This window comes from Brassica napus, chromosome C6 (genome assembly GCF_020379485.1).
Source record: "Brassica napus cultivar Da-Ae chromosome C6, Da-Ae, whole genome shotgun sequence".
NCBI lineage: Eukaryota > Viridiplantae > Streptophyta > Magnoliopsida > Brassicales > Brassicaceae > Brassica > Brassica napus.
This window is the reverse complement of record NC_063449.1, coordinates 12624262-12696350: the sequence shown is the minus strand read 5'-3', so window position 1 is coordinate 12696350 and position 72089 is coordinate 12624262. Positions and strand designations below refer to the sequence as shown.

At 41.4% G+C, this 72089-nt stretch overlaps 3 protein-coding genes across 9 annotated transcripts; 1 reads left to right on the top strand and 2 right to left on the bottom strand.

The window, feature by feature from the left end:
- Positions 1–464: 464 nt before the first annotated feature.
- LOC106413732 lies at positions 465–4123 on the bottom strand. 5 transcript variants are annotated; one of them, XR_002661670.2, is made up of 7 exons: positions 3574–4123; positions 3235–3491; positions 2945–3031; positions 1274–2858; positions 928–1052; positions 798–841; positions 465–675 (listed from the first exon to the last, which is right to left on the bottom strand). XR_002661670.2 is itself a non-coding variant. In XM_013854478.3 (3 exons), exons 1-2 carry the CDS (start codon positions 1571–1573, stop codon positions 930–932), a joined length of 423 nt encoding a protein of 140 aa, XP_013709932.1. In that variant the 5' UTR covers positions 1574–1635; the 3' UTR covers positions 465–841; positions 928–929. The 5 variants fall into 5 exon arrangements, 2 of the variants coding, with proteins under 2 accessions (XP_013709932.1, XP_013709931.1); XR_001282646.3 differs by having other exon boundaries at positions 798–851; positions 3574–4121; XM_013854478.3 differs by lacking the exons at positions 2945–3031; positions 3235–3491; positions 3574–4123 and having other exon boundaries at positions 465–841; positions 1274–1635.
- Positions 4124–31112: 26989 nt separating this feature from the next.
- Positions 31113–33221, bottom strand: LOC106414939 (ethylene-responsive transcription factor ERF022). Its single transcript, XM_048761743.1, has one exon. The coding sequence runs from the start codon at positions 32286–32288 to the stop codon at positions 31737–31739; it is 552 nt and encodes a 183-aa protein (XP_048617700.1). The 5' UTR covers positions 32289–33221; the 3' UTR covers positions 31113–31736.
- A 31454-nt stretch (positions 33222–64675) lies between these two features.
- Positions 64676–66788, top strand: LOC125589233. Of its 3 annotated transcripts, none has more exons than XM_048761742.1 (4): positions 64676–65057; positions 65134–65705; positions 65781–66420; positions 66508–66788. In XM_048761742.1, exons 2-4 carry the CDS (start codon positions 65211–65213, stop codon positions 66597–66599), a joined length of 1227 nt encoding a protein of 408 aa, XP_048617699.1. In that variant the 5' UTR covers positions 64676–65057; positions 65134–65210; the 3' UTR covers positions 66600–66788. The 3 variants fall into 3 exon arrangements, with proteins under 3 accessions (XP_048617699.1, XP_048617697.1, XP_048617698.1); XM_048761740.1 differs by having other exon boundaries at positions 64679–65057; positions 66502–66788; XM_048761741.1 differs by having other exon boundaries at positions 64679–65705; positions 66502–66788.
- The last annotated feature ends 5301 nt before the right edge of the window (positions 66789–72089 follow it).

Genomic DNA, 72089 nt, shown 5'->3' with positions numbered 1-72089 from the left:
ATTTTATTTATTTATTTTGTTATCAAACGGCTGATCTATTACTCAAGTTTTGAGGCACTTTGATCTTTGAAGCAAAGGCTTGAAGCTTTGAAATATTTGGCTTTATATACACTACATGTGCTTCCTTGTTGAGCAAATGTGTAGCCACCCAATATCCAGATTTCACTACAGGAAATGTGGGTATTAATAGCTGGCGTTAAACGCTATTAGTTCATTTTAATAGCGTTCCCTAAAACGCTCTGACAACGCCCGTTATCGTAGGTCCAACCCTTTTGATAGCGGATATGTTGTATGCCATAGTTAACTATACAACGATAGCGTTAGTTTGTATGCAATTGTTAATATTTATAATAATGTGGTATAAATGTTATTGAAGCTCATTAATTTTATTTAACATATAGCAATTTGTTTATTAATTAAAATCAGTTTCTTTTTTTTTTCAAGTACAAATAATATCGGTATAATTAAAAATGAAATTTTATTTATTAATTAAAATCAGTTTACAAATACAATCAATTTTACAAAACTAAACAAGTACATATTAAACAAAAACTAATTAAAACACATTAACCTAAAAACTAAACCTAAGCCGCCGCCTTCCTCAAGCTCGTTGTTTCACTTCAACCTTCCTTGAGGTTCATCTGTCTCTTCCACCTTCTCAAGCTTCCCCAGTATCTGAAAAGCACACAGAACAAGTGTTGCTAAATACAATGATTTGAGGACATACACTTATGCTTAAGACGGGAACCAATCAGTACAAGATCAACGAACAAGATAACTTATCTCAACACCCATACTTAAGCATGATTGTCTTCAAGTCTGCCGTAGAGCAATGTTTTATCTGTATAATCCTTCAAAGGCAATGAATCAGCAGACATAAGCAAAACTCTGAGAAGAAGAAAGTCTCAGTCTTTACAGTCACAATACCTTCAAAGGCTGCACTTGGCAATTCCAGTGAGAGACTGCAACATTCGTGTGAGTCTAGAGGGAGACGAGTTCGAGACATCTCCTCTGCACAACATCAGCTCTTGCTCATGAGTCACGACCACCACCTTTACCATGAACAAAAAAAAAATACTGATAAGCTTTCATTGGATGAAAGAAGTAGAAATATGTAAACTTGGTCTTTCAATGAACCAATTGGTCTCTAACTAAAATTGAAACAAGCAGAGGACTTTTCAAAGATCAAGCTGAGTCTCTTACGAGCATGTAGCAAACAAACACATGAAAATAACAGAATGATGAAAACAAATCAGACAAGCTAAAACAATACCTTGCAAACGCTAGGACATAGTTTTGGCAGAGTCATCCCTCTTGGTCCTGTATGCTCCACCAGAGACATAGAGTGAGAGACAGAGAAGTGAACAGTGGTGGTTATGACGAGCGTGACGGTGGTGAAGACGGATCTGAGAAGCGATGGTGGTGGTGAAGAGCGATTGGGGATGGGAGAGATGATGATGGTGGTGATGGTAACGAGCGATTGGGGATGGGAGAGATGGCGATGGTGGTGGTGGTAACGAGCGATGGTGGTGGTGGTGGTGACGACCGGCCGTGGCGACTTCTCCTTTATCATCTACGAACTCCATCTCTCTCTCTCTCTCTCTTCTCTCGTAGATCAGAAAAGATAATTAACAAACAAAGAAAAGAAGAATAATTAATCTCAAGCGTTGATTCAATATCATCCAAGGGTGCAGATGGTGATCCATGTCATAAACAAGTAAACCAATAGGAAGAAAGTGCGGGGATAGATACAAGAGTGATTTTGAGCCTTTGATTCAAATCAATCAATGGTTAAAAAAACAATACAAATTGTCTTCTTATTTATTTATAGCTATTATACAAATGATTTAAGCTTTAAATACTTTGATATCATAATTGAAAACTTGAATTCTAAATTTTGTATTTTAAATTTTAATTTATTTACAGAATTATAATTTATTAAAAATGAAGATTTGATGTTTTATGATATATGTTAAAATGAGATATGTGGTTTAGAAATTAGGGTGAAGATTTAGGATTAAGTATATGATTTGAATTTTAGAATATATTTAGAGTTCAATTTAAAATTTCTATTATAAGTTTGTAAAGATTGGATTTATGATTTTGTATGTAGAGTTTAAGTTTGGGGTATAGGGTATTAGATATAAAGTGTAGATTAAAGATCAATTCATTATGATTTAGGGATTGAAAGTTTTGAAAGTGTAAGAGTTAGAGTTGTATATAAAAGTTTGTGATTAAGATTTAAATTTGAAGTTTGTTAAATTTTTAAAATTTATATTGGAAGTTTATATTTAGTGGTATATGTTTATGTTTGAAGTTAGGATTTAGGATTTAGGGTATAGAATTTGATGGAGATTTAAGGTTTACATTTAATATTTTGAATGGAGTTTTAAAAAAATTAGATTAAAAGTTTAAGTTTAAATTTTGGATTTAAAATCTGAAAAAAATTATTTAGAGATTTTATTTAGTATTTAGAATATCATTTAAGTTTGAATTTTAGGGTTTAGGGTATTAGATTTAGAGTACTAGATGGGTCCGGTTTGAATTAGTATATTTATATTGAATTGTATTTTTATATAAAGTTTAAAAGTTTAAAATTTAGATTTTAGGATTATATTTAGGGTTTATGGGTTAAAATATATTTAGGGATTAGGGGTTAAAAAAAATTTAGATTCCAAAATGATTCAAACACACACAAAATCAAATACATGAAACACATGAACTCATTGCAAAATATAACCGATAGTCTCGGTGATGAAATCTGGTATTGTTATCCTTGTTGCCATAGTAAAGTCTGCATAGAACCCATGACCAAGAGGCTCTTTTTCAGGACAGTCTTCAAGGTCCAGCCCTTCCATCTATATACATTAACACCATTGTTATGTTACACACAACAACACAATCACAAGCTTGTTCTTTGAGGTTGCAGAATAAAACTCCTTACCAGCCGAAACTCATCCATTGAAATGGGATTGTTATGCAGAGAAAGATTTTGCAGACTCTTGCAATCTTGCAGCAATCCATTTGGAATCTGAAAAAAAAAATGTATATGTTAAGAGATTGACAATGGTAAGCGGCATCACACCTCTTGCAGAACACAAACTTGTTAGGATCTCCTGTTCTACGGCAGACCTAAGGAATATGACGGCTCTGTGTAAGCTAGTCAAACATTCCTAGACATTGGCAGTGCATAGAAAAATTCAAATGCAACAGAAGGAAACGAACTCAACTGACCTCACAAACACGGCACGAGTGACAACTCCATGAACTCCAATGAAACAAATCTGCAACGAATCAAATGAAAGCACCTATATGTTGAGCCCAAGATTTACACAATTCTTATTGTACTTCTTGCCACAGATTTTACAAGAAAGCATCCTCCTTGCTCTCTCACTTCCTTGGCTTTCTCCCGAAAAGCACATTTTGCACATTACATTCACGCCGGACTGAGCCAACTCCTCACCAACCTGATCGTTAGATAGAGAGGAAAGCTGTACAAAGAAACAAACAAAACCGATTCTTTATATAATCAACAACGAACACTAGTCAACGCAATTGGTAAAGAAAGCTAACCTCATTGACACCAGATTCAAACCTCCGAGCGTAATCCTTAGCAGCCTCAACCGTAACGGCGGCTTGTCTGTGAAGAGAAACACGTTTCTTCTGCGCCGAAGCCTCCTCCGCCGCTTCATCAATGCCGCCATCTCTAACCCAGAAACCGTGTGAGGAGCAGGAGCGACCTTGGGAACCCTAATCTGAACCCTAATCAGAGAGAGATGGCGATGGTGGTGACGAGCTGGTGGTGGTGGTGGTAAAGAGCAATGGTGTCAAAAGGAGTGTGGTGGTGAAGCTTCAATCGACGGTGGCAAGAGATCAAATCTGAGAATTTGAGGAAGCCAAGCTGATTGAATCTGAAGACTTCTCTGGTTTCTTCCTGTGGAGAAGAAAGAAAAAAAGAAACAAATAAAAACTAAACTATTTTGTGTAAACTTAAAATATTTTAATTAAAATTAAAGATATTTACATTTACGATAGCATTTAATTTTTGATCTGCAATGTTATTGCGTCTACACTTAGCAAATTAACGTGGCTAAAAAATTTTATTTTCCCGCAATAACAAATATAGCATTTTAAATTGATAAACGCTATAAAAAAAACAAGTGTCGATATACAATAGCAGAACTGTCATGAACGCTATAATCTAATGCTATTAATATCCACATTTCCTGTAGTGTTTAACAGCGTACATACCATTCTTCGTGTAGATCCAACAATAATCATCTCGAAGGTAAGTTTGGTTTATGACCAAGGACTGGATAAGTGGGATGTCTTCCTGACTAATGTAATTCTCTAATAGCCTCATATTCCCTCTTCTAGGCTCTTCAATCAAAAAGTCGTTTACTCACATCTTTGGACGAACCACAGGTGCAAACGATCTGGCATGGCGCACATGTATTGTCGAGATCTAAGGGTCCTCCCAAGCTTTGATCTCATTTCCTGAGTGTACCTTTCTCCTTTTCCCCAGATCGATAAGCTTTTTTCTGCCATAATACTTGTCCATCCATGTGAGGGATTGTGAGTCAGATTTATTTGCAAAGGTGAATTCCATCTATAGTATTTTCTCCCTCAAGTCTCGTGCTGAAAATGAATCAGGAAACTGTACGAGTCTCCATAATTTTTTTAGCTAGGAGTGCAACATTGAACTCATGAATCAACATGAATCTTATCCATCCTCCCTCTTTTGATTTGCACATTTTGTCCCAAGTTGTCCAATGGATGCCTCTCTTAGGTGGATTTGAGTTTCACCAGAACTGCACAATGGCGCTAGCTAGCTTCTCACAAGTCTCTAATGGTAGCAATAGTGTCGACATCACATACGTAGGCAAGGATAAACTTTATGAGAACCTCCTTTCCTCCTTTCGACAACCACCTCCCTGTCCAGCCATTGGCTCGGTTTTGTAGTATCTTTTTGAGAAAAGAAAATAGTTTTTGTTTGGACCACTAATATCCTCCGGGATCCCAAGATAGGATCCCATATCTCCCTCATTTGCTATTCCTGTTGAGATCTTAACCGCTTCCTTTACATCCATAGAGATCTTTTTACCAAAGAGTAAAGAAGATTAATTGTCATAGTTGATAAATTGTCCAGAGGCTTTTCTATAAGTCATTATGGCTTTCATGAATTCATTGCATTCACGGAGCTCCGCCTTGACAAAGAACAAGCTGTCCTCAGCAAAGAGCATGTGTGATATCGGCGGGCTAGCGCGTGAGACACGCATTCCCGTTATCTTGCCTTGGCTCTCCGCATAATTAAGAAGGCTAATGATCACTTCTGTACATAAGATATAGATGAAAGGAGACAAAGGATCTCCTTGACGTAGTTCTCTTTTAGGAACAATGTTTCCTCTTGGTTGACCATTGAAAAGGACATGGTATTTTATTGAAGTGACGCATCGCCTTATCCATTCGATCGACATGTCTGAAAATCCCATTTTTTCATGACCGCTCTTATGAACTCCCATTCCAGTCGGTCGTAAGGTTTACTCATGTCCATTTTGATTGACATTCGCTTATTTCTTCCGCATGGGTCTGTTCAGAGAGCGTGAAACATTTCTTGAGCTATCATCACATTATCTGTTATCTGTCTTCCAGCTACAAAGGATGACTGAGTTCATATATTATATCTGGTAATACCTTCTTTAGTCTTTGGCATAAGACTTTAGAAATGATCTTATAGCTTACAATGCACATGCTGATGGGCGAAATCGGGACATTTCGTTTGTTTTATTTTTTTGGAATGAGGTAGATATTTATATCATTAAAGCATGCCGCCATAATGCCTTCAAATAGGAATTAATTGACTATACGGATTAAGTCTTCCTTTAAAATATCCTATAATTTTTTATCGAAAAGAGCTGTTAGGTCATCTGGTCCCAAGGATTTTTCAGGATATATAGCAAACAGTGTGAGTTTGACCTCCCATTCCGTAACTGGTGTTGTAAGATCTGCGTTCAGTCTGTCAAATATTGTTGTCATAACATTCGCTAGAGCCTCATCCATGAGTTCAAGATTTGATGCTTCATATAAACTCCTGAAATAGCTAGTAGCAATGGCTACTAGTTCTTCCTCCTCCTCAACTAGGTTGCATGATGAGTCAAGGAGATCCGTAATCTTGTTTCTGGCTCTTCCGTGTTTGGTTATTGCATGGAGGAACTTGGTGTTCAAATCTCATTCTCTGAACCATCGCACTCGGATCTTTTTTTTTCCCATAATTGTTCCTCTGCCTTAAGGCATCAAGCAATTGTTGGAGGGCTGCACCTACCTATTCTGTTGTTGCATCATCTTTGGAATATAGATTATCCACCTTTGCTTTTATTTCTTCCACTATTTTGGCCGAATTCAAATAATTTTGTCTTTTCCATTGACCCAAAGCTCTCATGAAATTGAGATATGTTCCACGATATTTGCATCAGATGGAATCCCATTTACTTCGTTTAACCCACTACGTCGCATTCAGTTTAGCCAACCTCCTCCTTCGTAACCTACGAAGGCTACACCTATAAATAACCATGTCACATTCTCTTCAACAATCGCTCCCTCCACCGCAATTATTTATACGGTTATACCCACTCTCTAACAATGGAACCTCTTACCTATTCTTTTCTGACTTGAAAGTCGGTCGGTGTGAATAAAGTAGGTGAGCTCATGAGAGTGGACAAAGGTGGATAATTGTGACAAAAGGCTCAATTATCTCAACGAGTTGTGAAGGTTTGATATGTGTAAGAATGTTGTCCCAGATGACTATGTGTTTGTTAGGGGTCCATATCCAAATATCATTCCAATGATCATTGTGGTAGTTCAAGGGCACATATAAATCATCCACCTCTAACCCCCAAATCTTCTTAGATTGGCAATATATGGTACTAGGTCTGCATAAAGCTCCAACGATCCTCAAGGGAGCCTTCTTCCTAAACCATAGTGATCGGGCTCCGAGCTCTTAAATACCCCGTATTTTTCCAACCAAATCCGTCCAAACGCATGATCAAGAAAGCACATTCTATCTCTCCTTAAATGTTGTGGGTTCTTGGAATACTGAATCCCAAGTTAATTTATAAACACATCAATATGTTGCATATAAAATAAAACAAGTCAGACATATTTAACAAAGATGGATGACTTATAGTGAATTCTTCTCACTAGAAGAATTCATATAAGATTTTCCGGTAAATCTTCAAATAAGCTTTCTAGTGAGAAGACTTACCGGAAAGTCTTCTTGAGCAGTAGTGTATAGAAATTTACCGAGTCCATGAGCCATTCTAGGGGGTTTCGAGGGTGTGATACCACAAACTTGGAAAACACTGTGGTTTCTTTGCACCATGTGTTTTATAATAACCGCAAACACCAAAAAGTATATCATAAATCATTTTTTTTTGTAGACTAATGCAAGCTTCTGTGGAAAATTCACCTTCGTCTTCTTTTTGTCAATGGGTGCAAAAGGATCATAGCTTTGACCAACCTTCGGGTTTTGAATTGTCACTTTGGTTGTGATGGTTCCCTGAAAAGAAGATTGCTCTGAGGCATCAAGCTTCCTTTCTCGATCACTCTTTTCCTAGACAACTGCAAAAGCATCATCCTTCTTTGTCCGCCTTCTAACTTCATGCTGCTGAATTAGTTGGTTTTTGTTTTCCACGAAGACAACACTCGGTACAACACTCAGTTTAGTCATTTTCGTCTCAGTCAGTTTTTCTATCACAAGACCCAGTTCTTTGGAAAAACTCGGTTTTGTGGACCCACTAGGTTCTTAGGCGTTATTCTGACCTCCCCCCCCATTCACACTTTCATTCTGAAAATCCAATGTACAATATAATGTCCAATCTGATTTACAATATAATATTTTATATAACATTAACCAAAATCCATACATAACCATAGACAATATTTTATATAACATTAACCAAATTCCATACATAACCAAAGATATGAAATGGAGCACACACAAGAAACAAAGAAGTACACATGTTCTCACATAGAAATGAAAAAAACATACAAGTTTCAGTTATGTTTCAGTCTACTATTTTTCCTAGTATAACTCTTCACAGTGATTTTGGGAGAGGTTTCGGTACTAACCCGAGTTCGTGACCACGTTTTGGCTGATCTGAAGTAGTGTGCTGAAGATCATTAGATGCAGTCCCCTTTTTGATGATTCCAACCTTTCTACACAGCTTACATCCAATCCCCAAGAAGCTTGATCTCTTGAAGGCACATACCAAACCCATCCCTCATGGCTTCCGCCAGGTCCTTGAAGCATTGTTCAATCTCTGCTTTGTTAACCCCACTCACAACAGTAGAAGCCTCTTTACGAGCTTTCTTCTGAGCTCTTCCACTTTCTTCCTTCACATCAGTCTCTTTCTTCATAGGACTCTCTTCCGTCTTCACATACACACACAATCTTTGGATTAGTCCACAGGTTAGTACCGACGTCTTCCAAACAATCCTTGGTCCACTTCCATTTTTGTTTTGCATTAAAGATGATTTTCACTATGTTCTTGGTGGCTGTATCTTCCGCATCATTCTTCCAATTTGAAACTATTTCACCAAAGTTCTTCTGAACATAGTTTATCATGCGAGTCTTCAGTAAATAATCAGGAAAATATCAATATGTTGCATATAAAACATAACAAGTCCGACGGATAATAAAGATGGAAGACTTATGGAAGATTTATAGTTAAGTCTTCTAGAAAGTCTTCTCACCAGAAGACTTACGGAAGAATTAAAAGTCTTCTGGGAAGTCTTCTCACAAGATGACTTACATCTACATCCTTTTTCCACTGTTGTAAGCCAGAAAAGCTGGAGTCAGTTTGTTTGGTATGGGTTTTCCATAAGTAGCAGTCAAATCTGGCAGCGCATAGTAGATCCACACCTGGAGAGCATGTATAAACCCACCAACAGTATAAGACTTTTTCAAATCTTTTCCCCTTAAAGAGTCCATCATCACTTTAAATGCCAATCTCCCCAATGGATAATTCTAAAATTATTCTAAATCCATCACTAGCCTTGCAAGATTAGCCCATGTAGTGGATGAGTACTTTTTCCCTTAAATGAATCCAGTGTAGAGGGCTAGGTATCCAGCCGCATGCGATCATCCCTAGACCACTCTTCGCATCTCTCACACGTTGATATTATATGTTCAGAACTTGGACCACCATCGACATCAACACCCATCATCTCCCAGAAAGAAACCATCTCCTTCGTAAACTCACCCCTCCGATTTTCCAAGTTCTTAGTGTAATCGCAGTTCAGACCAGTGAGGTATTCAAACTCTATCAGTGTAAACTTCACCGTTCTGGACCAACGAGACTCCAAAGCTCAAACTTCTTCTTGATGTTAAGCTGGGAACAGAGCATATGTAGACTCCATCCAAAATTGAACTCTTTGAACTTGATGAACACTCCCAACCTTGAGTCTTTGAGCTCCTCATATTCATCATCATATAGAGCAGCCCTTACAGCAGAAAGCAACTTGGAGTCAAATGTATGATACACAATGCTTTTGAATGGAAATGGCTTTTCCCCTAAGGTAAATATCCTCTTCGGAAGTTCTGGTAGATCCATTTTTCAGTCCGCAAAATAATCAAAAACTAACATCTTAATCACAAACCAAACAGAACAAGAGTACTATTAGAAGACTTTCTGGAAGACTTATTAGAAAACTTCCTGTAAATCTTCTAGGAAATTTTCTAGTTGAACACTAATAAAATCGAACGCTTACAGATCTTAAAATTGTGTTAAGCCTACGGATTGGAAAAGAAACCGTAATAGATTGACCAGTTACAAATTTTAAGAAATACCAAAATAAATCGAACGAATGGATGAACTTGTACTCGGAACGGGGAACATATGTTACCAACCCTAAAACAAAGAATATCATCACTCATCTATGTTGAAAACAATTCAATTTTACATACAAATGTTTATAATTACATGATTTCAATTTTCTCCCAAAAAACTATTTTTATAAAATTTATAAATTACTTTTAATAATCTACTCCCTGAGAAGACTTACAAAACCACAGAAGACTTCCCGTGGTTGTACTCGTAGCAATGCATTATGTTTTTTTTTTGTTATTTAATAAGGGATTAGTTGTAATTTCACAAGGTTTTTGGGTTACTTTTTCATTTGATTGAAGTTGGAATATAAATTTGCACTTAAAATCAAATTTTGAGTCATTTTTGGCAATTTCCCAAAACATGTGCCAAATAATATAATAAAAATGATATGAAGTCAGAACTCTAAGATTTAGTAAGATTTATATATATACGGTAAAATTAACTATTTATCTTATTTTATATAAAATTTATAAAATAAGGAAATATAAACAATTTTATATAAAATAAGGAAATATAAACAAGATAAATTTTTGTAAATTAATAAATCTATAAAATAATAAAATATTATACTTTTAATATTATTAATTGATAGGAATTTTTCATGTATATATTAGAACGAGTGTACCAGGATAGAGAAAGAATGTTACAATAGTAGGGTCCTTCGGTTTCTGAAGGCTTTCTGCTGGAAAGCACACTGTCCACCTAAGATGAAACATTTTTATGGCAATTGGTATCAAGATGTATAGCGGTTAAGAAAAAATTAAGAGCAAGAGGAACACAAGAGGATACAATTTGTGCACGATGTGGAGCACCTTAAGAATCCATAAATCGTGTACCCTTTGAATGTCCACCAGCGGTTCAGGTTTGGGCACTCCCACGAATTCCATCAAATCCATACATCTTTCCCACTAAATAACTTGTTGCAGACATGAATCATTTATTTGAGGGTTTATCTGGAACTAGAAGATCATCAATTTGCATGGATCTTATGGTATATATGGAAAGGGAAGAAACAATAAAGTTTTTAGCAATTTGAATATTGATCCTAGAGATACTCTCAAATTGGCATAAATTGAGTCATTACTTTGGGCTGAGGTAAAAATTTCACTTACACATGGAATCGATCAAACTCGATTACCAGTACAAGCAATAGTACCGTCTATCTCAGTTAGATGGTGTTTTACGGATGGATCATAGAAAAATTAGGAAATCTATACGGGACAAGGGTGGTATAGCACATTGGAAGGTTTTAATGGTTGTGGGAGCCGAAATTTGCACTGTCGATTTCTGTTGATTTAGGAAAGATAGGAAACCCTAAATTTCCTAGAGGTCCTGGATATCTGCTAAACCACACGCCAAACAATCAGAACACGAAAATATAGACGAAATGTAAATTTGAGAACAGAAAAGAAAGCAAGAAGCGTTTTATTCCGAATCTGCGTATGAGCGTTACAACAAGGTAAGAGCCTTGGCCACGAGAGCTGTCGACGAGATCCCTAGTTCTAACAACCTAAGACTGCGGAAAACCTAATTGAGTCGCAGCTCGATAACAAAAACGTAAAGTTGCCTAAATGCTCTTAATTGCTAAGTTTTGCTCTGAGTACAAATATTTCGTCCTCCTGCATCTTCAGCCTCGACATCCTTATATACTACTCCTAGAGGCGGTTTGCTATTTCCCTTTATGCCCTCGGTCGAGTTTATCACTTCTCGAAAATATTCCATTTTTCTTCGATCTTCATATTTATCTTTGGAAACATCATGTTTATCTTCCGATCTTGACATTTATCTTCTCCTGCGGAATAGAAGATAAACCGTCATAACGATTGGGCTCGATTTCGTATAAAATCGTAAGTGGGCTTCCAGGCGCGTTTTGGACCCTTTCGGGCCGTTGCCTGACTTAAGCGTTTTTACGATTTATCGAAAGAGCGCTTCCGAAACGACGTCGATTCCGAAGTAAGTTCGAATTTTCTCGTATAGTGGAGGCAGTTCGAGGTGTTTAGTTAACCGGTTCCGTTTTATACGATCAATTTAAACTTCTTATCAGAAAACAAGTTCTTACGGTTTTTAAATCGTAAAGTTCCAACGGTGATTCTGATCGAGACGTAACAAGAGCAGGTTCAATCCAATCCCGAAGGAGGGAGCTACGAGGACGGGACAAAGGCATGCTAGTTGATCCGACTCGCCGAACGGGCGAGTTGGGCGGCTTGCTTGATCCAACTAGCCCATTCGGCGAGTTGGACCGGTCCAACTCACTGAACGGGCGAGTTGGACGGCTTGCTTGATCTAACTCGCCCTTTCGGCGAGTTGGACGATGGTTGTTTTGCTGTTCGGGATCTGTTTGTCCGAGGCATGGAGTAATCTTCCTCGAAGACTTATCATGTGAATCCTTTTCGGAGTTGTTACGAAACTCGATTTAGTTTTTCCCACTTCTCTTTTCTTTTGAATTTTATCTCTCTTTTTCAAAGAGGACATTTTCCGGGAAGTTTTCTGACATTGATTTCGTCGTGAACGATTTTAACCCCAACAATGGTTTAATGAAAGTGAGGAATACAAGAGCGAGTCAGTCGCCACTTCACTCGGAGATAGAGGCTCTCATTTGGACAATAGAATGCATGAGGAATCTAAGACAGTTTACTGTTACATTTGCATCGGATTGTTCTCAGTTGGTGAAGATGGTTTCATAACCAAAAGAATGTCCAGCCTTTGCAAGTTATTTGGAAGACATAAAGATCTTAAAGACAAGTTTCAACATCTCAGAGCTCATTCACATACCACAGACGTAGAATTTGAGGGTGTACAGTCTCGCACGCAGTGCAAGAAAGCAACCGTCATTTTTTGTCCATATGGATGTGGAGCTACCAGTTTGGTTTGCAGTGCCTATATGAATCTTTTTAAGTTATTGACAAAAAAAAAATGAATTTTTAATGTATATGGTTGGCTACATGGAAGACCATCATTTCTATAAGGGAAATTGGGGTGCATATACATAAAAAAAGAAGGATAAAGTTTATACTCATAACACCACTTGGCTATGATATGATAAATATTGTTATGGAAAGTGCCAAAAATAGCTCTCCATGTAAACGTGTGATTTCACTCAAATTACCCTAAGGAGTGATTTATACTCTCTCAAATAAGAGGTCGAGTTGTAGTACTTAGGGATCAAATTCACAGGGAGCTAGGGAACCAATTAGATCTAAACAGTTTATGATTAAGCTAGGCTAATAATTTATAAAGCAGTAAATAATTAATGCAAAGCAATATATAAAGCAGTAAACAAGTTGAACAAGACAATTATTCAGCTTGGCAATGAGTTGTTTGATGGAAGGATGGTTTCTAGATCTAGGGTTTCTATTGAGGAGATCAGGATTATAATCCTACAGATGCCTAATGAGTTGCATGCATGATAATGTAAAGCTCAACTACTTGATCAACACGTCAATCAGCTCTCGCATGTTTTGACTTGTCTATTAACTAGATCTAATGATCTCAACTATCGTATGTCGATCAATAGAAAGTGTCGATCGATAATCCTATAGGGATATCGATCGATACACCTTTCGCTCCGTCGATCGATACACCTTTCGCTCCGTCGATCGATTATGCAATAATGATATCGATCGACGCGCTTCTAGTTAAGCTTTATGCGCAGGTTGAATGGTAGCTTACTAAGCTAACTAGATCAGCTCTCGCCTTGCTCATAGCAAGAAACTTAGCTCAGTTAGAATGTTTTCAAGATGAGAATGAAGCTCTCGCTTTTATCAATCAATCCTAGGGCAAGTTTTAGGTAGCTAATCTAGAAGCAGACATTAATGAACAATCCTAATGACAATTGTTGGGGTCGAAAACGGTTGCGACGAAGTTGACGTTCAAATCCCCGCAAAATACTAGATCGAGCCGAAGCTCGGTCGCTACGTAGCGACCGAGCTCGAGCCGAAACTCGGTCGCTACGTAGCGACCGAGCCCAAGCCGAAGCTCGGTCGCTACGCAGCTACCGAGCGTCCGTTCCGCTCGATCGCTACGTAGCGACCGAGCTCTTCCAAAACGTCGATACGACATTAGTCCATGCATTCTTGTCTACCCTTCGATGCTATCTCCCGAAGACCGTAGCGAACCCATTTCATGTTTTCCTCCGTTCTAATTCATCGATCAAACTTTACGGTAAAAACCGCGGAAAGTTCGTTCATAATCGAAAGAAGCCGTAATAAACGCTTCGAGTCAGAAGACGGTCCAAAGGGACCTAGGACATGACTCGAGGCCCAACTTACGATTTCTTAACCAACAGCCCGTAAGCCGCATGACGGTTTACGCTTGGTTTGCAGGGAAAGATAAATGTCAAGTTTCCGTGGATAAATATGAAATTTTTGAAGATAATTACAAGAGCTGTCGGCGAGATTCCTAGTTCTTCGTAATTATCTTCAAAATGGAGATATTCCATTTTTTCCGATCTTCGTAATTATCTTCAAAATTTCGTATTTATCCGCGGAAACTTGACATTTATCTTCCCTTGCGGACCAAGCGTAAACCGTCATGCGGTTTTCGGGCTGTTGGTTAAGAAATCGTAAGTTGGACCTCGAGTCGTGTCCTAGATCCCTTTGGGCCGTCTTTCGACTCGAAGCGTTTATTACGGCTTCTTTCGATAAAGAATGAACTTTCCGCGGTTTTTACGGTAAAGTTTGATTGATTACTTAGAAATGGCGGGGAACGTGAGATGGGTTCGCTACGGTATTCGGGAGATAGCATCGAAGGGTAGACAAGAATGCATGGACTGATGTCGTATCGGCGTTTCGGAAGAGCTCGGTCGCTACGTAGGGACTGAACTTTGGTTCGAGCTCAGTCGCTACGTAGCGACCGAGCGAACGCTCGCTACGTAGCGACCGAGCGGAATGGGCGTTTGGTTGTTATGCAGTGACTGAGCTTTGGCTCGAACTTGGTCGCTACGTAGCGACCGAGCGGATCACGCGTTTGGTCGCTGCGTAATGATCCTTCTCGAGCTCTTGTCCGATGTTTCGCGTTTCTTCCGCAAAGGTTTTTCGTAAAGAATAATCTATTTTGAAAGTATATTTGTCGAAGAATTCTTCCACGTTTTTCTTTTTCGGGAATTTGGATGTTAACTTCGTCGTAACCGTTTTTGACCCCAACAGTTAGCCCCCCAGCACATTGGGAACGTGGATTTCTAGCGAGGTCCTAATGCGTGGTATGGCGAGTTTGGACGAGATTTGTGTATTTGGGCGAAGTTCATGTCCAAAAATCCGCAAGTAAATAGTAATTTCTCATGCCTATAAGAAGGGAGGTAACTTCTTCATAATCTTCACACTTACTCATTCTCATACTCATTCTCATAGAGAGGTTTTTCTTGAAAAGTTCTTTCTCTTTCTCTCCGTCATTTCTTCCTTGATCTTAAAAAAAGAAAAACACGAGATGTCGAGTAAGAAGAGGAGTTCGAAGAAAGGGTCTTTGCCCGCGAATGTTTCTGAAGAGCTTCGAGTGCCGAAGATGGAATTCGTTCCTCATTCGGTAGACCCCGCCGAGAATGAGGCATGGTGGGTGGCGTGTTACGGTTCGATCATGCCTCCCTTAGAAAAATCGTTCCCGGTCATGAACCGTCGTCCGGTGGAGGAAGGCGCACCGAGTAGGAGCACTAGCGGATTTCTCGAGGTCATGCGGTCGTTCTACCATATTTCGGACGCGGTGGAATTCAGGATTCCTTGTCAAGGAGAGTGCGCTAGTAGTCCCCCGGAGGGCTTCTTTACTTGTTACGAGGCATTTGTAGTGCGTTGCCGTTTATGGTTTCCGATCCCCGAGATCATCGTTCGTGTGTTGGGTCGTTTCGGGGTGGCGATAAGCATCATAGGGATCCTGGTCCTGAGCTACGAACACGGTCTCTCTCTCACCGTTGATCATTTCGAAGTGCTTCTTCGATTACAGATCATCCGGGACATAGACACGTACAGGCTAGTTCCTCGGAACTTCATGTCGGTGGTAAAGGAAGTTTTTCTTCTTCAACTCGTGGAGGAAGTTTTTCTTCTTCGTTCGTGTAGACGCAGCGTCCGTTGAGGAGAGTTGTATCCCACTATTTCGGAGGTTGCCGAACGATCGTCCCTCTATCAACCCTCTTGCTCCGTTCCCTGAGGACATTATTGCGATGAGGGACCTGCTCAGGAATGGTCCTTTTTTCTGGACTTCTTTTGCGCCGAAGAGAATTCGTAGGGCGTTGAGGTTTGTGCATCCTGGTTCTGCTTTGGGCGGAGAAACAAGGAGTGATTCCGAACCTGAAGACCAAGGTCCCAACGCCGGTCCCAACGCCGCTCCCACTATTGTGACGGGGCCGAATTCTTCGAAGGGGAAAGATATTGATCTCGGCGACCTGGAGTTTTTGGTGGACGATTGCATGCTTCCAGGATGGGATCCGAACCTTGCTTTCGGCGATGGAAGTGGTACGAGCGAGGTCCCTATTCCGGACTTTGATGATTTCTTCGCTGGTCTTCCGTTGGGTTTGGAAGCTCCTCAGGCCACGAGCAAGTCAGGGAGGCCAAGAGTTGTTGCGGAAGGATCTCGCATCATTAACGGGGTATAATTTTTAAGAATCCCGACGATCGTTATTATTATTTTTTTTGCTTATAACGTGTCAATCGGTTTTACAGGGTTTGAACTTGCTTGGATCGGCCATTGAGGCGAGTCATAGAGAGGCCATGATCTATCGCTTTAAAGCGGAGAAGGCGGAAAAGGATCTTGCTCGCATGCGAGACGAGATGTTGGCGCGAGACGCTCAACTCGCTCGTGATCATGCCAGGGCTGTTCGCAGGGCGGAACGGAAGGGCAAGAGGGAAATTGTCGAGGTGATGAAGACTCGCGCTTCTCAATTTCAGGTTGAGTACGGGAATCTTAGGGGTGCTTTCAACTCGCTGGGCGACTTCCGTGAGTGTCGCGGCTCCGTCGGGAGCCTTTGGAGGACGCAGGAAGATGACTACGTCTTCGAGAGGGAGATGGAGTTAATGAAGGGTGGCACGAAGGATCATGCTCATGCTGAGGCGACCATTCCTCTGATCGACGAGAAGATCCAGGGATCCCATCCGGGTTTCCCCTGATACCGTAGAGACTACGGCTGATTTTACTGGTGATGATGAGGAAGTGAACTTTCCCGCGGATGCATTCGGGGCTTCCTTGTCCGGGAGCTTTAACTTTGACCTGTGAGTGTTTTGGCGGGAAGGAGGTTTTCCCTTTATCTAATATTTAGCGGCCGAGTGGGGCCTTTGTTCATATATGTCTGGCCGAGTGTGGCCTTGAACTCTTACCGCTATGCGGTTTATATAATGGATGTCCGTTTGGGTTTACTTTCTTTAGAGCGGGTTTGAAGTGAACATGAGTTGTCGTCTCATATTTATCTTCGTTGAGGCGTTCAATCTGTTAGTTCGTTCGAGAGGTGAGTTTTCGTAGAAATTATTTACGATTTTTCAGGAGCGTTGGGTTATGAACGAAGAGACATGTTTTAGGAATCTCGTATAGTTTAGATATCATGTCTTTGAGATGTTTGAAACCAATGCGATGGGTTTAGGGCAAGACCTAGGTTTACTCTCGGTTTTAAGGTTTGTGCGGTGACTAGCCGGCTATCGGTTTTCCTGTTACGATTTCTACCTGATTCGTACCCATTTAAAGTCCGCGATAGGTTCTCGGCTTATACGACTTGTATGGTACGAATCGAGCATCTTTCCAGAGACAATTTTTAAGCCAACTGGAAGTGCTAGACCAAAATTTCAGATTTTTTTTTGTAGCGCGATTTCGTCCTTGTGTTGGACGTTTGAAGATCAAAAGAGTGATCAGGTTGCGTTTGTTTAAGACGGCTGATGTGTTCGTCGGGGCCAATCGACGAACGGAGTATAAGATTTGTTGTGGTCGCGTTTGGACAATTTGTTCGTGTTATCTCGATTTTTAACTTGCGACGTCTCGCAGTTATTTCGAAGACTATACGTATATTTTTGAAGTGAGATTGTTTTGCGATCTTTTTCTCAAAAAGAGTGACGCATATTTCATAAAAAATTTCGAAGTCTCGATAGAATTCCATTACAATAATGCATCTTTTCCTATGTGAGAGTATACAAGTATACGCACCCACTCCCCCCCCCCCTTTTTGGAGAGGGGGATAGCTGAACTCGTCCTTCGACGAGCTGCCTACGTACCTCTTTCGAGGATCAAGCCATCTCGTAGTTCTATTTTATGCCGCGAGCATTTTTTACTCGGCGGTTGTCGCCGTGCTGACCGCCTTGATCGAGATGATCGTGGCAGGGTCAGTGTTCTCCTCCGGATGTTCTGGTTGAATTGTAGTGTTGGCTTCGGCCTCGCGTTGAGTTTCAACGCCCGAAGCGTCTGCGTTGGCAGACGATATGAAATCTTCTTTTCTCGAAACGTTGTTGGTCGAAGATTCATCGATCTTCGTGCGGGTACGATTTGCCGTTGCAGAGGTTGTCATCTGTCTTAACTTGTGTTCTGCGAGGAAGCATAGTCGCGACTATTTCTGACATCCCCAGATAGCTGCGATTCCGTTTGGGGTCGGGAATTTGACGCCTAGGTGGTACGTCGATGGAACAGCTTTCATAGCGTTGAGCCACGGGGTTCCCATGATCACGTTGTAGATGGCAGGATGATCGACTACCGTGAACTCTACGATTTTTGTGACCTCCTTGGCCATGACAGGTAGCTGAATTGATCCGAGGGTCATCGATACTTCGCCAGAAAAGCCTGTGAGCGGTTTCGGAGTTGGAGTTACTTCTCCGAGTTCAACGCTCATCCGTTTGAGAGTGTCACGGAAGATTACATTCACCGTACTCCCCGTGTCGATGAGTACTCTTCCAACTTCCAGATCTCGTATGACGAGGTCTATGACGAGCGGATCGCAGTGAGGCTGATCAATCCCGCTGGCTTCCTCCTTTGTGAAGGTGATTGAGCAGTTCTGATCATCTTTGGTAGGAGACCATGTAGGGCAGTTTGCGCTCGACTCCACCTTCCGCTGGTAAGCCTTGATGGCGGAGACCGTGTCGTTGCAGAATTGCGATCCTCCGATGATCATGTTGACCCTACGACGATTGTTATCGTTTCCCTTGTCGTCTGGCCTCCTGCCGCGTTTATCCCCGGATTGGTTTCTTTGGGGAGATCTCTCCGCGGGTGGATTCCTGTCCGGCTTCGGGGGGCGATCAGTCTCGAGGATGAGATCTTTCACGCTGGTTATTTCCGAGAGTTCTCCGGCTAGTAGCTCCGCGGCCAGCCTCGCTCCCAAGACTTTGCAGTTAGTCGTGGAGTGTTCTCGGGATTGGTGGAACTCGCAGAAGGTGTTTTCGTCATATCCTTGGTTGCGAGTCCACGTATTACCCGTGGTTCGGCCCTGGTCTGAGTTGATCGCGTAATTATGTGCTCCTTGGAGTTCTTCCCCCTCGTGGTGGACATACTTGTCGTTACGAGAGTTCTTCTTCCTTGTCTTCGGGTCTACATCTTTCGAGGATGATCTTGCCGACTTATGCTTCTGCGATAAGATTTTCGTTTCGTCCTCGATCATGATGTAGTCCGTTGCCTTGTGGAGGGCGTCTTGGATCGTCCGTGGTTTTTCGAGGGATATCCATTTTTTGAATTTCGACTTGTACCAGAGCGCCTTTCTGAGCGCGTCGATGGCCACCTTGTCGCTTATCCCGCTGACCCTGGACATCACCAAGTTGAACCGGCTGATGAACTCGCAGAGGGGTTCCTCCTCCCTCTGGGACAGACTCCAGAGATCGACATCGGAAGTTTCTCTATCTATGAACATAGAGTATTGCTTGAGAAATTCTGATGCGAGCTGTCGGAAACTCCCGATAGAGTTTCGTTTAAGGCGCGCGAACCATTCGAGGGCAGCTCCTTCTAGATTCTCGACGAAAAGGCGGCAGTAGCCGGCGTCTCTCTCGCCGTCCTTCAGCCTCGCTCTTCCCATCGTGATGTGGAAACCCTGAAGGTGCGCTCTTGGATCGGTCGTACCATCATACTTCGGTACTTTGATCTTTCCTGGATCGGACACCCTCGTATCTGAGATGCGAGCGGTGAAAGGGGTTTTCCGAGCCCCTTCCAGCAGTCTGTCGATCTCAGGGGCCGCGCTCGTAGCATGATGGATTTGAGATTTTACGGCTCTTACTTCTGCCGCAGTCTTAGTGATATAGTCGCGAAGATCGCGTATATCCGACGTCTCGTCAGCAGGTTTCCACGCTTGTCGGCATTTACTGCGAGTGAGCTCGGTTTGTTTTTCAGCTTGCTCTTCCTGTTCGTTCCAATAGAGGATTTCCTCCTCTTCTGTCATTGGTTTATCGAACGGAGAGCTTTCCCGAGTGAATCGGCTTCTGGTCCTTCTTGGATGTCTGTCAGCGTCTTCGTCAGTATTGTTGGAGACATCGCTAGGATCCAGGTCGACCTGCTCGACTCCGTTGTCCTCCGAAGCCTTCGTGGGAGGCGGAGGGCTTTCGGAGTTTCCCTTTTCAACGGGAGACTTCTCGCTAGGGTTTTGACCCGAAGGTCGTTCCTGGGCGGCTCCAGGCCTGTTGAGTGGGGTCGCAAAGTCGAGTCTTTTCCCGCGGACTTTAGTGGTTCCATGGGGGCGGATTGCTCGAGTCCCTGCCGTTAAAGTTTCAACTTGTTTGGTCAAGGTGCTCACGAGCTTATCCTGTTTTTCTGACCTTTTTCGTAGGTGGCGAACATCTTTTTAAACTCCTCGAGCGCCGCGGCGTTAGCTGGTGCATTGGCCGAGGATACGTCCGCTGCGAGAGTGTGGAGATCAGTGCCGCTGCCTCCGTTAAGAGGAGTCGGCACGTTATCCGTGTCGTCAGTTGACATGTCTGGTTGAGCGTGATGTGGTTGTGAGTTAGATTGATCCGTACCCCCCCCTCCTTCTAGCGCCAAACTGTGGGAACCAAAATTCACACTGTCGATTTCCGTTTAAATAAGGATAGTTAGGAAAACCCTAATTTCCCAGAGGTCCCGGATATCTGTTAAACCACACGCCAAGCGATCAGAACACGCAATCAAAGACGAAAAGAAATAAAAAATCGTAAAAGAGAGGAAAAGGAGTTTTATTCCGAATCCGCGTGTGAGCGTTACAACAAGGTAGAAGCCTTGGCCACGAGAGCTGTCGGCGAGATTCCTAGTTCTAACAACCTAAGACTGCAAAACCTAGTTGAGTCGCAGCTCGAGATAACAAAAACGGAAAGTTGCCTAATTGCTCTAAGTGCTAAGTTCGCTCTCAAAAATTCTCCCTCCATGCCTCTCGCCTAGGACCCCTTATATACTGATTCCAAGGTCGGTTTACGCCTTTCCTCTTCTGCCCTTAAGCCGCCATAGCATAAAAATGGAGATATTCCATTTTTTCCGATCTTCGTAATTATCTTCAAAATTTCTTATTTATCCGCGGAAACTTGACATTTATCTTCCCTTGCGGACCAAGCGTAAACCGTCATGCGGTTTATGACGGTTTACGGGCTGTTGGTTAAGAAATCGTAAGTTGGGCCTCGATTCGTGTCCTAGGTCCCTTTGGGCCATCTTTCGACTCGAAGCGTTTATTACGGCTTCTTTCGATAAAGAATGAACTTTCCGCGGTTTTTACGGTAAAGTTTGATTGATTACTTAGAATTGGCGGGAACGTGAGATGGGTTCGTTACGGTATTCAGGAGATAGCATCGAAGGGTAGACAAGAATGCATGGACTGATGTCGTATCGGCGTTTCGGAAGAGCTCGGTCGCTATGTAGCGACCAAACTTTGGTTCGAGCTCGGTCGCTATGTAGCGACCGAGCTCCGGGCTCGGTCACTACGTAGCGACCGAGCGAGCACTCGGTCGCTACGTAGCGACCGAGCTTCTGCTCGAGCTCGGTCGCTACGTAGCGACCGAGCGGAATAGGCTTTTGGTTGTTATGCAGTGACTGAGCTTTGGCTCGAACTTGGTCGCTACGTAGCGACCGAGCGGAGCACGCGTTTGGTCGCTGCGTAACGATCCTTCTCGAGCTCTTGTCCGATGTTTCGCGTTTCTTCCTCAAAGGTTTTTCGTAAAGAAGAATCTATTTCGAAAGTATATTTGTCGAAGAATTCTTCCACGTTTTTCTTTTTCTGGAATTTGGATGTTAACTTCGTCGTAACCGTTTTTGACTCCAACAATCTTCCGCGACACTCTCAATCGGATGAGCATCGAACTGGGAGAAGTGACTCCAACGCCGAAACCGCTCACGGGTTTTTCAGGCGAAGTATCGATGACCCTCGGGTCAATCCAGCTGCCAGTCATGGCAAAGGAGATCACGAAAATCGTCGAATTTGCGGTGATCGATCATCCTGCCATCTACAACGTGATCATGGGAACCCCATGCAAGCCGTTCCATCAACGTACCACCTGAGTGTCAAATTCCCGACCCCAAACGGAGTCGCAACTATCTGGGGATGTCAGAAACTGTCGCGACTATGCTTCCTCGCGGAGCACAAGTTAAGGCAGATGACGACCTCTGCAACGGCAAATCGCAAGCGCATGAAGATAGATAAATCTTCGGCCGAAAACTTTTCAAGAAAAGACGATTTAACATCGTCTGCTGATGCAAACGCTTCGGGTGTCGAAACTCAACACGAGTCCGAAGCCGACACTACGACTCAACCGGAACATCCGGAAGAGAACGCTGACCCGGCCACGGTCATCACGATCAAGGCGGTCAGCACGGCGACAATAGCCGAGTAAAAAACGCTCGCGGCATAAAATAGAACTACGAGATGGCTTGATCCTCGAAAGAGGTACGTAGGCAGCTCGTCGAAAGACGAGTTCAGCTATCCCCCTCTCTAAAAAGGGGGGGGGGGGGGAGTGGGTGCGTATACTCGTATACTCCCACATAAGAAAAGATGCGTTATCGTAATCGAGTTTTTTAGAGATTTCAAAATTTTTACTACAATATGCGTCGCTCCTTTTTAAGACACTTGCGCTTCAATTAACGCAAAAGTCTCAGAACACGCTTAGAAAATCTACAAACGTTAAGACTCTTGTCAGCAGCCTCATACGGCCCAAAATCGCAAAACAATCCCTCTTCAGCACCAAAAATATACGTATAGTCTTCGAAATAATTGCGAGACGTCGCCAAGTTAAAAGTCGAGACGATGCGAACAAATTGTCCGAACGCGACCACAAAAACCTTACACTCCGTTCGTCAATTGGCCCCAACGAACACATCAGCTGTCTTAAACAAACGCAACTTGATCACTCTTTTGATCTTCGAACGTCCAACACAAGGATGAAAGCGCGCTACAAAAAAAAATCCGAAATTTTGGTTTAGCACTTCCAGTTCGCTTAAAAATTATCTCTGGAAAGATGCACGATTCGTACCATACAAGTCATATAAGCCGAGAACCTATCGCGGACTTTAAATCGGTATGAATCAGGTAGAAATCGCAACAGGAAAATCTATAGCCGGCTAGTCACCGCACAAACCTTAAAACCGAGAGTAAACCTAGGTCTTGCCCTAAACCCATCGCATTGGTCTCAGATATCTCAAAGACATGATATCTAAACGATACGAGATCCTAAAACATTTCTCTCCGTTCATATCTCAACGTTCCCGAAAGTTCGTAAGAATAAATAATTTTTACGAAAACTCACGTCTTGAATAAACCAACAGATCGAATGCCTCAACGAAGTTAAATATGAGAAGACAACTCATGTTTACTTCAAACCCACTCGAAACAAAGTAACTCCAACAAACATCCATTATATATAAACCGCATAGTGGTAGGGGTTCAAAGCCACCAGCGACCTGTCCCGATAAAAATAAAAACGGCCAAAACAGGCCCATACAAAGTTCGAAGGCCACACTCGGCCGGACATATATGAACGAAGGCCACACTTGGCCACATAATACTAGATAAGGGAAAAACTTCTTCCCGTCAAACACTCACCTCTCACAGATCAAAGTTAAAATTCTCGGACAAGGAAGCTACGAATGTATCCGCAAGATAGTTCACTTCCTCATCGCCACCGGCAAACTCGGTCGTGGTCTCTACGGTATCAGGAGAAACCGGGATGGGATCCCAGAATCCCTGAATCCTCCCGTCGATCGGAGAAATGAGCGTCTCAGCGTGAGCATGATCCTTCATACCGCCCTTCATTAACTCCATCTCCCTCTCGAAAACGTAGTCATCCGCCCGCGTCTTCCAAAAGCTCCCGACCGAACCGCGACACTCACGGAAGTCACCCAGCGAGTTGAAAGCATCCTTGAGGTTCCCATACTCAACCTGGAATTGAGAGGCGCGAGTCTTCATCACCTCGACAATCTCCCTCTTGCCCTTCCGTTCCGCCCTACGAACAGCCCTGGCATGATCACGGGCGAGTTGAACATCTCGCGCCAATATCTCGCGCCAACATCTCGTCTCGCATGCGAGCAAGATCCATCTCCGCCTTCTCCGCTTTAAGGCGATAGATCATGGCTTCTCTATGGCTCGCCTCAATGGCCGATCCAAGCAACTTCAAGCCCTGTAAAACCGATTGACACGTTAAAAGCAAAAAAAATATATATATATATATATATACACTTGAAACGATCGTCAAAATTCTTAAAGCCTATACCCCGTTGATGATACGAGATCCTTCCGCGACGAATTTTGGCCTCCCCGACTCGTTCGTGGACGGAGGAGCATCAAAGCCCGAGGGAAGACCAGCGAAGAAATCATCAAAGTCCAGAATAGGGACCTCGCTCGTACCGCTTCCATCGCCGAAAGCAAGGTCCGGATCCCATCCCGGAAGCATGCAATCGTCCACCGAAAACTCCAGGTCGCCGAGGTCAATATCTTTCCCCTTCGAAGAATTCAGCCCCGTCGCAACCGTGGGAGTAGCATCGGGACCTTGGTCATCAGGCTCAGAATCACTCCCTGTTTCCCCGCCCAAAGCAGGACTATGGTGCACAAACCTCAACGCCTTTCAAACTCTCTTCGGCGTAAAGGAAGTCCAGAAGAAAGGACCGTTCCTGAGCAGATCCCTCACTGCGATAATATCCTCAGGAAACGGAGCAAGGGAATTGATGAAGGGACGATCGTTCGGCAACCTCCGGAACAATGGGATACAACTCTTCTCGACAGACGCAGCGTCCACACGAACGAAGAAGAAAAATTTCTTCCACGAGTTGAAGTTAGAGGTAAACCCCTTAACCACTGACATAATGTTCCGAGGGACCAGCCTGTACTTGTCCGTATCCTTGATGATCTGCAACCGGAGAAGTGCTTCGAAATGATCGACGGTAAGAGAGAGACCATGCTCATAGCTCAGGATCAGGACTCCAATGAGGTGCTGGATGCCAAGGGGATTCAGTTGGCTTATCGCCACCCCGAAACGATCCAACACACGGACGATAATTTCGAGAATCGGGAACCACAAACGACAGCGCACTACGAATGCTTCGTAACAGGTAAAGTAACCCTCCGGGGGACTACTAGCGCGGTCTCCTTGACGAGGAACCCTGAACTCCACCGCATCCGAAATATGGTAGAACGACCGCATGACCTCGAGGAATTTGCTAGTACTCCTACTTGGTGCACCTTCCTCGACCGGGCGACGGTTCATGACCGGGAACGATTTCTCTTTGGGAGGCGTGATCGAACCATAACACACCACCCACCATGCCTCGTTCTCGGTCGGGTCTACCGAATGAGGAACGAATTCCATCTTTGGCACACAGAGCTCTTCAGAAACGTTCGCGGGCAAGGACACTTTCTTCGAACTCCTCTTCTTATTCGACATCTCGTGTTTTTCTTTTTTTTATCAAGAAGGAAATGATAGAGAGAAAGAGAAAGAGAAAGAAGAAAGAATTTTTCAAGAAACCTCTCTATGAGAAGGAGTAAGTGTAAAGATTGTGAAGAAATTACCTCCCTTCTTATAGGCATGAGAAATTACTATTTACTTGCGGATTTTCGGACACGAACTTCGCCCAAATACACCAATCTCGTCCGAACTCGCCATACCGCACGTTGGGATCTCACTAGAAATCCACGATCCTAACGAGCTGGGGGGCTAACTGTTGGGGTCGAAAACGGTTGCGACGAAGTTAACGTCCAAATCCCCGCAAAATACAAGTATGTCTTTTAGCAACAAATCATGCTCGGTCAAGAGAACCTCACAACGTATGTTCCCGGGAAAAAGTTTCGTTCGAATTCTATTTAGATCAAACATAAGCCATCGAAAACATGCCCAGACCGGTTACAGATAGGTCCGAGTATGACGATCGGAACACGGACGAACCAAGCTCGGTCATTACGCTACTACCGCACATGCACGCTGTCCGGTCGCTACGTAGCGACCGAGCGTCCGTCCCGCTCGGTCGCTACGTAGCGACCGAGCTCGAGCCGAAGCTCGGTCGCTACGTAGTGACCGAGCGTTCGTTCCGTTCGGTTGCTACGTAGCGACCGAGCTCGAGCCGAAGCTCGGTCGCTACGTAGCGACCGAGAGTTCGTCCCGCTCGGTCGCTACGTAGTGACCGAGCTCTTCCGAAACGTTGATACAACATTAGTCCATGCATTCTCGTCTACCCTTCGATGCTATCTCCCGAAGACCGTAGCGAACCCATTTCATGATTTCCTCCGTTCTAAGTCATCGATCAAACTTTACGGTAAAAACCGCGGAAAGTTCGTTCTTTATCGAAAGAAGTCGTAATAAACGCTTCGAGTCAGAAGACGATCCAAAGGGACCTAAGACATGACTCGAGGCCCAACTTACGATTTCTTAACCAACAGCCCGTAAGCCGCATGACGGTTTACGCTTGGTTCGCAGGGAAAGATAAATGTCAAGTTTCCGCGGATAAATACGAAATTTTGAAGATAATTACGAAGATCGGAAAAATGGAATATCTCTATTTTTATGCTATGGCGGCTTAAGGGCAGAAGAGGAAAAGCGTAAACCGACCTAGGAGCCAGTATATAAGGAGTCCTAGGCGAGAGGCATGGAGATGACTTTTCTCAGAGCAAACTTAGCACTTAGAGAAATTAGGCATATTTCCGTTTTTGTTATTCGAGCTGCGACTCAACTAGGTTATTGCCGTCTTAGGGTTTTAGAACTAGGAATCTCGCCGACAGCTCTCGTAGCCCAGGCTCTTACCTTGTTGTAACGCTCAAAACGTGAATTCGGAATAAGATCTACTTTGCTCTCTTTTCGATTTCTTATACTTTATCGTTGTTATTCTTGTGTTCTGATTGCTTGGCGTGTGGTATTAGCAGATATCCGAGACCTCTGGGAAATTAGGGTTTTCCTAGTTTCCTTATTTAAACGGAAATCGACAGTGCGAATTTCGGTTCCCACAACAATTACCACAACTCAGCAATCTATAGTTGGGGCTAATCCCTCATTATATCGGAACCCTAAACCTAACAGGTGGATCTATTCATACATGAAGTTGTCACAGAAAATCATAGAAAGAATAGATATAAAATAGAAAGCAATAGAATATAAAAACCAATGGAGTTCCAAGAGGACTCTAAAGGAGTTCCTCTCTTCTCTGTTAACTTAGAACTATGAGTAAAAGAAAGCTTAAAGAGCGTAGCCGTCAACAATGGCTTATAAATAACATAAATAGGGTTTCTGGTCGTCCAAGGGTATTCTGGTAATTTGGGGTTGCTTCTGGGCTTCAGCGGTCATAAAATATTCTCAGCCCATATTCTGGCATCACTGTCGATCGACACCAATGCTGCAACATCGATCGACAATCCTTCATCTCCTCGACAGCTTCCTCTCGCGAGGCAGACTGACCACTCTTCAGTAAAACAGGCATAACGTCTGCTACAGGATGATGATTGACCTCAAACCGGTGGCATTGGAAAGCTAACTCAAAGTTCTATCTTGTCTCAAAAGATGAGCTCCATTTAACGGTAGAAATGTCTCCATCCATAGCTAGACATCTGACGCTCCTGTGCAGTTCTGCACGTCAAAAGACTCCAAAATCACCATATTTCTCCAGAACGTACCTGAACCTGTAAATACTCTAAATAAGCTCTATATAATAGTAATTAGTTATTAAAACACCTATATACCATGGCTAATAATGGGTGAAATCCATGGTATATCAACGTGAACGATTGCTTCCTCTCTTTATCCTGAAAATTGAATAATTGGTTTTACTTTTCAAACCTTTGCTAGCGACAAAGAAGAGAGATGGTTTGGTCGTGCGGCATAAAGAGGATATTGAAAATTAGGGTTCCGCTGGTTCTTTCAATTTCACGGCGGCGTGGTAGAGTTTCCAAAGCGAATGAATCAAGGTAAGTTTTGTTTGATTTCATAATAGTCTAAGTTCCGTACCGATCTCGTCCCGTATTGATAAAAATTAAATTGGTAACACCTTTTCTTTTTCAGATTCGGTTAGCTTCGGTGTTTTCTTTGTTTTTTTCCAGCATAACGTTTTGGTTTAGTGGTTGGGGAGACAGTGATGTCGTGTGATGATAGGACTATACTATATGAAAGACTTTCATAGTATAGTTACCGAGAATAATTTAAAATAATGTGATCTATATACATATGTGCTTCCGTGATTGTGTAAGATGGTGTGAATGCCATGCCTATAGTAAATAGAAAATTTTAGTTATCACTTGTATAGCTATGGTTATGTCCTTTTTACTCATATATTGGCTATAGTAGACATCCTTACTATAATCTTATCTCCATTCAATTATGTATGCCTATTCTATATGAGACAATGTAATAGTATAATTTATTATATATATATATATATCTATTGTACATGTTGTGTCTATAGTTAATGGAAAATGTTAGTTGAAATTGTTGGTTGCAGCATTGTGAAGGTTATTGTGCATGCTCTATCTATAGTATATGAGAACTATTAGTACTATATGTTACTAATATTTTATCATAGTTTCATATATGTTGCACAATTTATTTAGTAGAATGATATCTATACTATAAGCCTAATTGAAATAGTATACACTATGGTTTGTTTTATGTAATTGGTATATTATAGATTAGATACCAGTGTGTTATGTTATTGGGCATACATTTTGTTTATGTAGTTGACGTACATAGTTTACATTTAACAGGTTTATCTGTGTGGCAACGTTGTGCTACTGGAATGTAATGTCACACGAAGCCTGACTCAGTGTGCCCTACTCACATGCGAGTCACTTGCAGTGAATACACATACATGTTGGACGGAACTCCTATGTTCTGCTTTCTCTACTCATGCGTTACTTATGAGTTATTGTTTTTACTAAGCTTTGCGACTAATATCCCCTTTTTACTGCGGTGGACAGCTCAATTTGTGTACTATTTCGAAAGTTATGCATGGTCCATCTTATTACTTTGACGCACCGTTATATTAATATGGTTTTACATTTGATTGTTTCTTATGTTTCCACAAACGTGTAAGCACATTATTCTATATAAAATGTTGGATGCATCTATAGGTCACAATCTATAGGTCACAACGACTACAATACTATAACGTTTGTAATATAGTATAGTTTACAAAACACTTCGCAACAATTGTTTAGTGACAGGTCTCTTAAAGCACCTTTTCCATCCATTTCCATATTGGATCTGCTTCCCTTTCTCACAACAGCTACACTACACAACTTGGAACTTATGCAACAACACATAGGGGAATATAAACATATTGTAACTTGAAGTCATCTGTGTGTTTGATAATGTGACCATACAACAATGAATATAATATAGTCTACTGTTCAGGTTTTTTCATACGGCCCCATTCCTTCATATATGTTTCGTTTAATGGAAATGCGTTCTTGCTTATTATGTGCACATGTTACACATGCATAAACCGTGCAATAGTGCTTGAGGATTGCTTGCTGGATCTGAATTCCATGTTCCATCAACCATTGCTGCCCCGTGTTAGGATAAGATGTTGTATCCCCTCGACATATGCGACGTCAAGTGCATCCGTTTCCAAAGCTCCGTGGCTTGCTGGTACAGATTCCTCAAAAAACATCATCTTACAGTTCAGCTACTTTTCTCATTCCCCTTAAATAAAGCTTTCTTGGTTTCCATCTGTGGGACAACACACTCATCCCACTCACAATCGTGCTCAGGTCTCCTGTCCACGGCTTTCTATTTCCCTCGATAACGTGTTCCATGTGTTAGACTTGTTAGTCGAATGATATCTTCACGTTTTCGTATAAATTATTCCATTTCCGCGTTGTGGTATAGACTGCATCGCCGGGCGAAAACTTACAGTCTCAAATTAATTAAGTTAAATGTTATATGATACATAAGTGAAAGTCTATTCTACAACATATGTTTAGTATATCCTAATTGAGCACATGAGTTTTCTATTAACTTTGCACTTCTTATTCAAAGGCACACACATTCTAAGGGAGAAAACTGTCATTTTTTAGCGTAATTTATCCCATCAAGGAAATATCACTATAGAATGTGTATATTCTTCACTTTATGCTCTTTATGAATATCCAGAAAATTCACATTTCTATAAAGCAAATAATTAATTTACAACAGATCACAAAATATAATACAAACTAGAAGGCTGCATTTAAGGGTATGATTGGTTTCCCCGCTACCACCCGCAAACGCAGCTTTTGCTGTTGGTAACGGTTGTTGGCGTTTTGCAACAATCACTCAAACCGCTCTAAACCTCATAAATTCAAAAGCTGGTTCCAACTAGCGTTTTCGGTTGCGGGCGGTTGCGGAAATATAATTTTTTTTTCTTTTTTAAACAATATAAATACAAAAATAAAAAAAAAATATTCAATAAAAATTTAAATTGGAATCATAAAATACTAAAATATATCTATTATATTTTAATTAATATTATAAAATTTAAAAATAAAAATATTTTCTATAATTTTAAAAAATTTAAAACTATAAATTTCTAAATATTTTTATAATTATATAAAATGTAAATATTGTTAATTTATTGTTTAACCGTTGTTGCATTTGGTAGTTAACCAGTCATAAGTATCCCGCAAATGCACCAATTTCTAAACGCAAAACCATCCGCATCCGCAAACTCCTGCGACCGCAACTGCAACTGCAACCACTGCGTTTGAACCAGTCATACCCTAAATATTACGTTGGTTCAGTGGTTACTTTGTCCAAAATCTTAGTTTAATTTCCCTTTTTTGAGCCCATCCTTAACTTAATATCCATTTTTTCATTTGTAATTAATTTTTGGCCGCATTTTGTTTTTATCGAAGGCCTCATTTTCTTTGAAGTTTTAAGCCTCTGGATATTTGGAACTGCACATGTAACACATCATACGAGAAACCAGAATATTTAAGTAGTTCATGGTTAGTACGAACAGCTCCGATGGTAGTATTAGCAAGAGTTCTTAGTACTTAAAGAAAAAGAAAAAGAAATGAAAATAAGAGAGAATGAGCAAAAGTTTTTAGTTATGTTTTCTTAAGAAACTATGGGATACTAAAAAGACACATGTCTTTCAAATAGATAATTAACTAATTTAAAAAAAACATAAATAAATAATTATATAACTAATATTTCTTTTTGTTTTAGAAACCTTCACCTCGGTGCTCTTAGTGGAAGATGAATCTGTGAAGAACTCATTTATTTTAAGAATCAAAAAAATTGTTAAATTTATTGAAAGTTCTAAAGAGTTTTTCATACAATATTTTGAAAGTTATGTTCTATGAGGTAAAATGTTAAGAATTCAAGTTCTAATAACACTAGATTTTGATAAAATTTATAAAATCATTAAAATCCAAACTTTTTGAATCATGAAACCAATAATATTTAATTTAATTATATAAGAATGCTAGAATTCATTAACCAATAACTATAAAATTTTAGAATTCTAACCATCATTATAAATTTAGATCCAACATACACCCCCTAAGTTTAGTTAAAAATCCCATATAGATTGAAGCGGCTGTATTTCAGAAAACTCGTCTCCATCGCACTGTCCACAACACCGTCCGTACAACTCCTCATAATCATTCACTTCCAGATCTTGCATCCACCCCATTCTTGGCGAGTCCATTGGAAAGTCAATGATAGCCTGAATCTGATCTGGAGACAATCCTACCCGCGAAGGTCCTTGGCCAGACCCGATAGCGTGTTCCGTAAACGGCACACCCGGTTTAAACATTAGTGCTGCCTCTCGAGCAGCCACTTGAACGTGCTCGGAGCTAAAGCTTTCCGGCCGAGGAAAACTGCCAGCGTGCTCCGGAAAGTTGAGATGTGTCCCACGTCCTCGGAGGTAAATAGCTGCGGAATCGTAAGCGGCTGCAGCCATCTCGGCCGTCTCGTAGCTCCCGAGCCAAATCCTGGTTTTCTTACCCGGCTCCCGGATCTCCGATACCCATTTGCCCCATTTCCTCCGGCGAACTCCTCTGTAAGATACTTGGTCAACGGAATAGCGCTGTTCTCGTTGACTAACATGATTGTTTTCCATGTAGTTAATACGAAGTTGTTTAGTACTATAGTGTGTGTGTATTGAAATGTGCTAATTAGTAAGTTCTGAGTGGAATTGTATATATAGAGAGATAAAGAAAATACATTAAATGATGGGATGAAATTTGTGGAAGGCTTTGTTTCGTTTCAGGTGAAGGGAGCTTCCCACGTAGTTACGTGTGGAGTGGGGTTATGCTGTTATGCATGCATGGGTCTCTGCTTCTACATAATTTATGAATTTGTATAATTAAACAGGCTGTTTATTACCACGTATAAATAGTGCATCTAAGAAGACCCTGCTTTAATTTTTATTCTAATAATGTTTTTTCAATATTTATGATTTTTTTTTTCTTTTAAGAAAAGTAGGGGATAGTGGGAGCTACATTTGTAATGATTATTAGAATTTCAATTCTATTGTTATTTGTTTATAAATAGTAACACTCTTAATAAAATTGTATTAATATATGAATTTTGACATTACATTTCTGAACATATTTTTTTTTTTTTTCAAAAAAAAGGAAATAGAGCTCATACAATAAAAAATTTCACCAAGATAACACGAGAGCTATAAGATTCATCCAATCAAGCCAATCGTCGGATAAAGAACAAATGGAACAATAATACGACTATGAAGTACATGAAGGTCTTGAGCATTTAGGCGTCAAGGACTTCAAGAAAAATTATTCATCAAAGACTTGAAGTTCAACGGAAATACCAGCTTTGATCATTCCAGGTTCAAAACTGACTAATTCACACACCAACTAGGTATCTTAATTCTTAGTAGATTACTGTCTGAGGAATCTGCAACAGTTTTTATCCTCATCTTTTCTTTATTTCACCATTCATTCAAACCTATATATATTTCAGTGCTGCCTCTCGAGCAGCCACATACAGTTATTTGAATTTCTGGCTTCGACTGGCGATTTTGCCGCCGACTACAGCACTGAAATTGATTCGGAATGGTACTAAACTTAAGCACATCAAACCGATGATAAACGTTGTTACTAGTTACTACGTATTGAGCTAACGGTAGTAACATCATGGCTTTATAAGTATACAAATCTCACTTCTAAAGATATGATTGTTTAAAGTTCCAGTTTTCTGTGCGTGGCTTTCAACTTTCAAGCATTCAATTTTAAGTCTCTCGAATCTAGATGATCCATAAAACTAGCATATATAACACGTTTTTGTAACCTAAGTCCATATATCCATATATCTTCAGAGTAGAGATGTAGAAAAAAGTAAGTAAGAGACCTGGCCGCAAATGTGATGATGACTAACTTTTAAGAAAATTAAATATGTAACCACCCATAGACTATCAAATTGACCAAAAAGAGTGTATATAGTTCATAACGAAAGTGCGGAGAAAGAGAAATCAACATTAACCAAAATATGATTAAATAAAATCTTGGTACTCAAGCAAAATTAAAATAATAATAACAAAGCTAAAGCCAGACCAGCAGATCATGCTCTGTCATCCAAGCGATTCATTAAACCTCTTGCGTCTAATTTCAACCCAAAAACAAAGAAAAGAAATTATTGCGTGACGTGGCAGCATATATTGGACACCACCACCGCCACTAACTACCACACAATATCGGAATACGTCCGGACCTGGACCATCCGGTGGTCAAAAAGGTCTGCGGTCTCAATCTCAACTCCCATCTTCTCGACGGACCCCACACAGGAATATACGAGCCCTAATGCTAGTTTTTCTACTTTTGTTGAAGAACTACTTTTTTAGAAAAATTTTTCAAGAACTTCTATGTCTACTCTTAACATATTTTAAACTAAGAGTAATTAAGCATGCAGTTAATCTGTATAAAAGTAACGGTGTGATATATGTAGCATCAGGCACAAATAATATGATAGTAAAATAATATTTCATACGAGGATTTTCATGTATACCACTAATACCCCTGTTTGGAACTACGCTAGGCGCTAGTCGGACGGTGACACCGGGCCTAGCGAGTTACCGAAAAATCAGAGATTAATCGGGGTATACGCGGGGAGTAGTTATTATTATTATTATATTTATTATAATATTTAAATTAAATGTATAATATAAATATATTAGAATGTAATAGTTTTTTTGTATATTATAATTGAAGTTTATATTTATTGGTTTAACAAAAGTTATTGTTAATGTCATATTTTTATTATTTATTAAAAGTATGATTATATACACGACAAAATATGTATAATCATCAAAACATGTCGTGGTCTATTGGCGTTTGATGTTGTCAGCGCTGTAAAGAGGTGCAGGGTTCGATTATCCGACAGGTTGTATTTAGTTTTAGACAAAATTTTTAAAAACGCCTACAAAACAAAGTCCCACATCGGTTAAATATAAGGAGAGGAGATGTGAAGATCCCTATAAGTAGTCACTTAGGTTTGCTTTCATCATCTTTCAATTGGGTTTCCATAAAGCCCACTGTAAGTCCATTAGTTCAAAATTTATTACGCGGTGATTACGCGGTTTACGAGGATATTACGCGGCCCAGCGCTTAGCGTGACCGATTTGGTCATAATCGCCACGATCGGGTTTCGAATAACGGCTAGGCGGCCGCGTTTTTGAACAGAGACTAATACTAATTAACACTATTTCTGGCTATCACTAATACTAATTAACACTATTTCTGGCTATTGGGTGGTGCGTGCGTGAAAGGGAAGCGGTGGTAGACACGGAAATTTCTATTGTAGCATTTGTCTGTCTTCCTCTATTTCAAATGCTGACGATGTTAAAGATACACAATATTCTAATATTCAATGTGTCAATACCTTTTTTCTATACTTCAGAAAGTTTTTGTATTTAGCTAAACCTAACTCTCTTCTCTTGTACATTACAAATTAAGAATGCACAATATTTTAAGGAAATTTGCCAAAAAAGACTTAGTTATTGCCCCTTTCGAATCATTTTATGGGTTATTATCCACTTAGAATTAATATTAATGTTAATCTCATTTTAACTTTCTAATTATACAATATTTCTATCTAAATAAACAAATTAGAAACAAATTTTATTATTAATTTTTATTACTAAAAAAACTCTTAAATTCTTTTCTCTTCGTGCTTCTCCACCAGACCCACTCATCAAACTTTCGAATCGGTAGTCTCACCAATACGAAACCCACGAGGTGACGATCATTCGTCTCTGCATCAGCCACCGTTTCTGCCCTTCAACGCGAAACAGATCTAAAGAAACGTGTCGTAATCATCAGTATGGATCTCGTCTCTTTTATACCAAGTTGATGCTTACTGCGAGTGTAACACCCGCCCCTTCCCCATTTCCAACCGGGGTTCCTGGGCGCGGGGTTAAGGACACACATGTCTACTTTCCCGACATCTCCGTGTGTCCTGTTACTGGTCTCATGAGTTTCAAATGCGTTTTCTTTCTTACCATCGATACTCCCACTTAAGGTTCTGCAAAAAAAGAGGGAAAAGAGGGGTGAGTAAAGATTACTCAGTGAGGCGATTCTAGACCAGTCTCCCCCATGAGCCTTTATACTGCTGCTCAATGCGAAACGAGAACCGGCTAGTCACTACACTCAGTTGGATACAACTTAATTAACTTGTCACATTCGTTTCATTTCATCAAGTCAAACAATGTAATGAACTCAGTCATCACTCAATTCACATAATTCGGTTTAAGACTCCAATCATCCTAGAACTCTAGGACCTACACAGCTCAAAGTGGTTCCCTCCACCCCTTATTCTTGCTGCTTCCTGTGATGTCGCCTGCCCTGGTAGGCCCATCACCCAGTTCCTCGGGTGCGGGCCGCCTTTGCAGTGTATTACGACCCCTTCACGCCAAGACTCGGCGTGACTCAATCATACCGGCGTCTCTATTCTTAATCTGCCATTTTTATCGGAAGCTATGGCCCCGTATCTCCGCCGTTTTTGAACGCTACGGCCGCCGCGTTATCTTTCTTTCCACTCTCCCGGGTAATTTACTAATCAATCAATCATCTTTCCTTTTTCTCTATTCTTTTCCTTTCATTTTCTTAGACTCAGTCTTTCCTTCTTTTAAGACGCCACCCGTTTTCGGTGTCTCACTCAATTCATTAAAAAACCATTCACGGATGTCCTACCATTCATCTAATCAGACCGGTTAACGTTTACTATTATCCTAGGTTTAATTCTTTCTAAGCATCCTAACTCTCAACCACAATCAAGATTAGATCATCGACCAATCAATCATTCATCATCCAATCATCACGAGACAATCCATTTTAAGTCCTTAATCAGTATGAGCGTTCTTATGCAGTATGATCTATCAACCTAGCATCAATCAGGATCTAAACAATCCTAGCTCCTCATTCAACAATATAAAAGAGCACGAACAAGATCTGTGTAGAACACCTCACCTTTGCCTAGATCTGGATCTGAAATAGGAGACAAGAGAGATAAGAGGAACGAGATCTGAATCAGCAACACCCCACGGCCCACCACCACTCGCGGCTGCTCACGGCGAGGAGAGAGAGAGCCGGCCGGGAGAGAGAAGAGGGAGGGAGACGGCGCGAGAGGAGAGAGAGAAGAAAGTCTTGACGGTTAGGGTTTTCTTGTCTCCGGGAATCTCTGCAGAGCTTCGCTCTGGAATTTCTGATGAGAGACAAGGGAGGTGGAGGCTTGTATTTATAGAGAAAGGCAAGGGAACCCTAGGGTTTTAATCCTAATGGGCTGCATAACAGGCCTTCCCTTTTAAACAACAAAAACTTTTTGGGCTTGAGTTTTGGGGTGTTACAGCGAGAAACTGCTTTACGGTGAGAGTGGAATCGATTCGATGCGTCTAAGTTTCCCATTTGATTCGGTGGCCAGATCCATGGGTTTAGCTCCGAAGGTTACATCGATGGGAAAAATGAACGTAAGTGCTAGTTTTGGTGGTGATAAGCTTAAAACGGTTATGTATCAGATTGATGAAGTTCAAAACTTTATGATTTATTTGAAGATTATTCAGTTTAAAGGTTTAATCATTAAACACCTTTAATCTTTAAACATGAAGTTAATTTTTCTCTGATGGATTTAACACATTACTTGTCTTGGGTGTTGTTGTAGATTGATAAGCTTAAAGCTGGAGTACTAGTTGGACTGGTATGGGTCACAGGAGGACAATTACCTTTTTATTCTTTATCCTATTATAAGATGATGTTCTGGTATGTTTCAGAAACTATTACTCTCGCATTGAAACTATAAATTGCACAGGGTTGGTTCTGTGGGTTTGATTCAATGATGTCTTTAGCTGAGTACTCTTATTCTTGTTAAAACTTGTAGTTGATTAGATCCAGAAGTGTCCTTCATTTGAACTGTACTACTTTTACAAAGTTGGTTTAATTCACTATGTGCTTATACATGTAGCATGTTGTTTCATCAAGTCTATCAATTTTGTTAATTTATTCTATTCTCTATTATGTGATGGAAAGCTTGGAACTTGTGATGAAACGTGGTTCTCCAGTTGTAGCATAACTTCCCTAGGCTCTTGATTTTTGTCCTTTTGATTGGATTTTATTTGTGTATCTTCTGCAAGCATATCAAAAGAAAATGTAACATTTAAATTGATGTAATTTAGGCTGATCCATCAATCTAAAAACTTCTCTTCAGTTATGAATCTTCTTTGTTTTGTACATCTATGCCTCTCTTTCTCTCGTCCAACATTTCTTTGTCTTGTTCTTGCATATCTCCACACTATTATATGTTCACTTGACTCTAAAAATGCTCCACATCGACTTGACACCTAAAAATGACTTGCAAACCTTGAACAGAAATTTCTGAAAACTCTAAACGACCGTATTGTAGAGAAAACTATGAGAGGCTGTCTTTTATATGCTTTATACTTTTTTTTTAATTTGTGTATAACCAATATGCTCTTTATATAGTCTTTGATCGTTATAAATGAAATTTTCATAATTGTGAAAGATTGCAGCGAACTTGCTTGTTAGCCTTAATCAACATCGGTAACGTCTACAAGCTGGTCGCCAACAAGTCTATCATACAAGTATTGCTTTGGCTTTGCTAAAAAAATACAAAGAAAGAAACCAAAAATGGTCTTTCCCAGAGTCAAACTTAGGATATGGAAGTTAAAACTACTCTTTCTTCCCATTATACGATGACAGTTTTATTATTTTTTCAAATCATTGCTAATATCTATACTATTAAAACAGGATCCTATTGTTATAATTACCTTAGGGGCATGTTTCCTTCACTAACATTGCATGTTTCATTAAGGGCAATTAAGTAATATTAATAACAAATCTATATTGGGTCATTATTTTTGGATCCAGCCCAAATCAAATCTCTCTTGGGCCATTTGGGCCTATTAAAAAATCAGATTCAATTCTCACCTTTTTTTTTTCTTTGGACCATTGAGTCCAAGTTCAAATAATTTTTTTTCAACTATTCTTAATTATTATTATTTTCTTTTCTTAATATAATTTAAGCATTCATAAAAATAATTGAATTTTTTTATTGAAAAGTATAAATCTTTATTAAAAGTATATAATTTTTTAATTAAAATATTAACCCCATAATAAAATTAATTTATCAGAAGTTATACCAACTTAATTCATTAAAAAAATAAAGTTTAATTTTTTTAACATAAATAGTCATTTAAAATGAAATACGATAAATAAAGATAAATTTTTTAAGTCTTTTATAAAATAAAATACAAATATATGAAAATGTGACATTTACTAAATATTTGTCAATTGAAAAAAAAAACAAAAATAAACCCGCGCTTTGAAAGCGCGGGTCAAAATCTAGTCTATACTATTAAAGTAGGATCCTATTGTCCTTTTTACCTTAGTTTGCCATTTCTTTACTAACATTGCATGTTTCATTAAGGGCAATCAAGTAATATTAATAACACATCTATATTGGGCCCTTTTTTGGATCCAGCCCACTATCCACATCAGATATCTCTTGGACAATTTGGGCTGATTAAGAAATCAGATCCAATTCTCACATTTTTTTCCTTTGGGCCATTGAGTCCAAGTTCAAATAATTTTTTTTCAACCGTTCTTAATTATTATTATTTTTTTCTTAATATAATTTAAGCATTCATAAAAAAAAATTGATTTTTTCATTGAAAAGTATAAATCTTTATTAAAAATATATAATTATTTTTATTAAAAATATTAACCGCATAATAAAATTAATTTATCAGAGTTATACCAATTTAATTCATTAAAGAAATACAGTTTAATTTTTTAAACATAAATAGTCATTTAAAATGAAACACGATAAAGAAAGATAAAAAGTTTAAGTCTTTTATAAAATAAAACACAAATATATGAAATATGACATTTACTAAATATTTGTCAATTGAAAAAAAGGAAAATAAATCCGCGCTTTGAAAGCGCGGGTCAAAATCTAGTATCTCATTAAGGACGAAGAAGGAGTTGGTCAATCTTTTTCATAATTAAAAAAAGAAAGCAATAAATGTTTAGAAGATTTCCGGAATATTTTCTAACCGTTTTAGCTAGATTTTCGGATATTAGTTACAAATCTAATAGAACACACGTTCTACCATAGTTAGAAAATAACGAAAGCCTAGATATTGTATACCACATAAGTAGATGAAAGACCCTTTGGAAGAATGTATGCTCTAAAAATGTAGTTATATGTTTGTTATTTAGACCTTCTGATCTTCTCGACTTACAAAACATAGAAGGAATGGAAGATTATTTATTCTGCCTTAGTATATGAAAATGTATTTGGTATATTTCGTATTCTATGTCCATTAGATGATTGTATTTTCAGCGGATAGCAAATTCTAAATCACCGTAGATGGTAGATCACGTTTACTAACACCTTTAGATCATTTATAAACTTATTATTCCAAACATCTTTTGAATCCAAAAATAACTTTTATATGCACATGCTTGTCTACATCAAGTTTTATATTTTTCCTTATTTTTTTGCATTGTAAAAAATTGATATGATTTTTATATACAAGAAGGATTATGGAGGTCCAAAAGTGATAAAATTTGATTTTGCTCTAAAGGAAAAATAGTATAGTTTAGTTGTCATTTTTAGCAATTTTCCCATATTTTAATATTCGATGTGTCAATATCCTTTTCTACACTTATGGAAGCTTTTGTATTTAGTTAAACCTAGTTCTCCTCTCTTGTATATTATAAATACTTATAATGTAAATAGTGAATAATGAGAAATATCTTCGTTTTACCTGGTATCAGAGCCTCCACTGATATTTTAAACTTGTTTTCTTTTTCGGCTCCATTTCTTTCTTCTCTCATATCTCTTATTTTATCCATAAATCTGTCTCTGAACCGTAGACATCATGTCTGCAACATCAGCTGAGTTGGTTGCACCACTCTGCCAGGTTTCTTTAATGTCAATAGGAGAAACATCACAAAAATCTCGTCCAGCAATTACATGATGTGGAGTTTACAAGTATGAATCTTACTGGACGACTATGATTTCTCCAGCTTCACTGATTCAATATCTCACCACCAACCCCCATGGTGGTCATCAATGGAACATCATCATCTGTAAATCCGGCATTCACCAAGTGGAAGTGACAATATCAATTGATTTGCATCGCCCTTATTCGTGAAACAACTGAAACAGTTCAGCCTCTAGCCTCCACCTCCAAGACTTCAGCCGACATCATGAATATCCTCACAACTACCTACAACAAGCTGAGCAGCGGTCATATGCCACAACTCATACTTCATCTCAGGCAATGGAGTAAAGGGTCCAAAACGATTGATGAGTATGTGCAAGGGTTCATCACAAGGTTTGATCAGATCGCCTTATTAGGCAAACCTATTGATCGTGAAGATCAACTTGAATATATTTTTGAAGGACTTCCAGGGGATTACAAGACGATTGTAGATCAAATTCAAGAAAAAATATGATGCCTTCTTTTACAGAAGTACATGAGAAGTTGTTGAACAGAGAAGCAAAACCCTCACTCTTAGCTCCACAAGTCCGGTGCTTCCAATCACGGCAAATGCAGCTTCTCATCAACCTCAAGGCCGTCAATAATAGAATCAGCGTCAATCCTAAACCTGGAACAAAAATCAACAGAATTCAAGGTTCCCAAACAACAAAGACAACAAACAATCAAGAGGATATCAAGGTGGCTATCAAGGTGGATATCAGGCCGCTTCCGATTGGGTGGGGTTCAGGGAGATAGTGCAAAGAGGTGTCCTTAGCTTGGAAGCTCCAACAGAACATATGTTGCTACTCCTTCCTACCTTCGTGGCAACCGCGTGTGAACATGGTTGTTGCCTCACCACAAACACAAGCAGCTTGGCTCATGGACAGTGGTGCCACTTACCACATGACAAGTGATCTCAGCAATCTTGTGCTTCATCAGCCATACCACGGCGACGACTCTCTCTTTAGAGGGGATGACTCTGGTTTGTCTATTACATATACTGGCTCACTGTCTTTTTCCTCATCCAATCGAAACCTTTCTCTGCATAATGTTCTGTGTGTTCCACATATACATAAGAACCTCATATCTGTTTATCGTTTTTGTAACACTAATAAAGTGTATGTTGAATTTTTTTCCTGCACATTTTCAGGTGAAAGATCTTTACTCGGGAATCTTATTACTGATCTTTTGCATCATACCAGAATGACATGCAAAACTAGTAAGTACACCGATAGCTTCTACACCTAAACTTACTCTCACAACAGTTCAGCCATTGTCTGAGGCAAAACCATATCGCCAGCTTGTGGGAAGTCTACAATACCTTGCATTCACCAGATCTGATGTTTCCTACAGAGTAAACCGTCTATCTCAGTATAAGCATCAGCCCACAAAGAAACCAATAAGTACACGAAAATACATTATTGATCTTTTGCATCATACCAGAATGACACACACAAAACCAGTAAGTACACCAATGGCTTCTACACCTAAACTGACTCTCACAACAGTCCAACCATTGATATCGCCAGCTTGTGGGATGTCTACAATACCTTGCATTCACCAAATCTAATGTTACATACACAGTAAACCATCTATCTCATTATATACATCAGCCCATAGAGGCTCATTGGCAGGCTGGAAAACATGTCTTACGTTATCTTTCTGGCACCACTGATCACAACATTTTCTTCTTTGCTACAAATCCTCTTACACTACATGCCTACTCAGGCGTATATTGGACAGGAAATTCCGATGAATGTGCATATATCATTTACTTAGAATAACACCATTCTCATGGTCTGCTAAAAAGCAAACTGGTGTAGCGCGTTCTTTTACCAAAGCTGAATATAGGTCAATCGACAATGCCTCACCAGAGTTACGCTGGATATGCAACATTCTCACTGAACTTGGAATCACACTACAAGCACCTTTAGTCGTGTATGTGACAAACTTGAAGTAACATTTCTATGTCCCAATCATGTGTTTCACACATTCATGAAACATGTAGCTTTAGACTACCATTTCATCAGAGGCCAAATCCAAAATGGTGTGCTACGTGTAGCTCACATAATTACTAATTAAGGACCATCTTGGTGATGCTCTCAGAAAGCCATTGAACCAAGCACCATTTCATGATTTGCGTAACATGATTGGAGTTTTCCCAACACAATATTTTGAGGGAACATGTTAAGGATACACAATATTTTAATATTCATTGTGTCAATATCACTCTTCTACAATTATGGAAGCTTCTGTTTTTAGCTAAATCTAAAGAGATATACATTATAAATACTCTTGTAAAGTCCATACTGAATCATAAGAAATATTTTCTTCTTACAAAATGATTGTAGTCAATATATAATTAAATCATCGGCGCATTCTCATTGTCAAATATATCAGTATCTTAAGCCTTTAGTAGGAAAAAAAAGATATTCTATCTTCATGCTCTTATTCTCTAATCCTTATTTGCTATACTTTAACGTGGATGTTAAAAATAAACATGAAAGAATTTCATGTTATACAAAATTGATGCCAAGAGAAAAGATGTCATGTCGACATATTAAAAACTAAAATTATATAAAATCAAATTACGCCCATGAATATACATGGAAGTTGCAAAAAAAAAAAAGACTCAAAACTTAATTTAAATGTAAAAGTATTCAAATGCAAAACTCACCCAAAAAAAGTAGTGGAATTACAACCAACCCCCCTTTATGACCAAAAAAAAATAGTATTCATTTTTACGAATATAACCCCGAGAAGATTACAAATATAACCCCGAGAAATCTTCTATGGTTTTGTAAGTATTTCGTGGGAAAACTTCCAAGAAGTCTTATTATGTTGGAAGTATTCTTATGTAGTAGATCTTAAATATAATTTATAAACTTTATCAAAAAATTTATGGAGAAAAATTAAAATTATGTAATTATAAATATTTGTAAATGATATAATTAATATCTAGTAAAATTGAATTGTTTTCAACTTAGAGGAGTGAATATAGATTGAGTCATTAAATTATTTGGTTTAGGTTTTGTAACATATGTTGTAAGATTGTTTGTTTTTTAAGGTTAGATTTTAAAGCAAATTCAATAAGACATATATGTCTTTAGTTTTGTGTATATTAAACATTTTATAAGTTGATCATATGTTTAACGAAGTGTTTGTTGTTATTTAGTTATTTATTTGGTTTTGAGGTTTAGAAATTCTACGGAAATCTTGTAACATGTAATGCATGAGAAGACTTCTTGGGAAGTATTCTTGGACGAATAGTAAATTTAGGGTTTAGCAAACTTCTCTGTAAGGCTTATAAATCAAAAATATTTAATCTAATTAGAATTTTTGTCTCTCTATATAAAGAAAATTTACACATTCTCTCTCTTCGTCTCAAATGGTTGCAACAAAAATGTAATGTTTTTCACTCTAAAACTCTATAACCTCTCTCTAATCTCTTTGAATTTGAAAACACCAAAATTTATATCAATTTCTCTTTTTTTTTGTTTTATGTCTTTCTTACTAATTTATCTTGTTTTGCAAGTTTTTCATTACATGGTTCTCATCTTCCACTCTTTCAAAAATTGGGTCAAGGATGGTTCTCCTTTACAGAGGAGACAACTAGCAAGATCATGGGGTCTATGACTATTCGACATAGCTATCACATTTACATGCTGAATGTGAAGCGTTGATTTAGGTAATGAAATATATGAAGATGATGTTTGCAACAAATTGTTCTCAATTGGTGAAGATGGTGTCTGCACCGATGGAATGACCAGCTTTTGTGCCACTTTTGGATGAAATTGAACAATGTAAGACGTTCTTTCCTCAGTTCTCACTCCAGCATATTCCAAGAATAAAAAATACAATGGCGAACAAAATTACACGAGTTGCTCAAAGTTCTCTTTCAGTTGTGTACTATGTTGGTTCTTCTACTCCAGTTAGGACTTTCAAATTGGCTTCCTCTATAGACTAGGTTTTTATTAGTTTTTTTTGGTAAAAAAAACTGCAAATCTCTTAAAACATCATAAAACCATGATTATGATCAAAATAGCATTTAAAGAGGAAATGACTAAAATAGGTTTTATTAAAGAGCAAAAAGACTAAGCTTATTTTAATAATAATACATTTAATAAAAATAAATATTAAAAATAATATATAAAAAATATTATTTAAAATGTATATTTTAAATTCTAAATTCCAGATCCTAAACCCTAATCTTCAATTCCTAAATCCCCTCTCTCGAAATATAAACTCTAAATCTAGATTAATTAATCCAAATTATATAGATATATTTTTGCTATTTAATGAAACTTAATTTTTCTTTATGTGCTATTTTAAAACTTTTATGCTATTAAAAAATATTTTTTCTTAATAAAACAGTAAAATTCCTTTTAGGTAATTATAAATTATTTTAAATTAATTATAATACGCAACATTATACTAACTAAACATGTGAATAATACAGCATCCACTAAAATACTAAAATAAGTATATTAACATCAAATAAATGTGACCATTCTATAAATATAAATTAAAAAAAAGATATTTTGTTTAGTTTAAGTTTTTTTTATAACATCTTAACTTTATTGATATCACATATTACATGAATCAGAAATTACATCAAACATGTTGTTAATAATAACTTTTAACAGACACATCAGTAACACGATGCTTCCTAACGCATTCATAGGATATGCTGATTAGCTAGTTTTCTTCCACTTCGTTCTTGGTCTTGTAAGATCTTTCTTTTGGCTCTCAGTTCTTGCGAGTAAATGCCTTTTTTAAGAGGATCATTGGATGTGATCTATATGTTACATCACAATCCATACCAAACACTCCTGCTGCAGGAGATAACATACTTTGTTGTAACTATCCATGGTATTGAAATTATGTCTCTCTGAAACCGATAAAGCCATCTCTTCTCTTGTATCGATTCTTCGATTCTCCCTTAAAATGCAGTATCCGGATCCCAAAGTCGCTGATCAAAAATCAACATAGTCATTTGGAATATATACTTAATCCCTCCCATTGGTTGGGATTGTTGAATACGAACATCATGAAAAGGCAAAATACTCTTCACGGGGATAACAAGCTCGCCATAACAAAGTTGCAACCCATAAAGGAACCAAGAATGAATCAACTCCAAAATTGGAGGAAAATACCATAAACTTGAAAGCTTTTGTGTACGTATATATTGTCTCAGATCTGCAAATGCCTTCACATGAACTGGAAACCGCATCACTAGATTGGAGACATGAGGAACAATTTTCCCCGATGTTATTATGATCACTATTGTAACGGCCCGATCCCCCGGTGCCCGACCGGGGTTATCGAAAGAGTGTTATGGACATGTGTCTACTCATTTAGACAACCCTACATGTCCCGTTACTGGTCCCAAGAGTCGACGGACGCATAACCTTCTTTGAAATACCGTCATACCCACACCCATATACTTCTACTTACAGTCCTGCGCACAGGGAAATGGAAGGGAGGGATGAGCAACAAGTTACTTAGTGAAGTGACTCTAGACCAGCCTGCCCGCATGACACTCTATGCGGGAATTAGGACTGACTAGCCACTACAATCAGTTAATGCAACTTAACATTTCATACCATCATCATTACCAATCATTCACAATTCTCTACATTTCTAGCAACCTAACGATCAACCAGTACAATGATCTCACTCATTGCCCCACACATCAAACCATAGACTTAACCGACTCGACATACAAGACTGACTCCACCTTATGACACCTTTAACACCCAAACGTTTTTATATTCCGCCTCTCGCGGTTGGCACACTTTTTATATCCCGCCTCTCGCGGCTGGCTCTTCTTTCTTGCCCCGTAGGTAGCTCTCGCTAGACCACTACCCCATATTTCCTGTGGGTGCCCCAACGGGACACTACCCCACAGTTCCTATAGGTGCCTAGCGTAGAGTTATTACCCCGCGGCTTATATAACCTAGACTCTAGACGCCCACCCGTTCTCGGTGGCCCAAACAGGACTTCAAAGAGCTTCATTGACACGTTCACCTTCTCATTCACCTTCTCATTCTCATTCTCATTCTCATTCTCATTCTCATTCACTTAGACTCTTAGTCATACACGTTCACTAGACGCCACCCGTTATCGGTGTCTCACACAATACACATCGCACTCAAGTTCTACTTATAATAACATTAACAATCAATACTCATCAATCATCTTAGCATTCTCTTCTTCTAGCATCTTAGCTTTATTCACAATCAACCCATGGGACTACACATGTAAGACCCGATCCCGGCCGACTAGGCCGCGGTCGATGCCTCACGTCGCTCAGTCCATATCCGGACCGAACCTCTAAATATTTTGCCCTTTATTTAAAATATCGCCCATTGGCGAGGGCTAACTCAGATCCTAGCTCAAGACTACCTTAGTCATTCCCTAGCTAGATCCTTTCAACTTATGCACAGCGGAATAGTATCTACTTAACCATTGGTCTAAAACCAATCTAACACTTGTCTGGTCAGATCACCTCAGCTACTGGTCAGTAAACACAACTGCCAGCTAGCTCCAAGGTCAATCCTGAACCTAGACCAAGTCATACAATCAGAGGTTCTGTTCCCCTAAGCCATTCTATCTAAATCTATGCAACATTGACAGATCATACCTTTGCCACATTCCCGGAGCTTGTTAGCTCATTGTCCCAGCTGACTTAGCTGTCTTAGCTAGCTCACCCAGCTAGTTGAGCTGAACCACTTCACTTGAGGTTTGCTGCTCCGTTCCAGCTGATCGAGCTGCAAGGTAGCTTTGCCCAGCTCCCCGTCCACTCGTCCAACTCCCTTATACCTGCATAAACTCTTCCCTTGGGTACTTAGTCATTCAGCCAACCATCCCCACAGACATAAGTAACCCTTGAGAAGTCTTCAAACAGCTAAGGACATGCATATGGCCCTTACCGGCTCATGCACTGTCCCACATCCTTTTTGCCTTATCAACTTATGATACCAAGTCCAGCTCATGGACTAACAATGCCCATCAGATCCTGAGTCAATCAACCAACCATCCCACATGACTAAGAACTGATGAGTCTTCATACTTCCTAATCAGTCATGGAACCATGTCCCACTGAACCTGATTAGTGTTGCTCTTACCACCTGTATATCCTTTGATCAATCAGATCAGACACCTTGATCCATCATCCAAGGATCAGGTCGTCCATCCTTGCCCATGATCAGGTCACACACGACCTGCCTTACCAACACCAAGGTTGATAACCAGCAATTCCTTATGATCAATATCATAAGTGACAATATGTTCCAGCACACAAACATATGATCAGATATCCTAACACAAGAATCTGACCTCAATATGCCCTCAGGTGCAATTTCGACCGCAAGCAAACCTGCTCCAAAAATCAATTAAAATTCATGAAAATTCATGATAAATCATAACTAAGAGAATGGTCCAATCGGATTTCCCAGAACCGGCCTCCATCCCATAGATCTCGGCCAAGATCAGCCAAACCGGCCCAAGGGACCATCTCTAAATCAATCCCTAAAAACTCATTAGGATTAATGATAATTCATGATAAATCTTAACTAAAAGAATGGTCAAGTCAGAATTCCAAGAACCGATCTTGATCCTATGGATCTTGACCTAGAAAAGCCCCACCGGCCACTTTGACCATCTCGAAATCAATCAGATAAAAATCCCCAAATACCATGATAATTCACCACTAAGAGGATTCCAAAGTCAGATCGCCATAAATCAATCAGGAAGTAGGAGATCCGGACTTAGCTGCCAAACCAAGGCCATGGAGGGTTCTTCTGAACCGGCCAAGCCATGATTCAGTGCTACTATGTATAATCATCAATCTCAATCTGAAGAAGAAGAAATAATATGATTAATATTCATAAAACAAAGTAAGGTGTAACTGCAGGACCATATCAGCCCATAGTGTACCAGACTATGTCCAATGGTCTGCAGTCCCCACCTGTTACCTCATCAGGGGCGTCCATGCTCCTCCTAGCATGCCTTCATCAAACCCTTATCACATACTTCCATTATTGATAAGATCTAACCATGGTTTGTGCCCTTCCTTGTCACATACTTCCACATCCTCCCTTCCCTGGAACTCCCATGAAACCACTTTCTACACTGCATCTACCTTCAAGGCTGTCTTGGCCTGTAAGAGTGGAGTCTGGCCTTCTCCCTTCTCTCCTGGTTATCTGCGTGTGTTCCCAAGACACAGAGGAAGCCCAGGATGTGATCATCCATGATCAAACATCATCACAGGGTCGTCCATCACTTCCCCCTTCAGTGCCCATGAAACTGCCTTTCTACACACATCTGCCCTTAAGGCTGTCTTGGCATTTGGGAATGAGTTCCGGTCATCTACCTTCTTTCCTCACCATTTGCGTGTGTTCTCAGGCCCTGGAGGATTCTTTGGGTGATAACATCACGGATCAAAGCCACCAGAAAGTCGTTCATAACTTCCCCCCTTGATCTCTCCCAAAACTGCCTCTTTATGGCCTTCACACAACCATGGGTCTTGGATTGGGAATCCGACCAACTCTCTATCTTTTCTCTGTGTTTCTTTGTGTTTCAGGGTGTAGAAGGAAGCCCTGGTGTGCCTGCAAAGGCACGGACTTGCCTGCCTTTTATAGAAGAAGGGGTGGTTATTTTTTAACCATTGCATCCCTTCGGTTTCAATCCTGGCCATTGATTTAATCAATGGTCCAGATCACACCCTTTCGCCTCTGGCAGTTACCAGACGTCCTGGAACTGTCAAACCACTCCTGGACATGTCCAAAGCAAGCCCACACGGATTGCCCATGCTCCTGGCTCAATCCCAATAGCCCACCAGCCCATCGGCACACACGGGTCACCCATATGGCCGGGCCACTGTCCAGACCCGGCCCAACTGCCCATGACTTGAACACTCAGTTCAGTTGAGTTGAGCTGATTCCCAGATGTCCCAGCTGAGTGAGCTAGTCCATCTAGCTCAGGGAGCTGACACACTCTTCAGTGAGCTACACTGAGCTGCACTACACTTCACCTAGCTGGTCGAGCTTGCCTACTGCATCGCCCAGCTGTTATACACTGTGTCCAGCTTGCTTCCTTTATCTTCTTCAATCCTTCTAAGTCCCTTTGTCTATTTCCAGACCTAGACTTAGTTTTCCCATGATCCATTCTGATCACTCACTTCATCGAGCTTCACCTGGATCTTGTCCAGCTACCAGCTCGCTTGTCCAGCTCCTTTGAGCTTGTCTCCTTCTTGGATTAGCTATGCCTTAGCTTCCTGATGCCCTTAACCTTACTTCCAGGCTATGACACGCTTGTCTTTGGGCCATATGACCATACTGGTGCATTTCCACGCACCGCAGTCCGTCCGGACGATCCTATCCAGAATCGGGGACATGACAAGTCTCCCCCACTTACGAAGGATTCGTCCTCGAATCCAGTGGTGTTAACCTCTTGTCTCATGACAATGGTTCCATACGAACTCCTTTGGACCCGGAACATGGAGCATGCTCGATTGGTTCTTTCTAACCAATTCGTTGCATCTCCCACCTTGTTCCTTCTCACTGACCACGTCCTGGTCATCATATACACAACAAGTCTCCCCCACTTGATAGATATTTAACCCAAAATCTTATCAAGTGGTCCATCAAGCACCCATACAAAGACATGACTTGTGTTACTGACCCAACTCTCCAGGCTGCGGTCCTAGTAGACACCAAGTCTCTTACTCTCTGACCCTAGTCCATGACTAGATCATCTTCAGTCCCTAAGAACTTACTGCATACCCGAGTCTTAGTAGATTTACCCAATCTCCAAGCCACTCAATGTATCAGTCAAGTCTTAATGAACTCGTTCCAATCTTTAGGCCGCTTGTTGTACCACAAGTCCTAACAGATTGTTTTGTTTCCTTATGTCCTTACAGACACCAAGGGTTCATGATCCCAGCCTAATCGTACTGGATCATCCCTTAACCGACCACAGCCTTTTCCAGCTTGGCCATATTGCGATCTTAGTCCCTACTAGACTAAACCGCCTTATCTTTACTTCTGTCCATCACTGGACTTTGTCATATTTCGATCCTGGTCCATTTAGGACGTGATCATATTCCGGTCCTGGTCCACTCAAGGACTCGACCGTGCATTCCGACCATAGGTCCATCTCCGAGTAGGTCGTGTCCTGATCCTCGTCCCTTACCGGACTTGATCATATTACGGTTCTGGTCCACTCAGGGACTCAACCGTCTCAATCAATACACAGCCTGAAGCTACCATCTTTCTGTTTCACAAAAAGAACTGGTGCTCCCCAAGGCAATACACTAGGGCGTATGAACCCCTTCTCAAGCAACTCCTCAAGTTGCTTCTTCAGCTCTGCCATCTGAGCTGGTGCCATTCTATATGGACTTTTAGATAATGGGGCCGTTCCAGGTTCCAATTCAATGATGAATGGGTCAGCCCTATCAGGGGGAATGCCCTGTAGTGCCCCAAACACATCCTGAAATTCCCGAACCAACGGTATACCCTCTGGGTCACAGGCCCCTACAACCTCATCAGTGTAAATGGTAGCCAAAAAGGCCTCACAACCATTTCCAAGCATCCGTTCTACTTGGACTGCTGAAACCACCAAACTACAAGAGGTTGGCTTGATTCCTTGGTACTTAATCGGGGTCCAAACTCGTTCTCAAGTTGCACCCTTCCCCGGTGACAATCTAGAGTTGCCCGATACTTTCCCAACCAGTCCATGCCCAAGATCACTTCATGATGCTTGAGGGGGACCACAATCAGATCTATAGGCATCGGCCTATCCAAGATCACCACAGGGATGTCCTTAACCAGACCGAGTGAGTTCCTAACTTGCTCTCCGGCCGCACTCACTCGTTCAGGACCATCCCATGTTCCATACTGGAACAAACCTTTTCCAATCATACTTGGACTCACAAAACTATGTGTAGCTCCAGTATCAAATAATGTGTTTCCACACCACCGATTATTAAGTACTTAGATGAGTAGGATCTCGGTTTGATCACACATTTGGAAAATGTCCCATACCATTCTCCAAAGCATCACACATCTGTGAACGTCCTATACCATTCACAAAAGTGTTTATAGTATACCTCAATCCTCATCATACTAAGATACTTAACATCGTGTTTCCAATTCCTCTTGGAATTGATCCATTCCATTCACTCAATCTTAAGGAATCCTACCTTGACTTACACTGAGTCCAAGCTGATCCATCTGATCACAAGCTCACTCATGTACTAGCCATGTAGCGTCTCCCTTAGACTAACATGAACATTGCATATGCTCACTTGTTTTGAACGGCCACCAAGGGATAACATTTACCTCCAAGAGAGTGCTGCACGTTTCTTTCAACCTAAGCCACTCTCTGGTCCATGTTACTTCCCTTGTCCAGGTCGTCCATACAAAGATCTTGCATTGCGTCCATCATCCAATCCGTCTATTATTCCCAATAACTAGATAAACTAACCTTTATGTTTTCAGGGTCTTGCCGTGGAAGAGTGTATCTTGGCTAAGCCGGCTCATCTTGGAACTTCCCCGTTCACAAGCATGAAACCCAAACTTACCTCAACTCTCACTTGGCTCACCACAACTAAGGTTCCAAGTCATCTCAGTTTTCAGAAATAATTTCGGTTTGGAACTCAACATCTTTGAGCACTGTCCGTAACAGGATCAAGCATGCTCTGATACCAACTTGTAAGACCCGATCCCGGCCGACTAGGCCGCGGTCGATGCCTCACGTCGCTCAGTCCATACCCGGACCGAACCTCTAAAAATTTTGCCCTTTATTTAAAATATCGCCCATTGGCGAGGGCTAACTCAGATCCTAGCTCAAGACTACCTTAGTCATGTCCTAGCTAGATCCTTTCAACTTATGCACAGCGGAATAGTATCTACTTAACCATTGGTCTAAAACCAATCTAACACTTGTCTGGTCAGATCACCTCAGCTACTGGTCAGTAAACACAACTGCCAGCTAGCTCCAAGGTCAATCCTGAACCTAGACCAAGTCATACAATCAGAGGTTCTGTTCCCCTAAGCCATTCTATCTAGATCTATGAAACATTGACAGATCATACCTTTGCCACATTCCCGGAGCTTGTTAGCTCATTGTCCCAGCTGACTTAGCTAGCTCACCCAGCTAGTTGAGCTGAACCACTTCACTTGAGGTTTGCTGCTCCGTTCCAGCTGATCGAGCTGCGAGGTAGCTTTGCCCAGCTCCCCGTCCACTCGTCCAACTCCCTTATACCTGCATAAACTCTTCCCTTGGGTACTTAGTCATTCAGCCAACCATCCCCACAGACATAAGTAACCCTTGAGAAGTCTTCAAACAGCTAAGGACATGCATCTGGCCCTTACCGGCTCATGCACTGTCCCACATCCTTTTTGCCTTATCAACTTATGATACCAAGTCCAGCTCATGGACTAACAATGCCCATCAGATCCTGAGTCAATCAACCAACCACCCCACATGACTCAGAACTGATGAGTCTTCATACTTCCTAATCAGTCATGGAACCATGTCCCACTGAACCTGATTAGTGTTGCTCTTACCACCGGTGCATCCTTTGATCAATCAGATCAGACACCTTGATCCATCATCCAAGGATCAGGTCGTCCATCCTTGCCCATGATCAGGTCACACACGGCCTGCCTTACCAACACCAAGGTTGATAACCAGCAATTCCTTATGATCAATATCATAAGTGACAATATGTTCCAGCACACAAACATATGATCAGATATCCTACACAAGGATCTGACCCCAATATGCCCTCAGGTGCAATTTCGACCGCAAGCAAACCTGCTCCAAAAATCAATTAAAATTCATGACAATTCATGATAAATCATAACTAAGAGAATGGTCCAATCGGATTTCCTAGAACCGGCCTCCATCCCATAGATCTCGGCCAAGATCAGCCAAACCGGCCCAAGGGACCATCTCTAAATCAATCCCTAAAAACTCATTAGGATTCATGATAATTCATGATAAATCTTAACTCAGAGAATGGTCAAGTCAGAATTCCAAGAACCGATCTCGATCCTATGGATCTTGACCTAGAACAGCCCCACCGGCCACCTTGACCATCTCGAAATCAATCAGATAAAAATCCCCAAATACCATGATAATTCATGATAATTCTTCACTAAGAGGATTCCAAAGTCAGATCGCCATAAATCAATCAGGAAGTAGGAGATCCGGACTTAGCTGCCAAACCAAGGCCATGGAGGGTTCTTCTGAACCGGCCAAGCCATGATTCAGTGCTACTATGTCTAATCATCAATCTCAATCTTAAGAAGAAGAAATAATATGATTAATATTCATAAAACAAAGTAAGGTGTAACTGCAGGACCAGATCAGCCCATAGTGTACCAGACTATGTCCAATGGTCTGCAGTCCCCACCTGTTACCTCATCAAGGGCGTCCATGCTCCTCCTAGCATGCCTTCATCAAACCCTTATCACATACTTCCAGTATTGATAAGATCTAACCATGGTTCATGCCCTTCCTTGTCACATACTTCCACATCCTCCCTTCCCTGGAACTCCCATGAAACCACTTTCTACAGTGCATCTACCTTCAAGGCTGTCTTGGCCTGTAAGAGTGGAGTCTGGCCTTCTCCCTTCTCTCCTGGTTATCTGCGTGTGTTCCCAAGACACAGAGGAAGCCCAGGATGTGATCATCCATGATCAAACATCATCACAGGGTCGTCCATCACTTCCCCCTTCAGTGCCCATGAAACTGCCTTTCTACACACATCTGCCCTTAAGGCTGTCTTGGCCTTTGGGAATGAGTTTCGGTCATCTACCTTCTTTCCTCACCATTTGCGTGTGTTCTCAGGCCCTGGAGGATGCTTTGGGTGATAACATCACGGATCAAAGCCACCAGAAAGTCGTTCATAACTTCCCCCCTTGATCTCTCCCAAAACTGCCTCTTTATGGCCTTCACACAACCATGGGTCTTGGATTGGGAATCCGACCAACTCTCTATCTTTTCTCTGTGTTTCTTTGTGTTTCAGGGTGTAGAAGGAAGCCCTGGTGTGCCTGCAAAGGCACGGACTTGCCTGCCTTTTATAGAAGAAAGGGTGGTTATTTTTTTTAACCATTGCATCCCTTCGGTTTCAATCCTGGCCATTGATTTAATCAATGGTCCAGATCACACCCTTTCGCCTCTGGCAGTTACCAGACGTCCTGGAACTGTCAAACCACTCCTGGACATGTCCAAAGCAAGCCCACACGGATTGCCCATGCTCCTGGCTCAATCCCAAGAGCCCACTAGCCCATCGGCACACACGGGTCACCCATATGGCCCGGCCACTGTCCAGACCCGGCCCAACTGCCCATGACTTGAACACTAAGTCCAGCTGAGTTGAGCTGATCCCCAGCTGTCCCAGCTGAGTGAGCTAGTCCATCTAGCTCAGGGAGCTGACACACTCTTCAGTGAGCTACACTGAGCTGCACTACACTTCACCTAGCTGGTCGAGCTTGCCTACTGCATCGCCCAGCTGTTATACACTGTGTCCAGCTTGCTTCCTTTATCTTCTTCAATCCTTCTAAGTCCCTTTGTCTATTTCCAGACCTAGACTTAGTTTTCTCATGATCCATTCTGATCACTCACTTCATCGAGCTTCACCTGGATCTTGTCCAGCTACCAGCTCGCTTGTCCAGCTCCTTTGAGCTTGTCTCCTTCTTGGATTAGCTATGCCTTAGCTTCCTGATACCCTTAACCTTACTTCCAGGCTATGACACGCTTGTCTTTGGGCCATATGACCATACTGGTGCATTTCCACGCACCGCAGTCCGTCCGGACGATCCTATCCAGAATCGGGGACATGACAACACATCCAATCATACAAGCATCATTCATCATCCAATCATCATCACAACAACATAAACCAGTTCATTAAGTCCTATTTATTAGTATGAGTGTTCTTATGCATCATGATCCATTCATCTATCATCCTAACAATAACATGTTCTATCAACCTAGCTCTCAAACATGGACTACTCAATCATAACTCCAACATAAAGGAGTATACATGATCATGGGAGAAGATTGGGTTCAAGACACTCCACCTTAGTCTAGATCTGAATCTAGATCTGGATCTGGATCTGGAGACAAGAGACAATGGGGATGAGATCTGGTCACCACCACCACCACCACAAGGCGCCGGCGAGGAGAGAGAGAGAGAGGGAGAGCGACCGCGAGGAGAGAGAGAGGGAGAGCGACGGCGCGGAGGAGAGAGGGAGAGGCTAGGGTTTTCAGTCTCTGGGATTTCCCGACAGAGCTTCGCTGCAGTTTTCTGAATGAGACAAAAAAGGAACTGCAACTCCTTTTATAGGAAAATATGAAGAAAACCCTAGCTCTTTGTCAAATGGGCCGTAGAGAAGCCCATTCTCTTATGGAAATTTTTTTTGGGCCGGGAACCGGGCCGTTACAACTATCATCATAACTGTCTACGATAAGAGACTGAATCGATCATTTTTCCGATTGAGAGATGATATTGTCGGAACAAACTCGAACCGTCGCCATTAGATAATCGTCCTTGTTGACAACGATCAATACAATTAGGCACAAAGAATCATTAATCATACTAGAAAGAGAAAACAGCAAGAGTACAATCAACATCGGAGTCAATGTTGATCGGAACAATTTCATCTTATTGATAGAAATCAATTGAAAGATGAAATTGATGTATTATTAATTAAATAAATAAACAGAAAAAGAGAACCACCGACGAACTGGTGCTCCGGAGATCACAATTGTTTTTTGACCAGAGATATCATACTTAAATGGCTGTTATATTTTCTTTCATTATCACATTTGTTAGGATAAAATAAAAGCGATTCTTTTTTGGTAACACTATGGAAGACAAGAACGAATAGATACAATAATTTTTACCAAAAAGAATAATGGATATAATAATTTTTTATTATATTTATATCAATTTTTATTATTTCAAATACTTTATATAATTTGTCTAATTTTTATCAGTTTTTTAAATAATTTATAAATTTTGATTTTATTTCTTTATTAATTCTAATTTTTTAAATAATGTTAGATATTGAGTTAATCCGATAAAATCAAATTCGTAAAAGAGAACTAAATCCTCCTAAAAATTAGAAAATTTGAATACACTTATGAAATTGATATCGCAAATCTTAAAATAGATAAAAATCGATCTGATTCGATTGGAGCTCCGAAACAGAAATGGCTAATATATTCTAATAGATATTATAGTTTATTTGCTCATTCTTTTAAAAGTTATTTCTACTTTTCATTAAAACAAAGAATTAAATATTAAAATAATTATTTAATATTAAAATTGGAATTCAGTTATTCATAGATTATTTTATATAGAATCAATTCATATATTATTTATTTTTTTATAATAAAATAAAATAGTGTAAATTTCAAAATATAATTTTACGGTTAGAAGCCTAATAAACCGGTTAAGTTAACTAAGCCGTCCGTTGGATTACCGAACCGTTTACGTAGGTGAAATGTAATTCTTCTCGGTAGCTCCGATGTCCTTGATTTGCTTTGCATTCCTCATTCGTTTAGGTTCTTAGTGTCAGTTTGGTTAATATTTCTTTTAATTGATTCTTCTTTTTGTAATGTTAATTTCGATTGAGTCTTTGTTTACGAGAGAGTTTTCATGCTAGTCTCTGTCTCGTTGATGAAGCATTTTTCTGAAATAGTAGTTTTGAGAAACACCATTAGAGCATGTTTATTGCAGACTCTTAAGTGTGACTCTTAGTGTAATGAGTAACTAAATTAAAAGAAAAATAGGGATTTACTTAAGAGGCGAGTCTTAATAAGCGCTGGAAGAAACGCTTCTTGTGGGACGCGTGTTGATAGGGGATATGATAGGTATTTTGAGAGGAAAAGAAAAGTCGAACCGATTGTGTTTCTTGTTCTTTCTCTCTTTGACGAAGACTTGAGGAGGTCGCATGGAGGATGAATCTCGTCGGTGGTTCTCGTCGATGTCTGAGCCACGGTGGCTCTCGTCGAGGAAGAATCTCGGTTACTCTCCTCGACTAATAATATCGGTGGCTCTCCTTGTCGAATCTCGCTGGCTCCCCTCGACGAATCTCGGTGGCTATCCTCGAAGAATCACGGTGGCTATCCTCGACGGAGAAAATTTGTGGCTCTCCCCGACAAAGAAAATCGGCGGTTGCTGCTGATTGCAATCGAAAGGTAAACTCAATTTTTTTTTTAATTTCTCATTTTTGCATGTCTTTGATTTTGGTCCTTCGTGTTCTTGTCGTTTGTTTGACTCAATTTTAAAATTTAGGAGGTACGTCGGTTTGATTTCTTCCCTCAAAAAAAGCAAAGACATCGCACCGCTAAATTCTCCAATCTCACTGTATTCTCCATCTTCGTCTTTCTCGTCTCTCGCACCGCAAGGTCTTTGATCTCTCATCAAACGCTCTGTTAAATCAAAGGTTCGAACTTTATCGAATTACGGTTCCTTAAGCTCGATTCTAAAGGTTGAGACATTTGTTTCAGATAGTGAGAAAGACGTTCGTTGTTAGCTAAGGGATCAAGAAGGAACCGACGCAAATTCCTGAGAGATTCTTTATTTCTTCACAAGGAAGAACTTCAATGTTACCGATCGTGGAGAAACAATCATGTAAGGCTAATTCAGAAGGAACATTTTGATTTTTTCAAATGGGTTTTGCGTTTAGTTACTGACATTGTTGTTGGATTGTGAAAAAAAAATGGTATGAAGGAACAATGGTTCCGAGTAGAGGACAAGCTGCTCTGATCACGTTCTGTACATGTATAAGCTTAGCAAGTGTGGGTCTTGGCCTAACCATTACAGTGCCTGATTTTGGAAACAACTGAGAAGAAGACGTCGAGGAAAGAGGAGATAAAGGTAAATCCAAATTTCTCTTTGATCTGTTCGATTGATTTAAGTCTTTTGATTCTAGTTTGAATTGAAGTCGATGGTGTAATAAATGTTTAGGTTAGTGTATGGTTGTTGTTAGGGTATTTTTGTGTACAAGCGATCCGTTCTCAGCTCTACGGAATGATAAGAGGAAGGATACATGTCGTAGAGTGTATTCTCTTGCTTCGATAGTTGATAAACCAGGAGATCCTGCTCTTAGGATACTGCCATATGGGTATGGGCCAGTATATGTTGTTGGTGCCTTAGTAGCAGCAGGGGAGATTGGTTGTTAGGCGGGGGCCGCCTATCGATAGTGAAGATCGCAGGGTCTTCTTGATCTATGATCGATGGTTCCGGCCACCAGGGTCGGTCCTTGGGGGCCTCCTGATCTGTACTTGATGGTTCCGGCTACCAAGGTCGGTCCTTTGGTATCTATGCACGGGACCATGGAAGGTGTTTGGATTTATAGCTGCATCCTTCAGTGGGGATTGCCTACGTACCCTTCAGTGAGGGATCAAGCCGTTCGTAGTTCATGTATATGGAGGCGCGTATGGGCACGTAGCCTTGGGAGCACGTGGCGCTAGTGGGCACATGACTTAATGGGCACGTAGCCTTGGGAGCACGTAGCTCTGTAGTTGGTAGGAGTCATCTGTTCTAGAGGGCACATGGCCGGAACAGATGGTAGACATCTCGATATGCTGCAGTGAGCATGATGCGTCGAGGTGCTTCAGTGAGCATGGTGGGACCCTGCTGATGAGCTGGAGATCGTGGCCTGAGCCAGTAGTAGAGTTGTAGACGTGCTGCAGTGAGCATATATCTTCATATGGTTGATAGTAATCGCCGGAATCAGCCTATCATATGCGTGTCGAAGAAGAAGGTCTTCTAGGTGTGGAGTATTGCCTTGGCGGCTGTGGAATTGGTGAGCTTTGGTCATGGACGTCTCGGACCACCCTTCTTTAGGTTTAGGAACCTATATTTATAGTGGAGGTCGTGCCCCTCTCTTAGGATTTCAAAATATTCATTATATCCTTAGATAATAGAATATTTCCCTTTTTCTTTAGGGAGGTGATATGTATTGGAATACTTCCTCTTTCTCTCGGATCTAGGGAGACTCCTTCTTGCCTAAGCTGTTTACCTTCAAATGAAGATTTCCATTTATCCTAAGGAAGGATAAATCACTCGGCCTTGAAGCCAGAAGCCGGAGGCAGGACCAAGACCCCGGGGCAGGGACCTGGAAGCTGGAGGCAGGGATCCGGAACCTGGAGGCGGGAACCTGGAAGCCGGAAGCTGGAGTAATCTCTTCATGGAATATTTTTCCCCAACAGTTTGCCCCTTATTTCCTGGTTTCATGTTTGAAGGCAGGAAATAACACGATTTTCTTCATAGGACTTCTTGAGTTTCACCATGGTATCAAGCTCCTTGTTGAATTTGGAGTAGGACGTCGGCTCGTAGCCCGGGCCATCCAATTTCCTTGTCGATAGTGCTCGGATGTACTTGCGCTCGGTCTGAAAGGATTCACAGCCTGATTGGTGATGTATGGCCTGGAGAATGGGCAATAATCCTTGATTCGATACATACACGTGGTCTAGATCAGGTAGTGTATTCGTCGGTGAACCCAGTGGGCATGATGTCACGGCTTGGACGAATGTAGATAGACTTACAGACATGCTTCAATGGGCATGGGTTTGGTCTGAGTGAGGATGGTCACGTGGATGTAGTTGTACCCTTGATTCCGATGGCCTGGAAGTGGATTATCAGGAAAACCATCATGTAGGACCTTGTAAATGCTCTAAGGGCGGACATCACTGTTGCGCAGGGTCAAGTTGAGTCTGTAAGACTTCCTTCTTCTTCTTTATAAAGATGAGACGTTGTCCCCATGGTGGGGATTGGTCGGAGTTGGCCGCAAGTTAGATGGAGAAGCCGGGAACGTCTGCATAAAGGGTGATGCTTCTTCTCATACCCCAGATACTTGTGCTGCTTCTGTAGCTATACTCGGCCTTAGTTCAGGCAGGACTTCAGTTTGCATTTCTTGAGGCCCTCTGGTTCCATGAATCATGTGGAGGAGTATATGGGTCAAGACCCAAGAATTCGGAGAGGAAGAATCTTGGCGAGGCTAAGGATTAGGGGGATGAGGAGGTTTAATAAGATCTGGAGGCCGAAACTAAGGATCCTCATGCTTGATCCTACTGGCCTTGCTTGCGCCTCTTGAGCTTGTAAAAGCTGTAATGGACTTTCATTCAGGTCTTCGTGCCGGTCTCCTTATTGCGTTTAGCATATTTGATGCTCCTTGAGGTTTTGTTGTTGTAGCTGTAGCTTCTTGCGATGTCTTAGGATTATACCTTGACCTTCGGCAGAGGGACGTTCGGGATGTTCGTCTTGGTACTTGGAGATAACTTAGTTGACTCTTGGTACCGGAGTAGAATTCTTGGACATGTTGTTTGCGGTGAGCAGTAGTGTCCATGCCGAATAAAGAAGGTGGAACCATTAGTTGAACTCTGCCATTGATTCTTGGCCACTCTCAACTATGCAATATTGCAATCTGCCCCCGGAGGTAGGCTACAATAAATGTTAGGATGACCTTGTGTCGTGCTTTCTTGGAACCCGGAGGATCCTGGGTATGTTTTCCCAAAATCTGAAGGTTTAGAGATACATCCTTCTGAAACCCATGGCTCGTGGATGCGATCCTTCATAAATCGGGGGTTGTATGGACTTTCGTCTAGGAGCCCAGAGACTGGATGGACTTTCGTCCTGGAACCTGGAGGCTAGATGGACTTTCGTCCAGGAACCTGAGGGTTGTAGGGTGAATCCCTTCATCAAACCCGGAGGTTTTAGGATGTTTTTTGACTCGGAGGTCCTAAGGTGTTATATGGAGCTCTGCCCCTGTGAGTAAGCTGCTCTTAATCGTGTGCGACATTGCACTCTGCCCCCGTAGGTAGGCCACTATCAATTAATTGTCGTGATTTTTTTTTTTTCAGTTTCTTTTTTTTTTTGAAAAAATTGGTTTTTTCAGTTTCAAAGCAATATAAATATACATATGATTAACATATATTATTATATTTGTTCTTGGTAATTATACTTATTTATTTTATTTGAGTTATGGTATATGAATTATGTACTGGATTTTGTTCTTTACAATATTATTATATATATATATATATATATATATATATATATATAGCGATTCCAACACGTACCCGCTTTCTAATTTTTTTTTTAAAATGCGTTTCCGCGCTTCCGCTTCCGCATACCCGCTTCTGATTCCATGTAACATAGGTGTAGCCTTCTGTTCAGCCTCAACTACAGTCTCAACATTAACGGCCTTTTTCACCAGATCAGATAAGCTATAGAAATTACTTCCAGCTAGTCGACTTCCAAGCTCCGGTTTTAACCCGTACATGAAGTTACGGATCATATTTCCTTCATCTTCACGCCCATCAAAAACATGTCGCCTCAGCCTGGTGAATTCAGAATCGTAATCCCTTACTGCCCTATCTCCCTGGACTAAGTTCATGAACTTACGCTCCAGACGATGCTTCGCTTCTGGAGGAAAGTACTTCCTCTCGAATTCTTTCTTATTGGACTTCCATGTTGTGATTGTATGTCCACGTTGCCGGTCAATGCTGTCCCACCATCCTTTTGCATCCCCTTCTAAGTAGTACACATCAATCCTCTTCTTATGTTCTTCTGGACACTCCATAGCTTCAAAATTCTTATCCATCATTAAAATCCACTTGTCGGCTTCAATTGGATCTGATCCTCCTTCATATTTGTAAGATCCAATGTTCTTCATGGTAGTTAACAGCTTGGAAACTTCAGAGGTTGGGGTTCGTGTGGACTGGTTACTAAGTGCTCGGGTCATCACAGTTCTGATCTGGCCGTGGGTTTGATTGAGTGGATTGGCCATGTTGAGATCTCTCATCCTGATTATAACTTGGACTATTGCTTGACAAACTGCCTTTAGAGGGCTGGTTACTAAGTGCTCGGGTCATCACAGTTCTGATCTGGCCGTGGGTTTGATTGAGTGGATTGGCCATGTTGAGATCTCTCATCCTGATTATAACTTGGACTATTGTTTGACAAACTGCCTTCCCTCATCACTCTTGTCCGGTTACTGTACACAGGAAAAGATTTTGTCCTCTCAAGACTACTATCATGACCAAACATCTCACTGATACCATTTCCATTATCCTGGTCTGATCTGTAACCCAGTCCTCTCCCTGTCGAAACCCTACCCTCTCCCCATATCCGATCTCTTTCATCATCAACTGTCCCGCGATTAGCCATTTGCACACAATTAAAAGGGTAAGTCCTATTCCTATTAAACTTACTGCAGGAAGTGGCTGGTTTCCTAAAGCATCTTTTTGCGACTCCTTTGACTCGATATAATCGATAAAAAGCACTTGTGTCACGCATGGACGAAACCATGCTCTGATACCACCTCTGTAACACCCCCGAACCGTCCTAGACATATGGTCGACCAACAGCCCAACAATCAAACAAGAACATGACCGATCGACCGTCCAATACCCAGGGTTATATATTAATGAGCCAACCATCCATCCAACAATCAAACAAGAACATGAGTGACCGTCCAACCCAACACCATGGTCCGTGTGAGAGACAAGGTTTCACTTCTTAGATTTAGGTTAGGTCAAGAGAGATGAATGAGAATCGTGGGCTGAATCCCGTAAATAAACTTGAAGAATGAATATGATTTTATTGATGAGTTGAAAGATGATGAATACAAAGGAATGTATCTTGAGATGATTACTAAAGAATACGTAATGCTTTTAATCTAGTACAAAAGTTGATATATGGAAAAGAGATGGCTTGTCTTTTATCTTCTCCGTCTTTATATAGTCTAGGTTTCGTTGGCAACCCTTCAACTGTTCTCCGAGATATTCGGCTTCAATTACGGAACTCGCTTTAGGCTCCTCTTGACCGAGTCTCTTAAGGTGTTAGCTCACTTTCTGTCGTGACCTCTGCTATGATGTCTCCCAGGTCCAGTCGTCAGCTCGGCTTTCAGCTCCCTTTGTTATGATGGGCTTATCGCAACCCACATGCTAGCTCACGCTTATCGGTACCTCACCTGAGGGTCATATTCGGGTCCAACAGTTGCCCCCAGCTTCCGAATAAAATCCTTTGTCTCGGAAGCTAGAATCTAGCTATCGATCTTATCTTTTCGTTAAGATAATGATTAGTTCTTATCCTATTTAGATTCAGCTTACTCGATCTAACGGTCTTTATTACGTTTGGCAGAATCTACGGTTCAGATGGAGAGGGTTTGAAATGACTTTTCCGAATCTCGAGAGGTGATGGGATATAAAGCGGTGAACATTAACTGCTAGCCTCCCACTTTCTCCACGCCTCCGTTCGGTTTTCAAGGTAACTTCTCTCCTCTCTCTTTATTTTACTGCGATTTTTTTTATCTTCCTCGTTACTTTTCTCTGCAAATTCTCTCCCAAACCTTGCAATCGATTTTCTCCTTAACCTTCCCATACTATGGATCATCCGAAAGAAGGTTCCGGGGAATCCGGGATGCCTCCCTCTGCTTCTGGAGCTAAACTACTGAAAGTTAAGCAAGAAGTCGGAGCCAAGATGAGGAAGGGGAAAAAGACAGCCAGGGAGGCAATCGCGACCAGAGTTTCTAAACGGAAGAAGAAAGACGATTCTAGCGGGAGCAGTCCTCACTCGCCTTCGTTGCTGAAAAATCAAGACGTGGTTAACCTCATGGTTCAAGCTCTCGGCCAAAAGGAGCTTGGCCGTGCCTGTAATTCCGACGAAACCCCCGAGACCGCTCCGGAGGGTTGGTTCTGTTGCCATGAGAAGTACATCTCCAAGTCTCACTTGAGATTTCCTCTTCCGACCCTACTGCTTGATCTACTAGATCATTATCAGTTAGCCCTTTCCCAACTCTGTCCCTCGGTTATCCGGGTGATAAACGGCTTTATCACTAGGTCCAAAGAGGAGGGGGTTAGCGTCGGTCTTACCGAACTTATGAGCCTCTTTTCCCTGAAGGAAAGCGCCTCTAAGGAGGGTGGTACCGGGACCTACTACCTCCCTAGTCGTCCCAATCATGTTATCTTCAGATTCTCTAGTAGTGATGATGACTGGAGGAAGAAGTATTTTTACGTTAAAGTTGATCCTTCGACGGTTCCTGTGGGTCGGAACCTTAGGGTCACTTGGACTAATCCATCTGGTTAGGAATTCTAGGGATATGCTTTTTCCGTTTTATTCATTTATGGCCGAGTAACCTTTTTGCTCTGATTTACTTGCAGAAATCGAAGATCCTCCGAAGCTCTCTACCAAGCTCACCAGAGCTCTATACCGCAAGTTGCAGCAGAGTCCCTGTACCTGGGTAGCCTACACCACTTCTCGAATAAGTGCAGCCAGATTCCCAGATACCTACAACGCCTCTTTCCAAGATCCCATTCCTGCTGAGAACCTTGAGAGTAAGTTCTTGTTCGAACCTTTTTAATGATTTTATCGCTTTGAAGTTTTTAAACTTAAGGATTTCCATTGTTCCAGTTTCGGCAGGCGATTCAGTTGTATCGATCTCAACTGGTGCTAGTGCTTCGGGAACTGAAAAGTCTCAGCCAGGTGACATGACTCTGCGACCATCATTCCGTTCTAGGGGTAACCCCTCTAAAGCTGCCAGTGCTTCTCGTGGAAGCGACAGGAACCAAGGAGGATCGTTCCTTATCTCAATGAAGGAAGTTTTGGACGACGGAGGATCCAAACCTGTTGTCGAGACTACTCCAACTGAGGTTGTAGCTCAGGATGCTGCTCCTCTCCCTGAGGTCCAGGTGCCGGAGGCTGACTACCAGGCTCCGAAGGGTACCTCTGAGGTCGAGCCGTCGAGACACAAGAGGCCCAGGACCGATCAGGGCGGAGCTCCCACCCGTTCTTCTTCCTCGTCCTCTAGAGGAGGGACTGTTGGGTGGAGCTTTACCCATTCGAAGCCTGGGTCGATCCTGGACGACTCTTGGGGCCTAGCTGCGATAATGAGGCACCTGAAGAGCGTGGGATGTCCCCTTCCAGCGCTCAAGGACCTGACTAACCGAGATGAGTATCTCGATATTGCTCACTGTATGGGTCAGGTACGTGATCTCTATCTGTTCTTTGTTTACATTCTTTGGAGACGATGATATATATATTTTTTGGATTTATTGCAGTTGGCTGGGGCTGTTAACAGGGCCCAGCTCAGGTTTGAGAATGCTCTGTATGCTGCCCCCAATGCTGGTGAACTTGCTGAGGTTACCGAGATGGTTAAGGCAGCCAAAGCCGATCTTGACCAAGCCCGGGTTCGAATTTCTGAACTCGAAGCCGAAGTGACGAGGCTAGGCTCGAAGGCCGATGCTCAGCAAGGAGAGATCGAGAGTCAAAAGCTCGATATCCAGGTGAAGAGCAGGAGGATCAATGATTTGGAGGCTGCTCGAAAGATAGCTGAGCATCAAGTACGTGAGCTCATTGCCTCATCCCAGGATAGCCAGAAGAACAAGGAAGCTGAAGTCAAGCTGGCTGTCAGGGAAGGGAAGAAAGAAGTCGCCGAAGCTTACGGCAAGATCCTGGTCTGTGTTAAGGAGAAGTTTGCTAGGAAGAAAGATGAGGTCAACGCCTTGGTGTACGCTCAGGAGCTCCAAGCTAATGCCGACCTCTTGAAGGATATGCTGAACAACAAGATCCAAAGCGTTGAAGAGGAGTACAACCAATTGGTGGCCTTATTACCAGAAGCGACAACTGCGTATGAGAAGGCTCAAGTCTCTGACTTCTCGGTCAGCAAGCTTCCTCTTCCCCAGATCTCGGAGAGTTCAGGTACTTTCGAGATTAACATGTTTAATCCATCCTTTTCTGGGGAGTATGGCTCTAATTTGGGTTTGATGGCTCCTGACTTAGCTCCAGTCGAGGCAGCTATAGGAGGTGATGGCAATGTGGTCGATGAGGGAGTTCCTGCCGGTGCTGGTGATCCGATTCAGGAAGAGAAGGAAGATTGAGAGCTACGGCTCTTTTAGCTTTATGTTTTGTGTTTTTAAGACTTCGGCCTAAGGGCTTTGTTTCGTTATGCATTATGACTTAGTGCCTGAGGAGGCCTTTAAACCTTAACACTTGCTGGATTTCAATAGCCTGGGGAGGCTTTTAAACCCTTTCTTATGTTTAAATCGTGGCTATTATTTCTGTTTTAAGTTTTTGAACTTAACCTCGTTTCATTTAATCATAGTGATTGCGAATCTCAGATGAGTTGTGTGCTGTCATCGTTGAGTCGGATTAGGACCTTTAGTCTTAATTTATGATAAGCATTTAGCTTAATGGATATTCGGTCGTGATAACTTAAAGAGAAGTTCTTGATTTTAGCTCGGGGACCTGAGTCCGATTCGAAAGGTTCTGGGACCTGGTTGTTCAGGTTCGTAGGAACCTGGATTTAGATTCATAGGGACCTGAGTTAATTCGAAGGACTTCGAGGCCTTTGAAGTTTAACGGATGGAATTGAGGAATTTCGGGATTTTCCTGATTCTTTAGGATTTTAAGACCTTTCGATTTTGATAAGGGTTTCAAGACCTTTTGGTTTTGATTAGGATTTTAGGACCTGGTTGATTGTTAAGGATTTTAGGACCTTGCTGATTGTTAAGGATTTTAAGACCTTAGTTTATGTTAAGGATTTTAAGACCTTTGGGTGTATTAAGGATTTTAAGACCTTTGGGTGTATTAAGGATTTTAAGACCTTAGGTTCAGGTTTTCAGGGACCTGAATGTATTCGAGATTGTTGAGCTTAGGTCCCGATTTAGGGGGACCTAAATTTTCTTGGAGGGTTTTAAGACCTTTGATGTTTATGAAACTGAATCAATCGTTTTATTAATATCAGATATCAGAGAATACATGATTCAGATTATTTACACAGTAACTATTTTTAGGCTAAGTGTTCTTGGTAACACCTGCCCCTTTGGCTTAGGTGAGGAGGTTGGTGAGAAGAGGTTGGGGCTGCACTCATGACGGAGTTGCCTACGTACCCAGTCAAGGGATAAAGCCAAACGTAGTTCAGGGGTTTTAGGTACCTAATGATAGTATCTTTTGAGGTTCGTGGCATTCCACGATCGGATTTCAGGTACCCCGGTTCGTACCTTCTGGAGTTTGTAAACTCCGGGTCGTACTATGTGGATAATTCGGTAGGGTCCTTCCCAGTTGGTTCCTAACTTTCCAGCTCTCGGTTCCTTTGTTCCTTCGAACACTTTCCTAAGCACTAGGTCCCCTACGGCGAACTGTCGGGGCCTTACTTTGGAATTGTAGTGTCGTGCCATTGCTTGCTGATAATTTTGAATGCGAAGCAAGGCTTGGTCTCGTCTTTCCTCGATCAAGTCGAGGCTATCCATCAGGAGCTGGTTATTAGCTGCAGGATTTGAGGTGCAGAGCTCCCGTCTGAGGCTACCTGCGGTGGTTTCTGCTGGGACGACAGCTTCCATCCCATAAGCTAAGGAGAAGGGAGTTTCCTCTGTAGCTTTTCGTGGGGTGGTTCGGCAGGCCCATAGTACTTCGGGTAGTTTTTCCGACCAAAGCTCCTTTTGGGCTCCTAGGCGTTTCTTGAGGTTTGCTAAAACTGATTTGTTGGCAGCCTCCGCCTGTCCGTTCCCTTGAGGTCGCCGAGGTGATGAGAAGGTGAGGCGGATGTTCCATTTATCGCAGAAACTTTTGAAGTCGTGGGATATGAACTGTCCTCCATTGTCGGTTACGATTTCGTATGGGACGCCATGCCTGCATACGATGTTTTTCCAAACAAATCCTTCGACCTCGAATCTGTTTATTTGTTGGAAAGCTTCAGCTTCAATCCATTTCGTGAAGTAGTCGGTTAGGACCAGGAGGTTTAGTAACTTCTTTCCTTTCCCTGAAGGTACTAATGGACCTATAATGTCCATAGACCACCTCATGAACGGATAGGGAGCTGATATGTTAGACAGCTTTTCCGCTGGTTGGTGTATGATCGGTGCATACCTTTGGCATTTGTCGCACGATGAGGAGTAGACCTCACAATCTGCGATAATGGTAGGCCAGAAGTAGCCTTGTCTTTTTATTCGGATGGCTAAGGCTCTGCCTCCGGAATGGTTTCCACAGGAACCGTCGTGCATTTCCTTCATGAGTTTCATAGCTACTAGGCCGTGAACGCATTTTAGGTAAGGTCCGGAGACACTTCGTTTGTGGAGGGCTGACTCGATTATACAGTATCTTGCTGCTAAAGCTTTGAGTTTTCGAGCCTCCCACTTGTTGGGTGGAATTTTTCCCTCTAGGATGTAATCCATGATCGGTATTCTCCAGTCTTCTCTCCCTACAACTTTGTTGTGAAGAGAGGAGGGAGATTCCTGTTCGGGACCTGGTGCCGTGGTGCCCCCGGAGATATTCGTTGGAGTAGGTTCTAGGTTCTGAGGAATATCTCCAATTTCCTCGTTATCCCCTGTGGTTTGTGTAGCGTTCCTAGATGCGTTTTTAAGAGCGGTGCGGCTTCTTGTTTGGACTTTATAGACAAGTGGCTCCGAGGTCTGGATGGTGCCCCCGGAGGTACTCGTAGAGTTAGGCTCTAGGGAGTCTGAACTTCGGTGAGTACCTTCACTTTTGTCGTTGTTTTCCGGGTTCTGGGTTGCTTTCCTGGAGGTGTGCTTTCTAAAGCTGCGTGTTCTAGTTTTCGGGAACCAGAATGTCGTATTTGTTGAGGATTTCGAAACATTCTCTTAGATGGGAGATGTGGTCCTCCCCCTTTGAGGATTTGACTAACATGTCGTCGATGTAGACTTCCATGGTTTTTCCGAGTTGTCCAGCGAACATTTTATTTACTAACCTTTGATAGGTAGCTCCCGCGTTTTTCAAACCAAACGGCATGACCTTGTAACAATAGGTTCCTCGTTCAGTTATGAATGCGGTTTTCTCTTGATCCTCAGGATCCATCATAATCTGGTTATATCCTGAAAAGGCATCCATAAAGGACAAGAGCTGGTGTCCAGCCGTTGCTTCGACCAAACGATCGATATGAGGTAACGGGAAGCTGTCCTTAGGACAAGCTTTGTTTAAATCGGTGAAGTCTACTCAGATTCTCCATTTCCCATTCTTCTTTTTTACTACCACTGGGTTAGCTAGCCAATCGGGGTATTGTACCTCTCGGATGGACCCGGCCTTTGTTAGTCGATCGACCTCGTCGTTGACAGCTTGGGCTTTTTCTAGACCTAGCTTACGACGTTTCTGTTTGATCGGTTTAAAAGTAGGGTCTACATTGAGCTTATGAGTGGTGACATTTGCATTTATGCCTTTCATGTCGCTGGTGGTCCATGCAAAGGTTTTGATATTCTGTTTTAGGAATTCGACGAGCTCCTTTTTGGTTTCGAGAGGTAGCTCGGATCCGATGCTCACCTGTTTCTCAGGATTTGAGTCGTCGATGCTAACTTTTTCGGTGAGGTTCTTAGGGGGACCTCGGATATTTCGTTGCATTTCGCGACTCTCCTGGATCTGTAATTTCTATTGGGGGGATTCTTTTATGATCTCGAATCCTCCCAGGTAACAGATCCTTGAAATCTTTTGGCTACCGTGTATGGTAGCTATTCCGTTGGTTGTTGGAAATTTCACGCATTGGTGATAAGTTGAAGCTACTGCTTTCATCTTATGAATCCAAGGCCTTCCGAGGATTGCGTGGAAAGGGGATGGTTTGTCGACAACTATGAAGTTGGTCATTTTCATGACTCCGCCAGCTATAATTGGGAGCTTAATTGTTCCCAATGAGGTGGCTGTTTCACCTGAGAAACCTACGAGGTTGGATTTCTGGTCGACAATTTCGTAGTCGTCTATTTCCATTCCCTTTAGTGCGTTGTAGAAAATAAGATCGACGGAGCTTCCGGTGTCGATCATTAGCTTAGGTACCTCGTACCCTGCTATATTTAATGTTATGACAAGGGCATCGTCATGAGGTCTATCGAGGTCTAATGTCTCACTCTCCCAGAAAGAGATCTTAGTGTTAGACTCAGGCTTGGTTGGTTTGGACTGAGTGTTTGACACAGCTTTCCGTACGTGACTTTTAAAAGAGTTAACGGAGTCTTGACACACATCGGACCCTCCAAGGATGTAATCGATCCTTGAGCCAGGGCTCGATTGGGGAGGTGGTTTACTCAAGAGGGCCTCGATTTGTAGGCTTTTTCCTTGTGGAAACTTTCCAAGGATCATATCGACTCTCTTTTTGGGAGCTGGGGGTGGTGAGTCTGTTTCTTTTTCAGGTGACCTCTCGCGTTTTGGAGAGCTATCTCTGGGACCTCTCTTCTGATAAGGTTGTGGCTTTTTGAGGTCCACATCTTTTATTTCTCCGGCTGCGAATTTAGCAGCCAGTTGTCGTTGGAGGTCCCAACATTCTTCGGTTGAATGTCCCTTTCGATCGTGGTAAGAGCAATGTTTGCTCTCGTCATAACCTTTGGACCAGGGGGCTTTAGCTATCGCGGTGACAGGTTTTTCTTCCTTGTCTTCCTCGACTACGCAAGAATGTTCTCCCTGGGTCTGATCATTTCGGGAGCTACCTCTTTTGTGAGGTCCCTTTCCATCGGAGGCTTCGCCTTTCGGGTGACTCTGGGGTTTTCTGTGGAGCTTATCTAATGCTGCCATTTCCTCCTCCAAGGTAATGTATCTAGAGGCCTTATGGAGGGCGTCGTCGATAGTCGGAGGGGGATTTAGCGTTAGCTCCGAGAAGAAACCTGATTTATACCAGAGACCTCTCCTAAGAGCCTCAATGGCTACCTGGTCGTTGGGATTCGAGAGTTTAGTTCTTACTGCTCTGAACTTTTCGATGTAGACTCGCAGTGAGTCTCCCAGTCCTTGTCTGATCTTCCAGAGGTCAGCCTCAGACGCTTGTTTCAGGATGTGAGTTGAATATTGCTTCATAAAGGCGTTAGCCAATTGATCGAAACTGTCTATAGAGTTCGGCTCGAGGCTGGAGAACCATTCGAGAGCTGTTCCGATCAGGTTTTCGGCAAATGTTCTGCAATATCCTGCATCACACTCTTCCTTTGTGAAGTGAGCTTTAACTATAGCTAATCGGAAGGCTCTTAAATAGGCCTTTGGGTCTGCGTTCCCATCGTATTCAGGAATCTTAATTTTTCGAGTATCTCTTATGTAAGAGTTGGCAATTCTATCGGTGAACGGAGTTCCACGAGTCTCCTCAATTAAGCTCTCGATTTCGGGAGCTGAGCTCGTTACCTTGTGAACTTGAGCTCCCAATTTCTGGAGAGCTGCGTGGGTTCGCTCCATGTACCTGCGAATTGCGTCAGGTCCCTCGAAGGGAAGGACATTTGGGTCATTATCAGATACTCGGCGAGCAGGTTCCTGGTGAGACCGAGCTCGGTCGTCTTCCCAGCTAGCTGGCGAAATAGGTCGCTCATTGGTCCTTAGGCTCCGAGCGAGGTTAGTGCGGAGAGCTGCAGGATCAGCATCCGTCCTTTGGTATTCGTCTGTGCTTGGGGTTGAAACCCTAG

Excerpts from the sequence above, each read along its gene's own strand:
- LOC106413732 (XM_013854478.3), bottom strand. The coding sequence starts at position 1,573 with ATGATAAAGGAGAAGTCGCCACGGCCGGTCGTCACCACCACCACCACC. Across the intron at positions 1,053-1,273 it reads TATGTCCTAGCGTTTGCAAG|GTGGTGGTCGTGACTCATGA; the intron begins GTATTGTTTTAG and ends TTCATGGTAAAG.
- LOC106414939 (XM_048761743.1), bottom strand. The coding sequence starts at position 32,288 with ATGGAAAACAATCATGTTAGTCAACGAGAACAGCGCTATTCCGTTGAC.
- LOC125589233 (XM_048761740.1), top strand. The coding sequence starts at position 65,211 with ATGACTCTGCGACCATCATTCCGTTCTAGGGGTAACCCCTCTAAAGCT. Across the intron at positions 65,706-65,780 it reads TTGCTCACTGTATGGGTCAG|TTGGCTGGGGCTGTTAACAG; the intron begins GTACGTGATCTC and ends GATTTATTGCAG. Across the intron at positions 66,421-66,501 it reads CCAGATCTCGGAGAGTTCAG|CTCCAGTCGAGGCAGCTATA; the intron begins GTACTTTCGAGA and ends CTCCTGACTTAG.